Source organism: Salvia miltiorrhiza, chromosome 1 (genome assembly GCF_028751815.1).
Source record: "Salvia miltiorrhiza cultivar Shanhuang (shh) chromosome 1, IMPLAD_Smil_shh, whole genome shotgun sequence".
Classification (NCBI taxonomy): Eukaryota; Viridiplantae; Streptophyta; class Magnoliopsida; order Lamiales; family Lamiaceae; genus Salvia; species Salvia miltiorrhiza.
This window is the reverse complement of record NC_080387.1, coordinates 45803329-45875417: the sequence shown is the minus strand read 5'-3', so window position 1 is coordinate 45875417 and position 72089 is coordinate 45803329. Positions and strand designations below refer to the sequence as shown.

At 34.1% G+C, this 72089-nt stretch overlaps 8 protein-coding genes across 12 annotated transcripts in view; 5 read left to right on the top strand and 3 right to left on the bottom strand.

Moving 5' to 3' along the window:
- Nucleotides 1–13305: 13305 nt before the first annotated feature.
- LOC131008819 (uncharacterized) lies at nt 13306–14334 on the bottom strand. The gene has a single exon (XM_057935876.1). The coding sequence runs from the start codon at nt 14332–14334 to the stop codon at nt 13306–13308; it is 1029 nt and encodes a 342-aa protein (XP_057791859.1).
- A 2027-nt stretch (nt 14335–16361) lies between these two features.
- LOC130986457 (GATA transcription factor 21-like) lies at nt 16362–17861 on the top strand. 2 transcript variants are annotated; one of them, XM_057909874.1, is made up of 3 exons: nt 16362–16879; nt 16968–17237; nt 17364–17861. In XM_057909874.1, exons 1-3 carry the CDS (start codon nt 16730–16732, stop codon nt 17664–17666), a joined length of 723 nt encoding a protein of 240 aa, XP_057765857.1. In that variant the 5' UTR covers nt 16362–16729; the 3' UTR covers nt 17667–17861. The 2 variants fall into 2 exon arrangements, with proteins under 2 accessions (XP_057765857.1, XP_057765866.1); XM_057909883.1 differs by having other exon boundaries at nt 16493–16879; nt 17013–17237.
- A 7436-nt stretch (nt 17862–25297) lies between these two features.
- Nucleotides 25298–28090, top strand: LOC130986447 (uncharacterized). Of its 2 annotated transcripts, XM_057909859.1 has the most exons (3): nt 25313–25615; nt 26287–27068; nt 27611–28090. In XM_057909859.1, exons 2-3 carry the CDS (start codon nt 26912–26914, stop codon nt 27919–27921), a joined length of 468 nt encoding a protein of 155 aa, XP_057765842.1. In that variant the 5' UTR covers nt 25313–25615; nt 26287–26911; the 3' UTR covers nt 27922–28090. The 2 variants fall into 2 exon arrangements, with proteins under 2 accessions (XP_057765847.1, XP_057765842.1); XM_057909864.1 differs by lacking the exon at nt 26287–27068 and having other exon boundaries at nt 25298–25615.
- A 1193-nt stretch (nt 28091–29283) lies between these two features.
- LOC130986434 (potassium channel AKT1-like) lies at nt 29284–34396 on the bottom strand. Of its 2 annotated transcripts, none has more exons than XM_057909841.1 (11): nt 33892–34396; nt 32731–33096; nt 32592–32649; nt 32170–32496; nt 31830–32075; nt 31642–31740; nt 31499–31531; nt 31221–31406; nt 30807–30998; nt 30653–30728; nt 29284–30329 (listed from the first exon to the last, which is right to left on the bottom strand). In XM_057909841.1, exons 1-11 carry the CDS (start codon nt 34065–34067, stop codon nt 29518–29520), a joined length of 2571 nt encoding a protein of 856 aa, XP_057765824.1. In that variant the 5' UTR covers nt 34068–34396; the 3' UTR covers nt 29284–29517. The 2 variants fall into 2 exon arrangements, with proteins under 2 accessions (XP_057765824.1, XP_057765830.1); XM_057909847.1 differs by having other exon boundaries at nt 32731–33115; nt 33892–34029.
- Nucleotides 34397–46325: 11929 nt separating this feature from the next.
- LOC131008808 (uncharacterized) lies at nt 46326–48014 on the top strand. Its single transcript, XM_057935864.1, has 2 exons — nt 46326–46442; nt 47273–48014. The coding sequence occupies exon 2, from the start codon at nt 47280–47282 to the stop codon at nt 48012–48014; it is 735 nt and encodes a 244-aa protein (XP_057791847.1). The 5' UTR covers nt 46326–46442; nt 47273–47279.
- Nucleotides 48015–57484: 9470 nt separating this feature from the next.
- LOC130986424 (enhanced ethylene response protein 5-like) lies at nt 57485–62633 on the bottom strand. Its single transcript, XM_057909832.1, has 9 exons — nt 62330–62633; nt 61897–62033; nt 61723–61816; nt 61257–61621; nt 60972–61059; nt 60040–60116; nt 59884–59958; nt 59694–59799; nt 57485–58045 (listed from the first exon to the last, which is right to left on the bottom strand). Exons 1-9 carry the CDS (start codon nt 62498–62500, stop codon nt 57914–57916), a joined length of 1245 nt encoding a protein of 414 aa, XP_057765815.1. The 5' UTR covers nt 62501–62633; the 3' UTR covers nt 57485–57913.
- A 5077-nt stretch (nt 62634–67710) lies between these two features.
- LOC130986415 (uncharacterized) lies at nt 67711–69474 on the top strand. The gene has a single exon (XM_057909824.1). It carries the CDS (start codon nt 67845–67847, stop codon nt 69321–69323), a length of 1479 nt encoding a protein of 492 aa, XP_057765807.1. The 5' UTR covers nt 67711–67844; the 3' UTR covers nt 69324–69474.
- Nucleotides 69475–71578: 2104 nt separating this feature from the next.
- LOC130986413 (uncharacterized protein At4g29660-like) overlaps nt 71579–72089 on the top strand; it is a 1585-nt gene continuing 1074 nt past the window's right edge. Inside the window, exons 1-2 of one of the 2 annotated variants that reach the window (XM_057909815.1) lie at nt 71579–71797; nt 72022–72089. The exon at nt 72022–72089 is cut by the window's right edge and continues 123 nt beyond it. In XM_057909815.1, the coding sequence (XP_057765798.1) occupies nt 72030–72089 (60 nt within the window). In that variant the 5' untranslated portion in view covers nt 71579–71797; nt 72022–72029. The other variant, XM_057909816.1, reaches the window with a different exon arrangement.

The window sequence follows — 72089 nt, the reverse complement described above, 5'->3', positions numbered from 1 at the left end:
GATTAATTAGTGGAGTACAAAAATCAGCAAACGAACTGGCTATTGAAAGTGGGTCGTAGCCTCAAACATTTCTACAAATTAATAAACAAAGGTCAAAGTCAATGATAAAATAATGATCAAAAGGGTGACTTTTGGAACTGGATAGCAAATTCACGTGCTTTTACAAAAGACATTAAAACAATATTCAGTTGAGAAAAGAAAAAAAGTTAACAATTTTCACTATATATCAAAATTGAAAATGATTTAATAATAATGTTTACGATTTTTTCGAAGTGGGGTTGCCTTCCGCCCATATATCTGAAGCGTGCAGACTGCAGGCCATTATTAAATTGAGGTTTTTTATAAAAGAAAAAGTAAAAAGAATCCCTTGAGAGCACAAAACGCATACTAAGGGCACGAAACTCGAAAAGAGATCGTTAAACAAAGAAACCTGAAGACACTAGCGATCCCATAAATCAGGATAGTCGTCCATCTCATCTGACCAACGTCTATGAACTATATTATTCATTGCATTCATGCTATCACTATTGCTATAATCAACCACAAAGTTCCTCGGCTTGTAGCCCATGATTGCAGCTTTACTTCATTTTTATTTTTACGTTCAAATAAATTATACAATAAATCTATGCAGCCACATTGTGGCCACCCACACACTAATATAATAAGGATAATCTTGATTTATTTTATTTATTTTTTTAAATAAAAATATGATTTAGTTATTTTATTATATTCTCTATATTGTACTTATTTTTTTAAATTTTTTTTGCATTTTTTATTTTAATTTATTTTTTAATAAAAATAAAAAAGTTATCAAAAAATTGCAAAAAAATTACTATAATGTAGAGAATATGGTAAAATGACTAAATCTTATTTTAATTTTAAAAAATAAGTTAAATAAATTAAATTATTTTCTACTTAAGTAAATTGTGGGCAGCCACAATGTGGCTGTTTAGCATTACTCTAAATTATATACCTCTGTTATAAATTAATTAAGCTTAACAGTCTCGAAATAATTTCAGAAAACCTTTTTAATATATTTATATTTCCGTTATCATTACTTTTTTGAGTTGGATATATATTCTAAATCAAATATTACTTGAAGGTCACCGCTTTTTCAAATTAAAGAAGTGCCACGTTAAGAATTTTCAGAACTTTGAGTCAATTTATATTTTCGACCGTGTATAATGTATTACTATTTCACATCTATTCTATATATTATATATATATAAATAAAATAAGCTCTATCCTACGTGCCGTAATAGAATCACTTTATTCTAATTTTTCTCAATTCTCATTCATTCTTATTTATTTATACATTTCTAATCAATTTTTACATTTAAAAACTATTAAATAATCATATAAATTTATAAATAAATTCTATACTATTAAATAATCGTATAAAACTATCAGATAAAATCTATACTATTAAATAATTGTATAAAACTATTAGATAAATCCAATATATCTATTTAATTATTATCACTCCATTCTAATTTTCTTCAATTCTCATTCATTCTTATTTATTTATATATTTCTAATCAATTTTTACATTATAGCAAAATAAATCATATCCTACGTAGCATCGTATAATCACGTCATTCTAATTTTCCTCAATTCTCATTAATTCTTATTTATCTATAAATTTATATATATTATAGCAAAATTCTATTCTAATTTTCCTCAATTCTCATTCATTCTTATTTTTTTCTAAATTTTTAATCAACAAATTTCTATATATCTAATTTCGAACCTATCATCAACAATAATCGTATAATCATTTCATTCTAATTTTCCTCAATTCTCATTCATTCTTATTTATTTATACATTTCTAATTAATTTTTACATTTAAAAACTATTAAATAATCATATAAATTTATAGATAAATTCTATACTATTAAATAATCGTATAAAACTATTAGATAAAATATGTACTATTAAATAATTGTATAAAACTATTAGATAAATCCAACATATCTATTTAATTATAAATCCTACATATATTATAGCAAAATAAATCTTATTCGACGTGACATCGTATAATCAGTTCATTCTAATTTTCCTCAATTCTCATTCATTTGAAAATTTTAACTTAATAAAATGATGGCATCCAGAATAGGAATCCTTATACCCACTTAATTGAGATTGTTCCAAGTGTGACTAAAACTTAAATAAAGTATGCCAATAAATTAATCCACGAAAAGCAATCAATTCAAATGTCAATTCATTTTTTAGAAAAGATATTCTTCAACTAAATGTTATAAATAAATAAAAAACATGCCTATGCCCAATCTATATATATATATATATATATATATATATATATATATATATATATAATAGCAAAATAAATCATATCCTACGTGGCGTCATATAATCACTTTATTTTAATTTTCTTCAATTTTCATTCATTCTTATTTTTTTCTAAATTTTTAATCAATTTCCATATCTAAAAAGGATTTATATTTGTATTTTATTTTATTATGTAATATTAGTTTAAGTTTATCACATCATACTGACAAATTAATATATATATATATATACTCCCTCCGTTCATGAAAGAGTCCCATTTGGGGTTCGGCACGGATTTTTATAAACTTCATCAAATGAATATTTATATAAAAATGTATTTCTATTATCACAACCTACATTTAATTGGCGAAAGTGATTAAGATTAATATTATTTCAAATATTGTATTACTAATTTAATTTGATCATATCAAATTAATTAAAGAAATAATTTATATATAAACTATTTCATATATTATAGTAATAAAATAATTATATATAAATGATGACATAAAATAATTTCCGTCGAATTTCGACGGGTTAGACGCTAGTATAATATATATGAATTGGTGATTTATTTACTATTTTTTTTTAATTCGTGATTTATTTACTAGTTAGACTACAAATTTCGATTTTATAATCATGGTTGTAGTTATTCAAAAAGCTGGGGATGTAGTTCATGTGAATCGGTAGAGCACTAGATTAAAAAAAAAAAAAAATCGGTAGAGCACTAAGGTAGATTCATAATAAATAGTTAAAACTACCAAACACATTACCCCAACAGTATATATATGACCTTTCATATATTATAACCCATCACCCCTAAAATCATTCTTTAGTTAGCACAATTATCATTAATATTTCTTTAATTGAGCTTTCTAAAACGGACAAACACACACATTCACACGAATAAACAATATTCCATTTCATAAATACTAGAATATATATATATATATATATATATATATATATATATATATACCCCTCTATATATATATATATATATATGATGTTGAAGTGACTTTGTTCTTTTGAAATTGTTAGAACATAAAAAAAAAATGACATAAAGTGGAAATAGCATATCAGAACAAATGGAGTAAGGATCGATCATCGATATCCGAGATCGTTGAGAAATTTAATCTCGTAGGTGTTAGAGAAATCGTGAGATTCCTCTTAGGCAAAGAAAAAATCAGAAAAATGTTTAAGGGGTGAGGGTGCTCAAGTTAATTACATGTTAACATGAGGCACATTCAAGTGGATATGCATGCTCTAACTAAATGAAACTTATGATTTTTTTTAGGCAAACATGAAACTTACGATTGATATTATGACTACATCCACAAATTTTCAACAAATTAGATGAGGTGGTCCTGGATATAATAGGGTGTACCGTATAATCGGGTTGATCTGCACCCAGATCCTGACCTGCATCCTGACCCAAATCGTGTAAATGACACTATTTGGTTATACAAATGACACTACCTGTAATTGATACCATTCTATTATACAAATGACACTGCGTAGAAATGATACTATAAGATTGGAAATGACACTATAACATTTTAAAATGTTGCAGTATCATTTGTATAATCAATGTCAATTTTAGGCAGTGTCATTGGTATAACCGAGCAGTGTCATTTATACGATTTGAGTTAGGATGCGGGTTCGCATCAAGATGCAAGTCAGGGTCTGGGTGCGGATTGTACGGTACACCCGATTGTACCCAAATTTTTGTATTAATTTTATATATGAACTAAAATTTTTGTCTTTAAATGCATAAATTTTCAATTATTTTATTTTTTTTCACATGGTTGGCAATTGCCCTTAAAATATCTACACCACTTTAGTTAGAAGAAGAATTCATCAATCACGTCTACAAGCTTGAAGGATAACAAATTCGGTAGAGCTTACAAAGTCAAATAGATGGAAAGAAGAGTCTGTCATCGACCACATCAACTAGAGGAACTTAAGTTTAAATTGCAAAGATCGACTATCGGAAGATTCAACAATTGAATGTGCATTCAAGCCATGCATTGGAGTCTTCAATATATCTTGAAAGTAATTCAAACAAAAATTTTGAGAAATTAACTACTAAAGCTCATGATATGGAGTTAAGCATGATTACAAATGGAGTTGAAGAATTATCGATGCAAAAACTTCACGACTTTGATGAAAGCCAAGAAACATATAGTGAGGGCAAATCTTTTGAAGAATCTCCAATTGAAGAAGAAGATGTGAGACTGTGTATCCAGTCATGGGTCCATATTCAAATATATGATACAACCTATACAGAAAATACTCCTTCGTAAAAGCTTAAACTATCAACAAAGCTCTCTTAGATATGAGCAAAAATTATCTAACTTTTTTGAAGAATATTCAATTAAAGAAGAAGAAGAAGAAGAGACTATTTATCTACTCACAAGTTCATATTTCAAAATATGATGCAACTTATAAAATACTCATTGAATATTATATGGAAAATTTTGAAGTCGGAAAAATTTCAACTTGATTATATTAAACCAAAAAAATCAAACTCAAACAAAATTGGTTTGAAAATTAAATGGATTGATATGATCCGCGATTAATTTGAAGCATATATGTTGGTTTTGACGTTCCCCAAATTTCCGAACTTATCTCTTCCATACACAAGGGTACAAACATAACATGAGTGTGCCATATATCATTCACATAATTTTTTTGAAAGGATATCATTCACATAATTATGAACACATGATTATATATACCAATCACTTCACCCTTATTAATTAATTGAATACATATATAACCATTTTCATGATGCCATATATACATATAGATTTATACTCTCCTGTTCCATTGATCTCCTGTTTCATTGATAATAACTCACTTTTCTTTTTAGTCTGTTCCATTGATAATGACCTGTTCTATAAAAGGAAATCACCTTCTCTCACAAAAAGTTATGAGCTCCACCACTTTATATCATTTTTTACCTTTAAATCACTCTTCTTCTTAATAATCGTGTCCAAAAATAATGAGCTATTATTAACGAGGACCAGGTAAATCAACTTGTCATGCTTAGAGGACCAGGTAAATGCCTATTGTATCTCTCTCTAGCTCTCTATAGCTAGCTCACCCTTGTGCATGTTCCTTCTTTTTGCAGAAAACTAGGGTTCCTCAACCTCATTAATAAGCTCTACAATCTAGCTAGCTGCTGTAATTTTTAAAAAAAAGTTTGCGTTGATATAATATTGTTCGATTATTATTTTAATTTAGTTTATTTTAGTATATATTCAATCAAGGGTCATGCAGTTTATCGGTTTGGTTGCAAACTATAAAGGGTTAAGTATCAATTTGGCCCCTAACGTAGAGGCCCCTGTAGCTATTAACACCCTATGGGCAGGGGTGTGTCAACTAAGCCTCTGAAGTACCTAATTTCCGCCAATTAACCCCTTCGACTTAACAGACGGTTACCACCGTTAACTATTTTAATTTTTTATATTTTTTTTATTTTATTGGTGGTGGGACCCACACCATCTTTGAGGCCTCCCGGCGAAAGGCGGACGACTCCTCAGCGGCGACCCTCGTCGATTTCTGGAATAGCAACAGCGGTGCGGCGATTCTCTACCAAGAAGACCGTGGTGATATCGATCCAGAGCAGCAGCGGCTTCGTCGGGATAGATGAGGACGAATTCAGCGGTGCGGTGATCTGCGGCCAAGGAAGATGCGATAGAGTCGAACCAGGGCGGCGATCCGCAATTTCAGGCAAGAGGGCTAGGGCTCAGCTTTTGCTTTGAAGTATGAGTGGCATCGGAGGCGAGGCGCGGCCTCACCAGGAATCCAAAGACTAATTGAACGGCGATCTCGCCGGACTTCGTCATGGAAGGGCCATCAGTCTCGCTGGAAGATCGAGCCGAAGCGATGGATTTGAGGATGAAACGAGAGGGTAGAGTGACCGAAAATGAAGAAAAGAAATGAGTATGGGCTAGCTGCTATTGGGCCGCAACTCCGGCGTCGCAGTTGGGTTACAAGATGGGTTTTGCTGCTGCCGCTTTTACGCCGTGGAGGAACGGCAACTGGTGGTGGTGGAGAGGAACGACGGCGGCGGTGGAAGGTGGCGGCTGCTGCCTTTGCGCAAGAGATGGAGTAGGCCGAGAGAGAGAGTTGAGCGTGAGAGATGAGATAGACGAGAGAGAGCAGAGCGTGAGAGAGAGATAGACGTGAGAGAGAGAGAGAGAGAGAGATGTTAGCTTGTCGCCGCTGCGACGCCGGAGTTTCGGGGAAGGGGTGGATTAGGTTTCCGGCGAGCTTGGTGAAGAAGATGGTGTGGGTCCCACCACCAATAAAATAAAAAAAATTAAAAAATTAAAATAGTTAACGGTGTTAACCGTCCGTTAAGTCGGAGGGGTTAATTGGCGGAAAATAGGTACTTCAGGGGCTTAGTTGACACAACCCTGCCCATAGGGTGTTAATAGCTACAGGGGCCTCTACGTTAGGGGCCAAATTGATACTTAACCCAACTATAAATAACTTGGATTAAACTAAACTAATATTTAATTAAATAGAACTAAATGAAAATCACAAATACTCATGTGCAACAAGTTGCATCGTACAACTGGTTTTCAGATCATGACACTACTTCATTCAGGAAATGACACTTGAACATTTTCGAATGACACTACTTCAACATACAAATGACACTTAAAGATCTTCAAGTGTCATTTGTATGTTGAAATAGTGTCATTCAGAAATCAGTTGCACGGTGCAACCGGTTACACGGGAGAGTGCCTCAATAAAAATTAAATTTAATCCAACTTTAGAGATTTCTAAATCGAATGGAACCGGTTGTTTTAAAAGAAAATTCCAACTGAATTTGACTTTTTAACTGGGCCAGAATTTGTTTTGTTTTTGAGATATGTTAAACCCAAACAGATTGAATTAGTTAATCAGTTTGGCCTTCACATCATTAATATTACTCTCGACCCAATCAGATCTATTATTGATGGTTTATTAATGATCATTCTAACTATGCAACTACAATATTATATCATTTCAAAAAAAAAAAAAACTACAATATTATATAATTATTTTGATATTATTTTTAGTCATTATATTTTTAATTATATTAAATATAATTAAAATAATATCAATAAATTAAGAGAGAATGATAAAGTTTTTAATTAATAGTGAAAATTGATGTTATATATAGAAAAATTAATAGAATTATATTGTGTGTATCACTGTAGCAACATGAGTGTCTATTTATAGAGAATTAAAATATAAAAAATTAATATTTTTTTTTATTTTTATTTTGATGTAATATACAAAATATATTAAAATTTAACTTAATATAAAAATAAAATTTGATAAACTAATAATAAGTGGACACTTGTCACAAAAAAGCGAAGAGACCTCGTAGTCTCTTTAAAACTTTGAATTAATTTAAAAAAAAAAAAAAAACTAATTACTATGGTTATGGTCATGAAAGGTCACCATCTAAGTGGCACCCGTTGGTGAATAGGCATCAATTATAAGTAGTCTCTATGTATGACGTTTAAATTACATTTAATTTTATAAAATCAAACCAAACATCTCAATTAAAAACGCAATTGTAAATAACCAGCGTTGAGTCGTTGTATCTTGGATGCAATCGTCAAATAGGCATTTGTATAATTATATATAGGGTGATACCGCTTTTATAGAGACAATCTAATTAACTATTGCATGCCTAGATTGTTTATTTTCATTACTTAGTAATTAGTATCAACTTATTTAACACCAAGTACATTTACTTGCACAATCTTGTATTAAAAATACTTAATTTAGTACATGTGCAAAACCATTATCCACTTGTCCAATCTTCATTCAGATTTGATGAGAAGTAATATATACTCCCTCCGTCCATTAAAGAACTTCTTAGGAGGGAGTGGCACGGGTTTTAAGAAAAAAATATTGTTGAGTGTATTGAGAGTGGATAAAAGGTAGTTGAGTGTATTGGGAGTGGTGAAAAGGTGTTATAATTAATATTGGGAGCTGTGAAAAGTGAAAAGTAAGAGGATTATAAGTGGTGGGGTATAGTCCAAAAATAGGTATGAAGTTCTTTTGTGGACGTCCCAAAAAGGAAAGATAGGAAGTTCTTCGTGGACGGAGGGAGTATATATTTATGAGTAATTTATCCACTGCAAATATATATGATTGGCCAAGTATTATATATGGCGCGGGTGTGTGCAGATTGGTGAATAATATGTTGGACCATTTTAGAGTGAGAAGCTAGGTATACAAATTACAATAAAGATGATAGACAGCAACTTTAAATGTAAGCGAGCAAGTTAGATGAATTAGCATTAGCATTAGCATGGGTGGGGGAGGTGCCCTTGTCTTTTGCCTGCGGACACATTCAATGCTTTTTGGCTTCATTTTTTCACACTCCTTCTTCAATCATTATATATATGTAATTTCATATGCACACACCTAGCTGCTATCAATTCCGTTACAACTTTTTATTTATTTACTGTAATTCCTTCACAACTTAATTCATTGGTCTAAGTTTACAAGCAATATTGACTCACCCATATTATACTGCATGATTGATGGAAGTGACTATATATGGTACTACTATATGATATACTATTACTCTTTAATTTATATATATACATATATATGCACTCATAAATATAATAAAATTTGTGACATCTATTCATGTAATTAAATTTTACTACAATATTAAGAGTCATTATATAAAAAATTTGTTACACAGAGGTGTCGCAATCTCTATCTGTATATGTACAAGTTCAAATTCATATTTTCACTTTTTAATTTCTTTCATGCTCTTATTTTATTACTTATGATTACCTTTTTTAAGAACTTGTTATAAATTAATATATATGTTGTCATAATGTATGATTAATTACATGACTTTCACATCATAGAAAATAACTATACCTTTAATTATATGTCACAAAAACTAATTACACCCTAAACTATATCATTAAATTTTGACATGCACAATAGCTACGCTGATCACCTTATAAACTCACAATTATTCAAAAATCATGTTAATACTGAAATATTTTATTGTTGTGAGATAATCGATCGTTCTCTATGAAAAACCCTGTGGGAAAAAACAGTCAAAGAAAAGAGTACATGTGATATGTATAACTTTGTGTTGCATTTGTTGCCTCATTAAAAACCTTAACTAAGAAAACCCAATGGGAAAAACTTAGTAAGGAAAAAAGAGTACAACAAAAATACACCTTCAAGGCATAATGAATTCGCTCCCCCTCAAACTAATAATCTACTAAGCCTACGCATTCCAACATTATGAACATGTTTTTCAAAAGTTGACGTAGGAAGGGATTTTGTGAATAAATCTGCCAGATTATCACAAGAGCGAATTTTATTTATTTTAATTTCGCCGCTCTTCTGGAGCTCATGCGGGTAAAAGAATTTAGGTAATATATGTTTTGTTAAATTTCCTTTAATGTACCCGCTATCCATTTGTGCAACACAAGCAGCATTGTCCTCATATAGGACAGTGGGAGATTTATCATCTGCAATACCACAAGATCCGCGAATATGTTGTATCAATGATCTTAACCATGCACATTCTTTAGCGGTCTCATGTAAAGCGATAATCTCTGAGTGGTTTGAGGATGTAGTAACTAGAGTCTGTTTAACAGATCTCCAAGATATAGCTGTACCACCACAGAGGAAAACATAACCAGTCTGAGATTTAGCATTATGGGGATCAGATAAATAACCAGCATCCGCATAGCCTACCAATGTCATGTCTTGGTTTCTTGGATAGAACAAACCAAGATCTTTTGTACCTTGAAGATAACGAAGTATGTGTTTAACACCATTCCAATGTCTTCGTGTAGGAGAAGCACTGAATCTTGCTAGCAAGTTAACCGCAAATGCTATGTCAGGCCTTGTGCAATTTGCGAGATAAAGTAGTGCTCCAATTGCACTCAAATAAGGAACTTCTGGTCCTAAAATATCCTCATTATCTTCTTTAGGTCTAAATGGGTCCTTATCTACTTCTAGTGATCGGACAACCATAGGTGTGCTAAGTGGATGTGATTTATCCATATAGAATTTCTCTAAAATCTTACTCACATAAGTTGACTGGTGTACAAGAATTCCTTCAGGGAGATGCTCGATCTGCAGGCCGAGACAAAACTTGGTTTTACCCAAGTCTTTCATTTCAAACTCCATCTTTAAGCATGAACGAGCTTCTTCAACCTCTTTGCGTGTTCCAATTATATTTATATCATCAACATAAACAGAAATGATACAAAAACCATTTTGTGATCTTTTAATGAACACACAAGAGCATATATCATTATTCACATATTCCTTCTTCAAGAGAAATTCACTAAGTCGGTTATACCACATCTTTCCCGACTGTTTTAAACCGTACAACGATTTTTCTAATTTCACACAATACATGTCACGAGTTTCATTTTCCTTCATATGAGGAATTTTGAATCCTTCAAGGATTTTCATATAGATATCAGCGTCTAGTGACCCATATAAATATGCAGTCACGACGTCCATTAACTGCATTTCTAAATTCATTGATGATGCCAGAGATATCAAATAGCGGAATGTTATGCCATCTAAAACAGGAGAATATGTTTGATCAAAATCAATTCCAGGTCTCTGCGAAAACCCTTGAGCTACTAATCTCGCTTTATATCTTGCCACCTCATTGTTCTCATCTCTCTTTCGTACAAATACCCATCTATATCCCAATGGTTCAACATTGTCGGGTATAAGTATTATAGTACCAAGAACTTTTCTTTTCTTTAGCGAGTTATACTCTGCCTCAATTGCTTCCTTCCATTTCAACCAATCAGAGCGCTTCCGGCACTGTGCTACTGTTTTTGGTTCTGGATCCAGATTATCATTTGAAATAGTACATGCAATTGTTGAGACAAATACATCGTCTATTACAATAACATTTCTGTTATAAGTTTCTCCCGTATTTATAAAGTTCATAGCAACTTCAATGTTGACATCAACCAGATTTTTATCAATTCCCATTATATTATGATCTGGTTGTTCCGCAATCCCAGTATTAGTTAGTGCACTTTTAGAAGTACTAGGATTATCATCTACAGGATGATCCTCTTCAAGAGGTTGTTGGAGTGATATCATATTCTTATTTGATTTTGCTTTGCGGGGATTTTTATCTTTAGCACCAATAGGTCTCCCACGCTTCTGGCGTTCGGGATTATCAGCTGATTTATTTTGTCCATATGGAACTTCAATCCTTTGTGGTGCATTCATAGCAGGAATATGAGATTTTGTCACTCCTTTATGATCAGTAAATGCATCTGGCAAATTACTTGCTAAATATTGCAAGTTAATTATCCTTTGAACTTCCAGTTCAGATTCATTAGTACGTGGATCTAAATAGTGAAGATTCTTTTCATTCCATGAAATTTCTCGACATTGTGTTGAAGTTGGGCTTTTGTCTCCCCCTAATGTCGGGAAATGATCTTCATCAAAAATACAGTCAGCGTACCGGGCAGTAAATTGATCCCCAGTCATGGGTTCAAGAAATTTAATTATAGATGGAGATTCATAACCCACGTATATACCTAGCTTACGCTGAGGGCCCATTGTGGTACGTTTTGGTGGCGCTATTGGAGTATAAACTCCACAACCAAATATTCGCAGATGGGAAATGTTTGGTTCTTTACCACGTACTAATTGTATTGGGGAATATTCATGATATGCAGTTGGTCGGATTTGGAGCAAATTTGCAGCATGCAAAATCGCATGACCCCAACAAGTAATAGGTAAGTTTGATTTTTGTAGCAATGGTCTAGCTACTAGTTTTAAACGTTTGATCAATGATTCAGCTAGACCATTTTGTGTGTGGACATATGGAACAGGATGCTCCACTTTGATACCCAATGACATACAATATTCATCAAAAGATTTTGATGTGAATTCACCAGCGTTGTCCATTCGAATGGACTTTATTGGGTAATCAGGAAATTGAGCTCTTAATTCAATTATTTTGGCAATAAGCTTTGCAAATGCTTTATTGCGAGTAGATAATAAGCATACATAAGTCCATCGAGTAGAAGCATCAATCAGGACCATAAAATATTGAAATGGTCCGGACGCTGGGTGAATTGGTCCACATATATCTCCTTGAATTCGTTCAAGAAAAGAAGGAGATTCTAATTTCACTTTGGTACGAGAAGGTCGTACTATAAGCTTACCTTTTGCACATGCTTCACAAACAAAATCATTTGAAGGTGATAGATCTTTTGTTTGTATATTGTGCCCAATAGCATTAGTAATAATCCGACGTATCATATTATGCCCAGGATGACCCAATCGTTCATGCCATAATATAAAAGATTTTGGGTCTTTAAATTTTATGCTTAACGCAACATGATTGTTAGATTTAATATGAGTATAATACAACCCAGAGGAGAAAGAAGGGAACTTCTCAAGAATTTGTTTCCTACATCCAACATTCTGAGTGATGAGAAGAAATTCACTATTGTTATCGGTTTCAGTTTCAATGTGAAAACCGTTTAGTCGGATGTCTTTAAAACTAAGAAGGGTACGTTTTGATTGTGGATACAAAAGTGCATCATTGATAATTAATTCTGTACCCATAGGGAGTATAAGAGAAGCTCTTCCAGAGCCGACAATAAGGATATTGTCATTTGCAATTGTAGTGACGCTCCCCCTTTTTTCAGTAAGAGTTTGAAAATATTTTCTATCAGTAAGTATAGTATGTGTTGTGGCACTATCCACTAGACACAATGTACTTTCATTCTCCATGAGTTGCAAGTTTGAGTTTGACATTCTAAAAGCAAAGAAGTAAAAAAATATATATATATATATATAAATCAAGAAAATAGCAAATAAAGATAGCAAATAGGTCACAATAATAATAGAATTTTAAGTATTGCAAACACACAAAAACAAACTAAATTACTAACAGTTTGCAAATAAAACGCGAACCATAAATAAAATCCTAAAATGTCTGAATAATCCAACAAATCAAATTACTTTTGATCTCCATAATCTTCAAGATCAAGTTGCATTAAATCATCATCATCGGCATTAAACTCCAAATTTGCTTCAGGCAAACTGGCATGATGTATTTCACTTCGAATTTTCTTGCCTTTCTTGTTCTTTTGCAACATTTGATATGCTTCAACGAGGTGCTTGGCGGTGCGACATGTACGACTCCGATGACCATCGCACCCACACCTGTAACAAGTTTGTTGTGTTTCTGGAGTTTGATGAGATGTACTTGCTTCTTGTGGATGCGATGTCTTATGAGATCCTTTTCCATGACTTTGGAATCTAGCAATATGATTGTATCCACGACCTCGACCTCGACCTCCTCTATAGGACCAACCTCTTCCACCACGTTGTGACCAATTCGCTTTTCCTCGGCCTCTCCCTCGACCACCTCTATAAGTGGTAGCATGTGCTTCAGGCACTGCTTGTGAACCAACTGGTCTTGCATTGTGGTTTCTCATCAAAAGCTGATTATGTTTCTCTGCTACAAGTAAAGCAGAAATGAGTTCTGAATGCCTAGTATAATTCTTGGCTTTGTACTGCTGCTGGAGTACAAGGTTACTGGCATGAAAAGTAGATAGAGTCTTCTCTATCAAATCAATCTCTGTAACTTCTTGCTTACAGAGTTTCAGCTGTGACACAATACGGTGTAAGGTAGAATTGTACTCAATCACGGACTTGAAATCCTGAAAGCGTAAATTCAGCCAATCATATTGTGCCTGAGGGAGAATAATGGCCTTTTGTTGATCAAAGCGATCCTTCAGGGATTGCCATAGTACAACAGGGTCCTTTTCAGTAAGGTACTCATTTTTTAAGTCCTTATTCAAATGATGACGCAAGAAAATCAAAGCTTTCGCCTTCTGGGCGGAGCTACATGAAGAATCTGGAACTATAGCGTCACTCAAATCACATGAGGCGAGGTATATTTCAACATCCAAAGCCCAAGTCAAATAGTTACCACCATCAAGAGCAAGCTCGGTGAATTCTCTTTTGTTGATATCAGACATATTCAAACTATAACAAATAATGAAAAGAAAAAAAATTCAATTACCAATAGGAAAATAGACAATTATACACAATTATTAGTCAACCAATTCATTTTAAAAATAAAAAAATAAAAAATAACAAGCAATAAAAATATTATAATTGGGAGACGATCCTTAAGACGTAATAATTTCTATCCCGTAGGGAGAAGATCCTTAAGAAATTAATACGCCTATCCCAACATATTAAATATATATATTTTTTAATATAAACAGAATTTATATAATTGTACATATAAAGCAATGCAAAATTTTGTTAATGTTTGGCATTTATTGACCAAAATAAAGCATCGAGATTATTAGAAAAAATACATCTAACTATATGTACAGGAAAACCTAAACCACAAGAGATAAGAATATTCTCTCAGTTCTCAAAATTCAACCTTTTCGAATTAGGGTCCTAATTTCTGGCAATCCTAATTTCCTCTTTTGCTTTCTCTCACGCACGCCACCATTCTGTAAATTTTTACTTTTTCTCTCCGGATTTGTTTGTATTTCCTTTTCTTCCTAAATTTGTTTCGGTCATTTTATGCAACTAAATTCCTTATCGCGTTGAATTCAGAAGTGAAAGAAAAAAAAATTACCTTGCAAGAAAAATACGATTTTTTCTTATTGTCTATCTCCGTGTTCACCCAGTTGGCTAGAGACTCGTGCTGATAACGTATTGTAATATCCCCTTGAGCAAGCAATTCCAAAGTAAAAAGTAGAAGATGCAGAGAGAAGAGAAGAAGAAAGAATAGACAGAAACCAGATTCTGTATTCTCATTAACCGTCTCTTTCAAATCCATCATATATATATATATATATGAATAAGTAATGTACAATAATAATAAATAATATTATTTACAATAATCATTAAATTTTGACATGCACAATAGCTACGCTGATCACCTTATAAACTCACAATTATTCAAAAATCATGTTAATACTGAAATATTTTATTGTTGTGAGATAATCGATCGTTCTCTGTGAAAAATGCAAGCGGGGGTGGAATATTTTACAAATTACCATTGTTGGATCCATATACACTTTAGGAGTATATTACTAGCTACAAAACATACATATCTTTTGTTTTGTTTCTTTTGTAGTGTTTTTTTTAGTTTGGGAAAATGATTAAGCTCGCATAGCCGTAGGGTCTATAGTCATTGACGTACGGAAGCAAAGATATATATGAATTTCGCCATATATTAATTGTAGAATAAATGAATAATATATGTAGCTAGCTAGGCGTTCAACATCAATTAATTTGTATACCTAAATTAATGCTAGCTTTTCACTTTGATTAACTGCATCAGCATGCCTACCTCCTTGTGTAACTATCAAGAGCTAAACACTCCCAATGAAACCAAACAAAACTCACTCACAAGTGTCATGCTATCTACCCATGCATATAAAATATCCTCAATATTTCATATATGTATATATCCTTAGTAATGAAATTAACATAATATATTACAACTAGAATCTTTGGAGAATTTAGGTGGTGAATCTTCGTCCACTATCTTCTCAAATCTCAATGTACTCATCAGGAAAGCTTGAGATCTTAAGAATTTTTCTAAATTTGGAGAAAGAAAATTAATTGGATGATGTGTAGCAGCAGGGCTCCGACACGACCACCAATACGCACCACTAAATAAATAATAGTATCCTCTAAATATAAACGCGATCTTAAAATAAGCATATTTTTGTGTATGTCACGTACATAGCTAGCTTATTTGGTTTAATTAATTTAAAACTAAATTATATCCTTACTTCGGTAGGTGTTTGGTTTGCTTAAACAATTAAAAGTTTGATTTCTTATAGCTAAAACACATGCATAAAAGGCACTAGACGCCTGCAGGCAGCAGAGTATGACTTTTAATGGAAAACTTAAATGATATATCCCTCAACCCCAAACGAATTTGAAATGACTGCGACCTAAATTCCTAATGTAATATATATAGCCCTCCAAAATATATATATATATAGGCTTGGCATAGAGCAAGTTAATTATGGAAAAGGCAGATAACGACTAAACTAACGGTTGTATATTTGAGGTTATACTAAACTTTTTATTAAGAGTGGATCTGTTAGCCAAAGGAACATAAAATAAGCATTGGTGTGTTAGAAATAGAAGTGTTGGAGATAGGGTTCTGTCGTGTGGTAGCATTCTGCTCCTTCCTTTCTACTTTGTCTTCTTTTGCGTTTTGTTTGTTTGGTTGTCATGATGTCACGTGAATGTCTACTGCACCCCACCCCACCCCACCCCCCTTCCCTTCTTTTAAAACACCTCTAATCATCAGATCATTTCCACTCCTTAATGTGATCATCCAACAAATTTGATTGATAGTATTTTCCTATCAACCTTAACCTCTCTCCTATGGAGCAAATGAAGGATAAGGAGCAGCAGCCGCCCTTCAACTTTGGCCTTGTTTCTTCCTCCTCCTCCTCTTCTGCTTCATATCGTATTTTCTTCAATCCAACTCAAGATCACATGGGGTTTTATCACCCCCAGTTATACCACCCCCAGGTATATATACAAACTTATTAACTTTTTTATTATTCTTGCATGATCTGTAGCATAAAATGAATCTATGTTGGAATTTGATCCGAATTAGGATGAGTATTATGGGTATGATAGAGGATCATCATCTTATGAGAAGGTCGAAAATGGGGTGAAATTGAGGGTGTGGAAGAAAGCTGAAGATGAGGAAGGTGGAGTAAAATGGATGAGGAAGAAGCAGGATCGCGTAGGTGAAGTTAAAAAAGTGATGCCTTCGTCTTCAGTGGAAACTGATTTGAGCTCATCTTACACCCCAATTAGGGTTTGCTCAGATTGCCACACAACCAAGACCCCTCTTTGGAGAAGTGGTCCCAAAGGCCCCAAGGTACTACTGTTTTTTTTTCTTCTTCTTTTTGGCATCTATATATGTCAAGTATCATACTAATTAATTTCTCTTTTTACATGATTCTATGTTCATAAATAAATAAAATGTTAATTTGTTGGTTTGCAGTCTCTTTGCAATGCGTGTGGGATTAGGCAAAGGAAGGCAAGGCGCGCCATGGCTGCGGCTGCCAACGGCGGAGGGGCGCCCTCGCCATCGACGAAGCTGGTGGTGAAGGAGAAGATGGGCAAAAGTGGGTTGAAGAAGCGCAGCAAACTGAGCGGTGGATCATCTAGTGGGAAGAAGATGGATTTCGAGGATTTCTTGATAAATTTGAGCAACAAATTAGCAATTCATAGAGTTTTCCCTCAAGATGAGAAGGAAGCTGCCATCTTGCTCATGGCTCTATCTTCTGGCCTCGTTCATGCCTGATGTTTAATCATCAAGTTTGATTCTTGATTCAGACACACAGACAGGGAGAGATCTTCATTCCATGTGTGAGAGAGAGAGCTTTAGTTTTTCTTTTCTTTTTGTGATCCATCAGTTTGTAGAAGGTCCACCACTTAGATTTTCTGGTGTTGATCGTTTTATGATTTTAAATAAGGAAAAATGAGTATTAATATTGAATATTGTGTGGCAAACCGTTGGAATGATTTGGACGGCTTCATACTTACTTAAGTGGATATGGATCACTTGTTCATCATCTATCATCAACTTACAATGTGGATTCATTCATGAAACCTTAATGATCTCCCATAAAATAAAATTAATCAAAATTATATTCCAAACCATACATATATAGCTCGATCTCAATTTTATATATATCAATATCATATCAAATTATATTAATTATTGTCTCCCTTCAACGATTGGGTAGGATAGATTTAGTTTCGATAATGAATGGATATTAATGTCTTGATTGATTGGATAGATTTGGTGTGAGGATCCATATATATATGAATATTGAATTCGATAATTAATTGTTATTACATAATTTAAAGATAGATTTGTTATATGTTTATGTAGTATACGGAAACATGGCATGCATGATTTTATCTGATCTGTAATGTTGTAGACAATGGGACAACGGTGACCCTCATCAGCTTGGTTCATATTAATTAATGTAACAACCCTTCTTCCTATATAGAGATGAGCTATATATCCCTTTTATTAATGTACAAGTGTATCACATATATGTATCAATTAGCGCCTGATGTATTAGCAATGATTTATCTAATTCAGAATTTTTAACCTAATCCTTGTATATTTGGTTAATTTACGATTTGCAGAGATTAGTGCAGAGACAGAGAAAGAGAGGGTATAAATCTAATTAATTTGTATATATAATCTTAATGCATGTGCGATCAGAAAACATATAGTATATGTTGTGGCAACGGGGGGACTGAAAGTGAAAACTTCCGACGCCATTGGAAAGCACATATTTTTTCTGTCTCAATTCAGTATGCCATATTTTTTATTTGGACGTCCCTGTTCAATAAACCATTTCTTAAAATAGAAAATCATACATATAACAAACACCTCATGCACACAACTCATTATTTACCTCAAATGTTAAACATAACTTATTTTTCTTTCACTGTGACAATAATATCTTCATTTCTCTCTTTTACTTTTCTTTACAAATTTACCCTAAAAAAGTTATTTTCTCTCTCTTATTTTATAATTTTTTTTTTTAATATTCGTGCCCAAATCTTATGGCCAGGGCCGGCCCTGACATTTCGGGGGCCCTAGGCGAAAATAAAAAAAGGGGCCCTATAGTTAAATAACCCCTACGTTCCGTGAAGCTTGAGCAGTTTCTTTTCGGCATGAGTTTTAAAATGTCAATATTTTGTGCGTTAAGTGCGGTAGGTCAAAAAATGAAAAGGTGAATATAGAGAAAAAAAATTCCTACAAAGAAAGTGCTGAAGTTTCACGGGACAACTCAAAAAGAAATACTGCTCAAACTTCGTAGGACAGATGAACTATGATTTTATCAATTTTAACTTTGAAAAACTTATTTCAGCTGAAACTACAGTAATCGATATAGTCAACAATATCCTATATGCAATAGAATCATTAGAAAAACAATATGAAAGTTTAACAAACTCAAGAACTTCGAACTTCATTTGTAGTAAACATATTTGTAACACTTGTAATTCAAAAAATAAATCTTGAGCATCAATGTCAAATTTATCATTATGTTTCAGGGCATCTTAAAGTTAACACAATATTAATTTATGCAACGTTTCTCATCCAATAAAATTAGTATCTTATGATTAGTAATATAAATTTATGCAATAGAGAGTCATTTTATGTTCTGTTACCATTTAAGATTAGGGATTTGGAATATAACTTTTTTTTTTATCTTGCTGTTGATTGCTGACCTATAGGTAGTGAAAGTTTTTTTTTTTTTTTTTTTTTAATTAAGGTATAACATTAGTATTGGATCTATGTTTTGGGGCCCCCAAAAATTTGGGGCCCTAGGCCATTGCCCCACTTGATACACACAAGGGCCGGGCCTGCTTATGGCCTATTAAAGTAGAATAAAAAAGTTGGCGATTAATATTATGGAAAATGAATGAGTATATAATATGGGGGGCCTGGGCCTCAGTCCGCTTGATTATGATGATACGAAACATGTACATGTCGATCGCACCTTTTAGTCTGTTTAAAAAGTCTTCTTTTTCCCCTGCAGAATCTGCACATACACCTCACCTCTATTATTGCATTTACATGTATCTCAATTAAAACCACATATATACAAATTTCAAATACTGTGTGTCTGCTTTCTTTCTCCTTTTCTTTTTTCTCTTTTCTTCACCACACTTCTCTTCTCCATTTTGAGGCTAAGCCTATTGTAGAAAGTTTCTAAACTCTTATATTTGAACTTATAAATGTGGGATTTTAATTTAAAAGTAAGTCGTTAATTAAAGCATTTACTAGAAACGATTCCTAATATTATATATATTTCCTCCGTCCCACTTCAAATGTCTCAAATTTTTATTTTTATTTTTTTAAAGGAGCTTATAAGATCCTAACATTTTATTTGGGGTGCAATAAAATTATTTTTTAAAATATTTGTCAAATTCATTGAAAGAACTAATTAATTAACTATATGTTTTAAACAACTTATTAATATTACAAGCTCAACCAAACACTCTAAATATCTAGTTACACAGATGTAACCATTTTCGACTCAAACCTATTTTTTTTTTTCATCTGGCCATCTTCAGAAATCAGACATTTATAACCATATAATTATGGTAATTATCATCAGAGTCACACCTTAGTGTATCTATTATAACTAAATTTAAATTATAATTAATAAAATATAGTAATTAAAAATTGATGAATTCTAATGGAAGTGAATGCACGTTCATCCGGATTTACACCAGTAAGGGTTGGACTTGGAAGTTCATTTCAAGCCCAGTCGTGCTGGGCTATGAAGATCAGCCCATTTTTAAGAATTATTCACCGCCGTGCTGCGTCACTAACATGCCCATAATTATTTTTTCTACGGGTGATTATAGTCCCAATATTCACTCTTTATGGCCGCTTATTTAATACTCCATCCGTCCCCAAAATAAGTTCCTCTTTGGGGATGACACGGGTTTTAAAGAAAAGTGGTAAAGTGTATTAATAGTGGAGAAAAATTTAGTATTGAGAGTGGTGAAAAGGTGAAAAAGTATTATAACTAGTATTGAGAGTGATGAAAAAGTGAAAAGTAAGAATAAATAAAATATTATTAGTGGTGGGGTAGTTGTCCAATAATGAAAAGAAAGAAAGAAGAACTTATTTGGGGGACGTCCCAAAAAGGAAAAAGATGAACTTATTTCAGGGACGGAGGGAGTAAATATTAAAATTATATATATATTTTAATTAAAATTATAAAAAGTATTTAAATATAATCAAATAAGCAAATCGTACGCAGACAAGACCTCAATACCACACAAAGGTGAAAAAATAATCGTACGCAGGTGAGACCACTACCCAAACAAAGCTAGAAACACTAACCACAAAAGTGGAAAATCTACAATACATGCAGGCGGGAATTGAATCTAAGACCTCTCACAAATGATAATCTTTGGTTGCCTCAACTTCGATACTTGAGCTAGGCCTAACTGACATATTAAAAATTTATACTTATTATAAAAGAGTCTTGTTTTAAAAAAATTAATTTGTCTATTATATCCCTCATATATACTTAATGTAAGGTCAATTGTATATACTCTCTTCGTCCACCAATTAAAGGCCTATATGAAAAAACACGGTTTATTAGTTGAGTGAAGAAAGGGTCCCACTTTTTAAGAAAATGTGTATTTTTATTAGTTGGGTGGAGAAAGGGTCCCACATTTTTGTAAAGAATCTTTGACTTTTTTGATTAAATAATGAATAAAAACTTACCAAAAATAGGTAGGCCTTGTTTTTGTGGACGGACCAAAAAGGCAAGTAGGCCTTGAATTGGTGGACGGAGGGAGTATTTAATAGTATATTAGACATATAATAAATTTAAATATATATTATGATTTACATTTTATATGTTAATAATTATTTAAGTAGTACTCCCTCCGTCCCAAACGAAATGACCTATTTCTTTTCGGCACGTAGATTAAGAAATGTGTATAAAGTAGATAAAGTGGGTTGGTGAAAATTATTTAAATATTAAGTGTAGAGAGAGTGTGTATTGCCAGAAAAGGAAACAGGACATTTCGTTTGGGACAGCCCAAAAAGGAAAACATGACATTTCGTTTGGGACGGAGGAAGTACTACTATTTGGTGAAATTATAATTAAACTCATCGGATATACGGTAGGAATTCTCCTATGATCTACCTGTGTTCCCATGATTATCATATTTTTAGGAAGCTAAAAGAGAGTTCTATTGGAAAAAGAGAGAGAGAGTGTACCGTTTATTTCAAGGTCACGGGTATTTATAGGCATTACAACTGAGGACAAGATAGTAATTTTTCAAAGTCACTTTTTTCGTGCGCTAACCACCTAACTGACTAGGCCTATCATTGACATATGTCTTGTCGGGTCCTTGTCTCCCAAATACAGAGCCAGCTTTCCAAGCCCTCCTCTGGTTCTCTCATCTGAAAACCTGTGGATGCTCATCTTCTCTGGACGAACATCTCAGTTAGTCTGCTCTGGAAGGTTGCTTCGGACTTCTCTTCTCTGCCCAATTTCTGCAGTTCTCTCGAACTCTGCTATTTATGTCGGGAGTGATTTATTCTGCCTTAATACGATCTGCTCATCCACACTACTTTGGTCTGCCCAGTCACGCCACGTGTCCTGATCCTAAAGGCTCACATACTTCACTCCTCATCACTATTCATTAGAACTCTTCATCCACATCCGTTAAAACTTTTTATTTAATAAATTTTAATTACAATATAAAGGATTTGGTTATTAATTTTAGGGTTAATTGCCGTTAAATCCATATACTTTTTCAAAATTCGGCTTTTTCCCATGACAAAAAAAATCTGAACTAGAATCCATCAATTGGAACACTTATAGTAATTTTCCCCCGCGTCCGTTTTTCCCCCAAATATAATCCGAGCTGGCAGTTGGAGATCCAGCGTGTCATCATTGTTCGTTAAATGAAACGACGCCGTTTAGATTTAAATAAAACGACGTCGTTTTACTGTGCTTGTCTGTTGAAAATTTAAATCCAAAATTAAGGGTTTTGCTTTATTTCCAATCGATAGGGGAGACGAGTTGGGGTTCTTCAAGAAACCTCGAGATACTTGAGCCTGCATGTGAACGCCTTCCTTCTTACACAACCATCACCAAACACTGCGACAAACCGTCACTATAACATTGATGCACTTATCTCCTTCTACGACTTGATCAGAGGGCCAGTGGTTCAAAATTATCACTACCGTGTATTTTTTTTTCTCTCTTTCCATTTAGCATGAACTGGCCTCCAGACTCGCTCTGGCTGAACTCACTGCTTGAGCTTGACTTCTCCACTTGATTGAGGGTCTACATGAACATATTGGCGTCGCTCTTCAAATTGAGGGTCCACAATATTGGATTGGCGGTCTTGATGGAGATCAAGCTCTCAATGTCCAATCAGATGTGGTTCTTGTCGGGATCGTTGAAGTGGAAGTCGAGCTTGGAGTTGAATTCGACGACAACCAAGCTATTCTTAGTTTGTTATGAGGAGTTGACAAGGTCGAGGTAGCCATCAGGGCTGCCAAAGAAGTCTGGTTGTTAGGGTAGAAGAAGAAGGTGAGGCGTAGGTAGTTGTTGTGACTGCTAGAGGTCTAGTTGTTGGGAGGAAGAAAGAAGGTGAGACTCAAACGGCATCGAAATGAAGTTGTGGATAAAAAAGATCTAGTGGAGATGCGAAGAAATAGAACCCACTAAAACATTTTTATTTTATTTTTTTGCTTTTACAATTGAGGGTAGTATCCCATTAGACCATCTCCAATGCTACTTCAAAATAGGTTTAAGACGGTCATCCAATAGGAGATGTTTGACTTTACCTTTCCTTCACATTCGACTGGACAAGAACAAAGCGTCAATCGTTATTTTAAAGCAGCATTTCACTCCAACCATGCATTATTCTACGGTCTACTGGGTGTATTAATGCAATAAACAATGTTGCTCTATTAATATTTAATAGAGCAACATTCATTGTAGTATTTTGTTTTTATTTATTATTATTGTTGTTGTTATTATTTAGCGTAGTGTTTATTCTGCATTAGTTACAATGAATTTCATATATTAATAAAAAATAGATAATTAAAAAATTATCTTTTAATTTTTTTTTCTTTATGTATAATAGAGATGGCTGAAGGTGGAAATGGAATTATGTGCTCATTTCCGCCACCAAATGAGTACTTGTATATCGTTTTTGGTCTGTCCACCAAATGAATACTCATTTCTTTTATTGATAAGTATACCCCACACAATTCACTCACAATAAAAATGGGACCCTTATCCCACTCAAACATGCTTAATTAATTTCTTAGAACCCGTTAATCCCAAATGAGTATTTATTTGGTGTGCAGAGGGATACTATTTAGTGTAATAGTGTCACACTTTTGTATTATAAGGTTGGCAATTGGAGATACTCTTAGTCATTTAAGGTTAATTGTCTGATTTTTTTAATTTGGTCAAAAATATAGTTCATAGTTATATTTGGTTTTTGAGGCATACGTCAGGTCCTCAGGGTATTTGGACTTTTTCCCTTGATGAAATGTTTGGTTTGAATGATAAAACATGATTGATAAAATAATTCAATTTAATTCAATGCATTTGACTAACATGATGAGGCCTTCAAGACATTTTGTTTGCATGATTAGGCTTTTGATGAATAATTCAGCTCACATTTTAATCATCTAATTAGATTATTATTTATCAATTAAAATTTTAGTTGATTATTTAATCATACTTCAATCCTATCAATAATATCATTTTTATTTATCGCATCCATTAAATCAAGCGTCTCATAATTTAAAACCATTTTAATTTTGATTGAATTTGCAATAATAAGCAAAGACTTAGAATATGCTTGGTTTAATTGATAAAGTAATCCAACTTAATCAAAGGTTTGATTTGCATGGTTGAATTTGCGATAGATATCTCAACTTGCACGGTGAATTATTTTATTAATTATGCATTATCATTCAAACCAAACTCCTCATTAAAACAAGAGGTTTTGACAAATAAAATCACAAATTATTGCAATTTTAATGTGACTTTTGAAGTCTAACGAAGTAAATCACTATCTTTTTAGTTTTTGCAATTCTATCCCTCAATTTTTTTTCGATCACCAGAGTGTTGAATTGGAGCCTAGGTGGATTAATAAAGACAACGTCGTTTTTTTGAGACCTAAACGACAATGTTTAGTACAATCTACAACATAATTTTTAATATTAAGCAATTTTATTGTAAACAATATCGTAGATGAATATAAATCCACATAAACTCGAAGTTAATAATTCGGCAATCGAAAAAAATTTGAGGAACGTGATTATAAAAATTGAAAAGATATTAATTTAATTAGCCATACTTTAAAAAGTCACTATAAAACTACAACTTCAAAATAATTCATAATTTTATTTGTCAAAATCCCTTCAAACATACTCCTCTTACTTACTTTCTAGAACTAAATTAAAGTCCCAAATTTTCAACAAAACATCTCCTAATCATTTCCTTTTTCAAATCAAAAACTAATTTACTGCAAAATCCCAAGCCCTAAATGCAAGGAACATTCAAGTGGTAGTTCAGTTGTTTACATTCCGTTAACAAGGAAAAAGGGAAATGGAGGGGAGCCCACATGGAAATCAAGTTCAGGTTCCAAGTGAACCTGCTGTGAAACGTTTCAGGATTCTTTGGCGTGTTTTTCTGATTTTCAACTTCGGCCTTGGCGGTGAGTATCGTTTCTCTTCTATCAACAATCGTTATAATCTGAAAGTCCATTACGAAAATTCTGTTGTTTCTTAGTCATTTTAGTTTATTCAGCGTTCTTGTGCTCTGATTATGGATATGTGCACTTGTTTGAATTATGCTTGCTACACCTTCAAATTTATTCTCCATAAAAGTATTTATGTTTCCAGATCGGGACTATGCTTCCAGATTAGGGTAATGTATAAATCTGAGAGTTTCAGATGAAAATTACAGTCTGGCTTGGTAGATTGATCCGGTCGCTCATTTGATGTTTCTTCGTTTTCTTTAATGTTTCAGTGCAGCGCATTTTGAAGAAAATCACAACTGAAATCTTGAGTTGACTGCTAATTTAAGTATCTGTATTTCCATGAATTTTTGCTAAAGCTCAATGATGAGAACCATTTCCCTTTTTCTGGCAACGGGAAATGCATTGACATTAATTGTCCTTAATGCGGTTTGAAATTTCATCTCTCAAGTAGTGGATGCATATCTTTCCCTATCTTGGTGGGTTTGTAGAACAGTCTAATAACAACAGCTTTAGATAGTAGCCCTTTTTTGTGCAATTTTTGCTCCTAGCTGGTGATTCCCATTGGCAGTATGGAGCTATGTATCAAGAACGAGTTTGAATAATTTTATGATTTTCCATTGTGTCAGGAAGATGATTGTGAAATCGAGCTCACTTTTGTGACTTTCATTTGGTATTTGACTTAATGAAGAATTCAATTTGAATGGTGCCTTAAAAAGTGTGGCCTTTCCTTGCTACAGCCTCTGATTCATGAACTAGCGGAGTTGTGATGGTTGAAATATATTGTGGAGATGCAAGTTAGAACTGACTGCTATGCTGGGGGAGATTGCTAATTCTATGAGTGTGTTGGTAATTATTATACTTTGCTTTCATAGTTGGGTAAAGTGAGGGGTATGTCATGGTTTTTTGCCATGGCTTGTTATATTCAACCTCACTGAAATAAGAGTTGATAGGACCTGGACCAGCGATGGCTTCAGATATGGTTGTTAACGAGTTATTATGGAAACTATTGGTGGCAAACAATCATGCTGGTGCTAGAGCTCCTAGTATCGCCAGAAACTAGGTCGTGTCATAGTATGACCATGATTATGATAGCATTGCAATGGAAGAACTACAGTCAGTTAACTAAGTTTACAGTTGCTGAAAGTAGATACTACTATCTGATGCCTATATCATTCATGATTATGTCTAACGGCTTTTGCTTTGGCCGGAGAGGGTCATAGGATATCTGGATAGCATGTTGCTGAAGATTTTATGGCCTATGTATGGTCTGGAATCAAGATAATGATTAAGGTTTATGGCGTTTCTGTTGTCATGAAATTGGGGAGATCTGTTAAGCCTTTAGTAGCAGTGATTGGTTGCATTGTTTTGTTGGTAGCGGCATCAATTTCCACACCTGGGAAAAAAAATGGTGAGGTCTGCATTGAATTTTTGTTTTGAGTTTCTGGAATTTCAGAGGTGCAAGAATGCCTGGCAGATCACATTGTTTAAAGAAGCGATTCATGCTGTTACGTTCTTAGAAGACTCTGTGCTGTGAAGGGAATGACCACAAAAACAAAATGACTAATAGTGAAGTTGGGAATAATAAGATGATTTAGCATAGCAGAGACTGGCAGAAAGTGCAGATGTAATTGTTGTGGTTTGTAACATAAACACTCAGGTTCACGGAAGATATACTGATTGAATGCGATTAAACAAAAATGACACTTAATGCATTGCTCCATTACTCGACTAGCTGGCGTGTTTTGCTTGTCCACGGCAACTGGCTCCTCTTGCCAGTCAGATTGTTTTCATGAAATTTATCCATGCGGTGTCCTATTCTATTAGAAAGAGAGACTGGGAATGACCAACTTGTTCTTGTGTCTCCTGTGCTCTTGATTTTTAAGTTATATGGAGCCATTGATGAATGATGCCTCAGAGGGATCTGATATTTGTTTGTTTATGTATTTGCAGCTTACATGTTTGCACAGGGCGGTAAGAAAGAAAGAGCGAAACAAAAAGCCATAGAAGAGCCTCATCCCTCCCCTCCTACCGCAGTGACTGCCCCTGCCCAAGAAGAGCCCATAATCATCACTCCCCCTGTCGAAAGGCCCGTGCCAGTGCGAAAACCGGTTCCCGAGGATCAGCAACGTGAGATCTTCAAGTGGATATTGGAAGAGAAAAGAAAGGCAAAGCCTCAAAACAGACAAGAGAAGAAGCGTATTGATGAAGAGAAAGCGATTCTTAAAGAGTTCATTCGTGCAGAGTCGCTTCCAAAGATTTGATGTCTAGTGACCATATAGTGCTTGTTGTTTGTCATTAGATACGCTGTAATTTTTTAAGCATCAAAAACAACATCTTCATCATTAGACTTGTAAGAAAATCAGAGATTTTATGGACCTGAGGAATTGTTTATTCTTTTGTTCATTGGCTGTGAATCTATCACTCTAGAAACCACTGTGTCATCTGAAATTTTCTTTTATTACAATTTGCAGTCTAAATTCTTGCTTTTCAAGCAGACTTTTTGTTTACCCCCAAAATCATCATTTAGGTTATTTTCATCATTTTAGGAGTGATAGTTGGATCTAGTTGTTCAAGTTTACATAAAATGTTCATGATCTGAGTTTCTTCTTCTTCTCCTTCTTCTTTATTATTATTATTATTATTATTATTATTATTATTATTATTATTATTATTATTATTATTATTATTTCTTCTCTTTTTTTTTAGTAGTTGGAATATAGGAGTGAGGATTGACTTATATAGGTGAACAATCGCTATTACATCAGTGCAACTGAATTATATGTAAATTTATTGAAATGATGCGTACTTCATGTGAGAGTAGAATCAATATTATTCTTAAAAGATAAGCTACAGCTCATATATTATTCTTAAAAGATAAACTGAAGCTTATCAATTCGCAGTTGATGTGTATTTAGTTATAAACATAAGTTGAGGTCAAGAAAAGATATTTTTTCACACAAAGTTCAAGTTGCAGGCGGATCCAGAATTTTTAAATTGGGGATGCAAAAAATAATCTTATAAACACTGGCGGAGCTAGGATTTTTTTGAGGGAGTTGAACTTCTATGCCCCCGATTTTTTTTTTTTTGAGGCCTTCAATACATTTTAGACATTTTTTTTTACTAAAATACAAATATAATAGTAATAACTTTGCATTCGAAATGCAAAATGTATACTTTCAACTTTTTTGTTTAATTAAGAATTGAGGTAATTGATTGATTAAATGATGGGTTTGATCAAAAGAATGAAAAAAAAGAGATGATGAGCTCTCTTTTTTAGTTGGGGCAATGGAATTTAAGATTTTAAAAACTGAATTTCTCTTTTATTTTGGATTAAAACTTTTAATTGGTGGTGTAAAAACTAAATCTAAAATAATTTATATATGAATATTAATACTACTAATATTTTTTTTGGGGGCAGCTGCACCCCCATGTTCCTATCTGCATCCGCCATTATTCATGCAGTATGACAAAACAAAAAGGAACAGAGGTCAAAAGACAATTTTAACTCGAGTGGCAAACAGTAATTTTCCCAACTACTAATCATCCTTCAATCAACCCGAACCATCATACAAGCATCAAAATTAGATTTGTGAGTTGACATGTTCCCTAATTACAAGTTCTAATTCCTTTCGAAGTTCCATTAGGAGTAACCATATCAGTGAAAATAATATTGAATAGTTACATTATTATTTAAACCGGCGGCACGCAGTTATGTCGTCTCTAACAGCATGCATGCCAATCTAAACAAAAAGAATATTAATAAAAAAAAAAAAAAACTAATAAGTATATTTCATCACATGGAAACAATGTGATCACTTGGTAATCACTCATCCCCGTGGACGTCAAGTTCCCGTCGATCACTCGGTGGCGGCGAAAGCCAAGCGATCGCCGTCTCTGACCACCTCGATATCATCAATCTCAGCTCCCCCTTTGCCCAACACTCTCACAAAGGAAGCACCATATCTCTTGGCACCCATCTCCTTCAGCTCTTCCAAGCTACCGGGGCGCACCACCAGCTTCCCGCCAACATCTCCCTTCTCCGGGCAGGTTACCGTGATCCGGGCGGGCGCCTCTTCCACCGATGACAGCAAGGTGTCGTCCCCAGTCTGCGCTGCCGCCTTCATGATCCCAAACAGAGAGTTGTGGTAGCTGTTCGTTCTTCTCCTCCTTGTCGTCGTCCGAGATCTGCCCCACGATCCCTCGTCTTGACTCATAGGCGACATGACCGGATCGCTCTTATATCGTCCCAAGAAGCGGACCCCACTGACGCGTGCTTCGTCCACGTTGGCGGCGATTCCCTTGAATGAGGCGAAGAGCTCCTTGATGTCGTCGTGGCCTTGCTGCTCGGCTAGGTCCCTCGATGTGAAGCCATTTTCGTCTGCGACGTCGATGTTGGCACCTTGGTCGAGGAGAAATTTCACCATTTCGATGTTGCCTTCACAAACGGCCACATGAAGAGCTCTGCGCCCTTCGTGGTTCGGCCACGTCACGTCGCCGCCGTGACGGACTATTTCTTTGAGAAGATCCAAGTTGTTCTGCTCTGCCGCTGTGCAAGAAAACAGACCAATGTCGCCGGTGGATAATTTGGCGCCGTTGTCGGAGAGTAGCTTGATGACCGGTTTGTGACCGCCTAGCAAGGCCTCCCACAGTGGTACACTTCCTTCTGAATCTGCACAAAAAGGTGTTCATGGCGTTAGTGGGATTAGATGAAGAGAAAAAGTACAAAGTGGACTAGCCGTACACGTGGAAATGTTGCAACATGTTCTTTTCCAACAGCTATAATTTCGATCTATGTTGTAAACCACAAAAAATCTACAGGTCATGTTTCTTGTGTCGAGATTTAAAGGTCGTGTTAGTAAATTAGAAAACGAAGAAATGGAGTTATTATATGCAATTAACAAACTAAGATGGTTTATAACAAATTTCTAGTGTTAATTTTGACACTTGGCACCAAGCAAATCAATGTTTTTTAATGGGAAAATGATTAATTACCTCTGCAATTGGGATCAGCCCCAGAATCAAGCAAGAGACGGACACAATTCTCATTTCCTTGAGATGCTGCAATGTGCTGCAAGCGATAAAGAAACGCACAAAGTGTTTTAGAGCCGAGCTTGAATCAGTCGATAAAATAGAAAAATGTGCTCACCAGAGCTGTTCTTCCATTATTGTCTGTTTCATTTGGATCAATACCTCTCTTCAACAAATGATGCAACAGCAAGTCATCTCCTCTGAGTGCTGCAAAACATAGGGTGAGCAGATCCATTCTTCCGCGTGCAATCATGTTCTCGATCTCCACCAGAATCCCCTCCATTATCGGGTTCTTCACTTCCTTCAAATGCTGCCAACAACACATCCCATTGCTTTAAATGTAATGGAGCAACATGAAAACTAACACAATTTTGCTTTCTTCAGCGAGTAGAAATATTAGCCAGTCGCCATCTCAACAATTGAAGAAACCATTTGCTTCTTTCTTTGTTCATTTGATAGTATATACACACTTTTGTATGAGACCCTAGAGAAGATAAAGATCATATCCAAAGATATATATCTATATACATACCTGCAGAAGGTTGTTCATGATTATTGTCCCATCTCCAACATTGGCTTGAACGATGTTCAAAAATGTGGTGCGGTTCAGCCTTAATAGCTGAGTTAACCTCTTTGTTCTCACTGTGAACAGTTGAGGCCTATAACAAAGTACACCAATCTCTCCACAAAGCTCACCAGTTCGCGCCTCGCCAATAACCTGCATTTTTTTTTTTGCAGCAACTATCATCAGTCTTGTTATGGGTAGAGATATTTATCAACAAATATTTTGAACCCTTGAAATAAACTTGCCTGTTGAACTCCATTTTTCATAACCAGTAGCTCCTGTAAAGCAATTTATAGATGATGAGATTTGAATATTCAACACAAGGTTAAGATAGTACATAATGAAAGAGAAATCGTGAGGAGAGAAGGTTTAGGGATCCAATTTTTACCACTGCCCCAGTGGCAAGAATATAAAAGTCGGTGGGTGTTTCATTCTGCAATATCACATCTTCTTTGGGAGGGAAATACTCTGCCCTCATCTCGGAGACCTGTAAAAAACAGAGTGGTTTATGAGGATGACAAAAGTGGTGAAGGGAAAAACAAAGAAAGCAAAGTTGAAGTGTTAGGGTGAATTTACTAGCTGGAAGAGTAAGTCGTTGGAGACTCCACGAAACAAGTAGACCTTATCCACCAGAGAGTAGAAAAGGTAGTGTGAAATACTCGACCTAATGGCCTTTGGAAGTGAATCGAGCGTCTCTTGCTGTTGCAGCCCCTCGGAGTTGGTTCTAAACTTCAAGGACAGATGTGAGAGCATCTGCTCTTGAAGGCGAGAAGGCAGTTGGTTCCTCTGTGAAAAACTCGTGGCAGCTTGAATCGTATCTCTCTATTGTTGGATCAAAAAAATGAACATAGAAATCAATAAACTCAATCCTCAAATTCGCCATATTTCCAATTGAGTCTTGGTAGAAGCTACTTACATAGTGCCTGGTCTTACTAGTGCCATGGACCACCAAATTGGTCATATTTCCGATCAAATATGCCGTCAGTCCAAGGTTGAAGAGCATGTAGAAGACGGTAAACACCATCTCCTTTGCATTCACAGCATGCAAATCACCATAGCCAACGGTGGAGAGGGTCGTGATGGACCAGTACATCGAAGTAACATAACGAAACCATAGGCTCAGTTGGCGGAAATCAACTCCAGGAGGCATAGATTTACCGATCCAAGTGTTTGTTGGATCATCATTATGAGCAGCAAGCAGATAATTGAAGCAACCAGCACAATGAACAGAAAAAACAGTAACCTATACGCAACAAACAACGGAATAGTTCAATAACTATATCAATGTTTCTTTATCCATAAACTGATCAATGAGTCTATAAATTATAGTGTACTTACACATATAAGCTTTGCACACCTCACCCAAAAGTAGTTGAAGTTTCTATTCTTCTCCATTCTGTTTTTGAGGTAGAAAAAGAATATTAGCCAGCAACATAACATGGGGTTCTTAACATGAGATGAGAAAGTATATTTTTACCTAGCAAATAAGGCACTAACTCGTCTGAGACGCCAGAGACGAAGCATGTTAAACAAGCCATATTCCCTCAAAGGCCTTGGGGAGATGTACCAAATAAGTTCAGAAGGGATTGTGGAAATCACATCAAAAGCCAACCAAGAAGTTGCATATTTCCTTGCAATCTTCCCACGATTGTCAACGAGAAGATACGTGCTTCTGTCCAAGTACGCTACGAAGAATGTGAGGATGATATCAATCGCGAAGAATCCATTGACAACATTGTCCAAGATAGACATAGGCCTCCTTGGTCTATCAAGAAAGCCGAGCTCAAACGGAGACGCCCAAGCCGTGTAGATAACCAGAATAACCAGAAACGCCTCCCAAACTCTGTCATATCAATCCAAGCCTGATGTGTTTTCAGTAAAAAGCAAACTATCCTTTTGAAGCAGAGGATTGTAAAAAAAAAAAAAAAAAGATATTTTCATTTAAACATCCAAATTTATTTCATGTGTAACAATAAATTTCAGCCTCCATTATACAAGGTTGCAAGTCACTTGTTTCTGCAAGAAAATCCTCTCTATATAGATGGCATATTCCAAGAAAAATGAAACGGAAACGAAAAATAATAAGAAAAGTTTAATGAATATATTGCAATACAGAGAAACTATGTCCCTCCATTAACCATTGATAGAGCATGCAAGATCGTGTATTTGGAATAAAAGGTGTGAATTAGAAGAATCCGAATCTTGAAGAAAAGGGGATGTTGATGTCTTAATTGTATGCGAAAGATTCGGAAAGGAGGTAGGTGAAGCACGTAGTGTAAAAGCACCACAAAAAAAAGTTAAAGTTGAAAATTCATTGAAAACGAATCAACGCAGATTTTGCTGGGGTTTAATTTTGACCAAACAGACGTCGCAAAACAGTCAACTAAGCAAAGCACTCACTGTTTGAAAAAAAAAAGAAAAAACATAGTAAAAAAAAAAAGTACTCAATTCTAGAGAGTATTTCGGCTATATCCCTGCAAGTGCAACCAACAATCTGAATTGGGGAAAACTCATGATTTTTCAAATAACAATAAATTATTGATAAAACAGACAAGATTTATTTATACTATTATTCTACAAGAAGTAGTAAAACTAAGCAGAAGAAGAACATGCAAAACATGTAGAGAGAGAGAGGAACCTGTAGCGGCGATCATAAGGAGAGAGAACGAAAGAGCGGAGCTTGATTCTGCGATTGCTTCCGGCGCCGAGAGCGGGAAGAATGGTGGTGGAGAGGCTGTAATGGCTGCCGTCGCGGGAGAGCTGGTCAATGTCGGGCTGCCATGAAGCTCTTCTGTTGGTGAAGGAATCCTCCATTGTTATGGTTATGCAGAGAGAGAGAGGTAATGGAGATGTATATATAGGTGTGACGGCAGGCAGTTATGCGGTACGGGAGAATCAAGGGTGTGTCAAATATTTTATGCCTAAATATTAATATTGTTGGTTTATTCTGTCCCCACAGCCACGATACATCCTTCGCTCTCAACAAACCTTGTCTTCTGCCGTTGGGCTTTGGGACTCAAATCCACTCTTTCTTTCCTTCCTTTGACCCACTGTCTTCTCCTATCTTCTTATTCATTTTTTTCCATATTAATACTCCTTTTCTCTATCTAAATTATTATCGTATTTTTTCTATTTATGGTTTCTACCAAAACTATATTGTTTTCCTTTTTAGAATATCTCTCTAGATTTTACTCCTATAAATAATTTTTATTTACAAAAATAATACTTTTGACCCACATCTAATTTAAGATTAACCATTCATTTTAGACCTAATCAAACTCTTTGTCCATCACGTAAATCAATATTACATTAAAATTTGTGTCATTCCAAATTACCATAATTTTAGTGGACAGAGCCAGAGGGAGTAATGTTTATTGTAAAATTGACAGTTATAGTTATATAGTATGTGAACCGTTGTTACAAGTTTAAGCGCTTATAAAAAATTGGATGATCAATCCTGATACAGTTATTAATTAAAAATAATTAAATAAATTTAAGAATCAAGTTACAAAAAACGTAGCATTGGGTGTCTATTTATTTGTCGCCCTAATTTGTGTCACGTCAATTAATTCAAATCGCGTTAAAGGTCAGTTTATTCATTTTCGATTTAATTTTTTAAAATGAGAGTATGACATAAAACGACGTCGTTTTGTATTATATCATTTAGAAAAAAGTAAAATATAATTACACGGTAATACCCGATGAGTCACGTCATAATTATGGGAACGGAAAAATGGATGATGTGGGACATGTTTTATACAAACCAAATAATTTAAGGTTTTTAAAAATATTTCTTATAATTTGAAATATGCTTGATAAAGCACATATAATTTGGAATTTAATATGCTACTTACCCTAAAAATTATAAATTAAATGTTAAAAATAATTATATAATTATAAAGGGACGTTTGCACAATACTAGTTTGAACTAATCTACTTATTTACTAAAATATATTGAAACTTCAAAACAGAACTAATATGTAAATAAGAAATATTATCTCAACGTTTCAGCTTATTCTGTCTCAAATATCCTCGGATCCTCGAATATTTACGTGTCGGGTTCCCTAATTACGCTTCTTTTTCACTTTTGTTTAAATATATATATTTAATATTCTTTCTATACTTGAAAAAATAATTATTTTTACTTTTTGACACGTTTACAAAAAAATAATCTCTTTCCATTTATAAATATTACCCAACAACATATCTAATTTATTTACTTATTATATCATATGATAAGCCTATTTTTTTTTTTACAATACAATTAATTATATATAATTATTAATACTACCTCGTAGATGGACTCTTCTCCACTTTTAAAAAAAATTTGTATAACACTATATATATCTAAAAAGTGGAAAAAAAATTAGCAAATATAATCTTATTAATTGTAGTCCACAATAATTAAATTAATAAGAGATCGATAATTTGTAAATATATAAGGGTATACTAAGGGGAAATGGTCTAAATGCATCTTTGACAATTAAAAGGAAGTTCAAATTTGTAAAGAAATAATCTTTTTTGTGGAAGGGATGAATAGTTATCAATATTTCGATAATATTTATGTGTGTCCCCCAATCCCCATCTAAATAACATTATTATAGAGTATAGACGTAATCGACGCAAGTCACGCAACCTTTATGATGAAAATTGAGACTTCTTTTCAATTTTATTTTTTTTTCCGAGAATTATAAGAGATATCTAAATATATAATCAAATCAGCAATTTACACGTAGACAAAACATTACCCACACAAAGATGGAAATATTACCCGCACGCAGACGGACGATTGAACTCAAGACCTCTCACAAATAAGAGTTTTTGAGTGCCTCAACTACTTGAGCTAGGCCTTATCGGCGAGACTTCTCGTCAATTTAGTGATGATCTAATAATTGAGTGATTATTTTTAAAATAAAACATATTAAATTCGAACCTTACCAATTATCACATATTAAAGAATCTAAAAAGACACATTTCTTCAAAGATCAATCAATCGATGATCAATTAACTTGAAGAGATTCAAGTTCGAAGTTCAAATATAAGAAGCTTACAGAAACATATTTCTTCAAATATCATTTGATGATCAACAAACTTGAAGAAAAGAATTGAAGAATCAAAATAGAAATTGTACGTACCGGCGCACATATATATGTATATATATGGGCCGCTCTAATGAGACCCCCTAATTTTAGTGAGATCTAGGGCACGATCTGGTGCGTTTATTTTATTAATCCTATGGACTATGGCTGATATTGTATTTGGAGGGTGATTTTTTTTCGTATGGTTCGAATCCTGGAGGGAGCAGAATATTTTAAATTTTGTTATTCATCAGTATATACTACTTTGTTCATCAGTATATATGTCTTATTTGTTAGGAATTATAGACGCCAATAATTCCGCCCAGGATTGTTGTTGGGAAATTAGACACAACTAATTCCGCCCGGGATCAAGTGTGACTCAATATTGTGGATATCGACCGATATGAAACGAGAAGAAAAATGACACCGATATTTTTAACGTGGTTCGGCCAAACTGCCTACGTCCACGGACCCACACCAATATATTAGAGAATCTCAAAAGGAGGAGTACAACAAAAATACTACACTGTATTTTGTATCTGCCTACGCAGAGGCTATCTCTCAACTCACTTTTATCACTCGTGTATAACTTCCATACTGAAGTTTTATCTCACAAGATTTTTTCTCTCTCTTTCTAGCAAATAACACTTTGCTTCTGGGGGTGTTGGGGATATTTTAATGCTGCTGCGAGGGGCTCAATTTATAGGCAATGGAGCTGTGGTAGGTGGCAGCATAAGTGGAAATTTGAGCTGCCCCTTTTTGACAATTGCTGCCTTCCCTTTTTGACAATTGCTGATTGTTGCTTTTGACTAACAATCTCCCACTTGAAGACTGATTTCAATCTGTCTTCACACCTCAATCAACGCAGCAGCCTTTCTGTCTTAACTGTAAAGACATAACTGGTAGTGTTTCTCCTGCGATCTACCGCACCGCCAAAATTTGCATCTACAAAACCTTGTAGTGCTACATCACCTCGTCGAAAGCACAAACATCTATCAGTAGATCCACGTAGATATCTCAATATCCACCTTACTGCTTCCCAATGCTGCTTTCCTGGATTTGCCATAATTCTGCTCACAACTCCCACTGCATGAGCGATATCTGGTCTAGTACAGACCATGGCATACATCAGACTTCCAACGGCTGAGGCGTAAGGAATTTTAGCCATGAAGTCTCTTTCCTCCTTTGTCTTTTGAGAGTGCTCTTTGCATAGGCGGAAATGGTTAGCTAACACTGAGTTAACCGACTTAGCACTGCTCATGTTGAATCTTTGCAAGATTCGATCAACGTATTTGGCCTGAGACAACTGCAAAACACCTTTTTGCTTGTCTCTGTAAATTCTCATCCCGAGAATTCGCTTTGCTTCTCCTAAATCCTCCCCTCAAACCAAGGACCACATCATGTCCTCCCTCGAACGATAATCCGTACATCTTGCACCGCCGTTACCACTCAACGGGACTCGCTGCCTGACCACACTATCAGGAAGACTTTCGATACAAGGAACCACCGGATTCAATCATGAGTTCACTGGGGGTACACCTCCGTATATCTTGCACCGCCGTTACCACTCAACGGAACTCGCTACCTGACCACACTATCAGGAAGACTTTCGATACAAGGAACCTGAGGTCGAGATGACCTCCTAGGAATAGGAGTTAGAGCTGGAACTGGAGACTGTAGTGGATCAGCCTCAGAGTTGGGCTCCTCCGTCTGCAAACTTTCATCTGTTTGCTTTGATGTACTGCACTCTGCAGTATCATCTGGATCAACATATGTTGGATCCTCCGTTGTTGTGTCAGTGGACTGCACTGCATTCTTGTCCTTTTACAGCACATTTTCATTGAATATTACGTCCCTGCTTCGGATGACCTTCCTGTTTTTGTCATCTCAAAAAACGGTACCCGAACTCATCTCCACCATTATCCAATGAAAATACATTTTAGTGATTTGGAGTCGAGCTTACTCCTGGCAATATCACTAATGTGTACATACGCGACACAGCCAAATACTTTTAAGTGAGAAAGTTTAATTTCTTTGCCACTCAAAACTTCCTCCGGTATTCTGTACTCCAATGGTACAGATGGCCCATGGTTAACGAGATATGCCGTTGTGTTGACAGCTTCTGCCCAAAATTGTGTTGGCAGTCCTGCATGTATCCTCATGCTCCTAGCTCTTTCTGTCAACGTCCGGTTCATGCGTTCTGCGACTCTATTTTGTTGTGGGGTCCCTGGCATTTCCAACTTGATGCCATTCTGGTAACAAAATTTCTTGAACGCCATATCTTCGTATTCTCCGCCATTATCGGATCTCTTTATCCGTAAGCCAGTTTCATTCTCCACCATGGCCTTTCACTTCTTGAACGCCTCAAACACATCTGACTTTTGTCTCAAGAAGTAAACCCACACCTTTCTCGAGTGGTCATCGATGAAAGTCACAAAGGTAAGACTTTCCGCCAATGGATGAAACTCTTGCTGGACCCCAAACATCTGTGTAGACTAACTCAAGCTTTATTTGCTTCAGAGTTCTACCACTTGTGTTGAAACTCACCCTCTTCTGGTAGTTTCCCTTTCGAATGCATATACTTGAGCCCTTTCTGGCTCATGTGCCCAAGTCTTTGGTGCCACAAATTTGCATTCTTCTTGCTATTAGCAACTGCAATTGTCACACACGCATTCATCGTTGTGTATAGGCTGCCAGTATCCTTGCCACGTGCAAGAATCATTGCGCCCTTAGTGATTTTCCAATAATCACCTGAGAAGTGTGTATCACATCCTTCTCTTGACAATTGCTTGACGGAGATCAAGTTCTTCCTCAATTCTGGAATATGTCTCACGTCCTTCTCCTTCAGCCACAACATTGGCTTCGGTCTTTTTCTCGTTTCCCTTTGAAGGTACTTTACACTGCGTTCTGTAGTGCCCGACCTGACCACAGTTCCAACATTCAACAGACTTTGATTTGTTGGAATTCTTGTGGATTCTGGAGCTCTGCCTGCCATTCCTTGACTTGCTCCGTCCACGTCCTTGACTTCTGGATTTTTCTTCAAGGGCTTATACAGGTCCTTCTGGTACAAGTAATCCTCCATTTACATTTTCCAAAAAATCCAAAATTCACACCGTTGAATTTATCAATTTTGGAAATTTTATCGTCTGTCGACATTGCTCCCACTCGATCTGGACTCCTTGGATCGTTTCTGATTTTTCAGCTAACCACCGTGTTTAGAACATCTTTTGTCGACAAACCGGAACCGCCGACAAATTTCACTATTCACGAAATTCACTATTCACGTAAATAGTAACAGCGAAAAAACATCAGAAAATATCTGCCACCACCGTGGCTCTGATACCAGTTGTTAGGAATTATAGACGCCAATAATTCCGCCCAGGATTGTTGTTGGGAAATTAGACACAACTAATTCCGCCCGGGATCAAGTGTGACTCAATATTGTGGATATCGACCGATATGAAACGAGAAGAAAAATGACACCGATATTTTTAACGTGGTTCGGCCAAACTGCCTACGTCCACGGACCCACACCAATATATTAGAGAATCTCAAAAGGAGGAGTACAACAAAAATACTACACTGTATTTTGTATCTGCCTACGCAGAGGCTATCTCTCAACTCACTTTTATCACTCGTGTATAACTTCCATACTGAAGTTTTATCTCACAAGATTTTTTCTCTCTCTTTCTAGCAAATAACACTTTGCTTCTGGGGGTGTTGGGGATATTTTAATGCTGCTGCGAGGGGCTCAATTTATAGGCAATGGAGCTGTGGTAGGTGGCAGCATAAGTGGAAATTTGAGCTGCCCCTTTTTGACAATTGCTGCCTTCCCTTTTTGACAATTGCTGATTGTTGCTTTTGACTAACATTATTCATTACCAATTTTTTAAATTTTATTTTTCATCAGTATATACATCTTGTTCGTTAGATATACGTCTTGTTCATTAGTATTATATGTCTTATTCATTGTCCTCATGTTACACAAAAAATAGGGTGTCTCACGGGAGGGCACTCCCACAATTTTGTTGTTTATTATATGAAACACAATAAATTTGTGTTTACAAAGTGTTGGTAAAACTCGAAACTTAAGACGTTGATCATGTGAGTAATTAATGTCAGAAAATCATTCTTTTACAACTCGGTATATAGCTCCAAACTCCACCTCTTCACAAATATATCTTTGATGAAAATTTGGTTAATTGTGATATACTCCCTCCGTCCCACTTCAATTGGCACATTTGCCTTTTTGTTTGTCCCGTTTTAATTGACACTTTCCTAAAATAGTATGTGGTCCTTACTTTCTCTACTCACATAAAATAAGTGGACCCTACCTATTTTACACTCTTAACCATTTATTCTTAATCTCTTTGCCCAATTCAAAAGTACCAATTGAAGTGGGGCAGATGGAGTATATATATGATATGCATGTTGTAATGCCATTTGCAAATGGTATAATAAGAGCATCCGCAACGCCCCTACTCGATCTCCCTTACTCGAGTAGGGAGTTGCAAGCCCTCTCTACTCGAGGGCTACTCGAGCTGTCGAGTGATACTCGATGAGCGGTGTGTGAGGCGCGTGTTTTACACGCGCCCTATTAAAAAAAATTGAAATTTGAAACTAACGGCTACTTCCAATTTTTTGTTTTTTGTTTTTTTTTTGCCTTCAACGGTTATTTTGTCCGAATTTTCCTTTTTTTGTTTTTTAAAATTTCATATCTATAAATACCACTAAACTCCTTCTTCATTCACACAACAACAATTCTTCTCATTCACTCTTCCAATATTTCTCTTTCAATATTTCCTTATTTTTCTTCAAAAAATGACGGAACCGTTGGACGATTCTTCGTCTGATTCATCCGACGATGTAGCTCAAGCGATCATGGACGAGATAGAGTTGCACAAACAATTGATGTCTCAAATCTACTCCCAACCGGCGCCGGAACGTGTTAAACGTCCCCGGTCTTACATCCACCGTGATCGTGATGATGTCCATCTACGTCTTATGCAAGACTACTTCAACGGCAATCCGAAGTACGAACCTACATTTTTTCGACGTCGTTTTCGAATGCAGAAGGAGTTGTTCTTGTGAATCGTGGAAGTTGTCCAAGGTGTGGATAGTTACTTTCAGATGAGCAGTAATGCAATAGGTCGGGACTCTCTCACGCCTTTGCAGAAATGCACGACGACTATCCGCCAATTAGCCACCGGCATCAGTGCGGATACGTTTGACGAGTATCTCAAGGTGGCCGAATCGACGGGACGTGTATGCCTCAAGAGATTCTGCAAGGCTGTCATCCGGGCTTACAGAGACAAGTATCTTCGCCGTCCAACGCCGGAGGACATCCAACACTTCTTCAGATTAGGGGTGGATTGGTACGGTATGCCGAAAATTTTTCGTCATACCGTATACCATACCGTAAATTGCGGTATGAGAATTTTCATACCGTTGCCGTACCGAACTTTTCGGTATACCGAAGATCGGCATACCGAAAATTTCGGTATGACAATTTCCATACCGTTGTCGTACCGATAATGCGGTATACCATACCGAAAGTCGGTATACCATACCATACGGTATATCAAAATTATTGGTATATTAATATTAATATATATAATATATAATATATAATACGTATATAGTTTTTTATTATATATAACATAATATATACGTAACCCTATAACTTTTAAATTATTTTAGTACACTATAATTAAGTTAAATTATCAACTTAGTTAACAATGAAATTATATATATCATGTATCTAATACTTAATAAATAGTTATATTATTATTTATCTTTTTATGAGATATATTGTTAACTAATGCATTATATTGTTTTTATTTATATTCAAGGATTTAATGAGTATTGAATAATAATTTAATGAAAATATAGTAAGTATTTCATTGTTTGATATTAATTGCTTTTATTTATATTAGAAAAATAACATAATTGTATTTTTTTCCCTTAAGTAAATGAATCAAATATTTTTGGTTTAGTTTGGTATTAAATTCAAATTTTTGATATTCGAATACGAAATTTTGTGATTAACTCGAATACAAATATGAATACTTTGTTTGATTTGATTAGTTATCAAATATGATTCGAAAATCATAATGCTCGATTCAGTATCTACTTAAATTAAAAATAATATTAATCAAATTATCAAAAACATTGATTTCAAATTCAATTCATACGAAAGTATTTCATATTTTGAATTAAATAATAAGAAGTCAAATGAAATAGTAGGAAGTGATCGATTTATATTGTTTAAAATATACTTGTAAAAAATTGAAACGGATATTTGATTCGATTCGAATATTCGCGAATCAGTGTACGAATCGAATATGAATAGCAAATAAAATTTGAAAGATATTCGAGTAACCATTGGAATATGCAATTATTTTTACGAATGTGAATCGAATCCAATAATATTTGCTTCAATTCGATTTGTTTACTTTACATCCGTAGAATTAACTTATACTAAAATTATAGTCTACAGTAACTATATAGCTCACACTTATATAGTTATATATTATAATTGACTATACATTGATATTCTAGTTTCATCAATAACCTAGTAAATCTTGTAATTATTGTTTGAGTTTTATATTTACTCAATTTATTTACTTTTCAAATTTTACTTATGACGTATTATTATCTATTAGTTATTTTTTTATATAACATGAATGTAACTTATTCTAGAGATATAGTTATTCTAGAATTAGAATTATGGTATGTAGACATATAAATATAGATATATATGTAGCTCATAATTGTATAGTTATGTAATATAATTGTATACTTTTCAAAGTCCTTTAGTTAAAAAACATAGATGCAATTTACTTTATATTTATTCAATTTATTTACATGTTTTTAATTATTAATAAATATATACTTTATAAGTAATTATGAAAAAAAACTTTTTAATAATTTACCATTAATTAAATATATATATATATATATATATAATTTATTCTGGCGGTATACGAGTTTTTTCGGTATATACCGGAACAACGGTATATACCGTAGCACGGTATATACCGAAACAACGGTATATACCGGTTTTTCGGCATATACCGCGGTATCGGTATATATCCGTATACCGCGGTATGAGAAAAATTGATACCGTTGCCATACCGAAAGTTTTCGGTACGGCACAATACCGTACCGAAATTTTCGGTATACCGAAATTTCGGTATTTTCGATATTTTTTCGGTACGGTAAGTGCGGTATACCGATTTTTCGGTATTTTGCTCCACCCCTACTTCAGATGCACGAGGCGCGACACGGATTTCCTGGGATGCTCGGCATGTTTCGGACCTCTAGGACCGAAATAGTTATTTTAGGAATTATTTTTATTTAATTAAGTTTTATGTAATTTTTAGGATTTTAAAATTAATACAATTTAAATTTGAATTAAATTGTGTTATTTAAATTTGAGCAATTAAATTTAAATGAAAAACATAAAAATCAAAACTAAAAAAATCAAGTAAGCTATCATATGGCTTCCTTACTCATCATAGTCCTCTCTTATTAAGTAAGCTATCATTCAAGTAGATTATTAAGTAAGACCACTGCGAATGCTCAAAAGCAAGAGCTTCCACCGCCACCGTAGGCCTCCATTTGTCACGGTCTCAGTGTTGCCTGCAAATATCATGACTATCCCATATTCTCTTCTTTCATTTTTCTTTTTTGCATTCATAATAAATTAGAGTCACATTTCCATATTAGTATTTTTTTTGTCAAAAAGCTTTATTTATTATTATTATTATTATTATTATTAAAAGTCACTTGTCTTATATATATATTTCTTTAACTGAGACTCCAAAATACATTATGGCATTTGAAATAATCGAGGCTTCCAAACTGCAAACTGCAAATTACAAATGTCAATTTTCTTGTTAGATCGTTGTCTTTATAAGTTGGAATCCGTGCATCAGAGAGAAAAACAATGTTATGTACTATATTATTTTCATATACAACAAAATGATTTAGTAACTAAAATTTGTCGGGGAGGAAACTATCTCAGTATAAAAAATCAAGTGAATGACTATGGTACACAGAAAATCAAAGCATAATCTGATTTCCAATTGATTGTTCAAAATAATTATCTATACATAAATAGATTCAGTTTAATATTATTGTAATATAATTAACTATAAAATGGTTCACAATATTCAAACTTTATACTTTGAAATTCTTGAAAGGTAAATTATATTTTTCTTTGAAGTGGTCTTGGATACACCCGGGTTGACCCGTACACAGATCATGATCCAAACTTGCATCCTGTTTCAAATCGTGTAAATGACACTATTCGGTTATACAAATGACATTGCATGTAATTGACACTATTTAGTTATACAAATGACACTGCATATAAATGACATTATAACATTGTGTATAATTGACACTATTCAAAAATATAAATGACACTTCTTGTAATTGACACTATAAAATTGTAAATGACACTATAATATTTTAAATAAAATTATAAGATTGAAAATGACACTATAATATTTTAAAATGTTGCAATGTTATTTACATAATTAAATAATGTCAATTATAAGCAGCGTTATTTGTATAACTGAATAGTATCATTTATACGATTTGGGGCAGAATGCAGATTTGAATTAGCATGCGAGTCAGGATTTGAGTATAGAATAATTCGGATGTACGGTACATGCGGGTGTACAGAAAATTTAAATTTGAAGATTAGATCTTATATTATTTGGCATAAATAACTCAGTCTACTATAATTAGGGATCCATCTTCCGAGAAGAGGACCATATGCCTTAATTAGGAGATATGATAAGCATGCAATCTCATACTATTAATTTAAAGGGTGAATTGCCCATAAAATACTGAACTTTCTTCCAATTCTGATATTGCACACAAACTTTGAAATGTAGCGTGAAAATTATTAAACTTTAGATTTTATCTGATTTTACTGCTAATCCAAATTTCGGCCAAATACCAAGCAAATATGACGTGCAAATATTTGACGTGACATATCTATTATTAATTTCTTATTAATAATAAAAAAGAACACAAAGCAAATAACCCAAATTGTCAATAACTTAATATATCAGATCAAATAATAGTATTTTTTTTAATTCTCAAGTTTAAATCAATTTTTTCTAGTTCACTATTACACAACTGATTACTCCAATATATAAAATAGAAGTAATTCAAATAGTATAAATATATATAGTTTATAAAAAAAATTAATCTTTAGATAATGAAAATTTAATAAACTTTATTACTTAGCTAAATAATTTTTTTATATATTAAGTTATTGATAATTAAAATTTTCTTTGGTTGACGCACCTAAATTCGAAGAATCCCTTAGTATTATCGAATTTATTCAATTAATTAATTCAACTAAAAAAATACTATTATTTGATTTGATATATTAAATTATTGACAATTTGAGTTATTTGTTTTGTGTTCTTTTTCTATTGATAAGAAATTAAATAAAAAATATTATTTTGTCAATTAATTGTCACGAATAATAAATACATCACGTCAAAATTGGCACACCATATTATATATTAGCTTGCTATTTGGCCGGAATTTGGATTAGTACCAAAATCAGATAAAATAAAAAATTTAGTAATTATCACGCCACAGTTCAAAGTTTGTGTGCAAAATCAGAATTGGATAAAAGTTTAGTATTTTATGGGCAATTAACCCTAATTTAAATGTTATTTGAAGTATGGTTTGATTGAGATAAGATATGATTGGTAAAATAATTTAATTGAATATTTGATTTTTTTTATAAACAAAAATTTGATTTTTCACTCATGATAAATAACCGTATTGTAAATAATATTATTTATTATATATTGTACATTACTTATTCATATATATATATATATATATATATATATATATATATATGTATGATGGAACTTGCAGATACGGTTATGAGAATACAGAATCTGTTTTTCTCTCTTCTTTTTCTCCTTCACTTATCTCTCTAAATCTTTGATTCTTTACTTTGGAATTGCTTGCTCAAGGAGATATTACAATACGTTATCAGCACGAGTCTCTAGCCAATTGAGTGAATACGGAGATAGACCATAAGAAAAAATCGTGTTTTTCTTGTAAGGTAATTTTATTTTATTTTGTTTTTCTTCGCTTCTGGATTAATTGACATGGAGTCTATGAATTCCTTCTGTTACAGTTAAACTTAAAACCCAGATTACAAAATTTAATCTCTAACGCAATTGTGAAAAAAAAAAGTGTATTTCTGATGATATGCAATTCAATAGGGTGTATAGTTTACCGCTTAGAGATTGACATAATTGCGATTAATTGTTTACTAATTTTTAATAGAAACGATTTGATTAGTGATTATGCGTGGTGGCCTGGAACCGTTTCCGCCTTGGTGATGAAGTCTTGCTTTGCACCATAATTAATTATGATTATTTATTTAAAAGTTTTGACTATTGCAAGATAATATCATAAAATCCAAAAGGTGTAGGGATATGTTAGGTTTGATGAGTATGTAAATCAATGTATACTATAAGATTTGTTTGTCCAGTAGGAATATTCTATGCTCCCAAATTGATTTTTTTTAGATGTAATTGATTATAGATAATTGAATTTGATTATGTTTCTTGTCGCCTGAATATTTACATCTCAGAAGCCAGATTATTTACTTCGTATTAAGTAAAGAAAATTTATATAAAAACTGATAGTAAGTGCTACCATTATATTTTAATAAAAATTATATTTTTAATATGTTGGGATAGATGTATTAATTTCTTAAGGATCTTCTCCCTACGGGATAGAAATTATTACGTCTTAAGGATCGTCTCCCAATTATAATATTTATTGTTTGTTATTTATTAAATGAATTGATTGAAAAATAATTGCGTATAATTGTCTATTTTCCTATTGGTAATTGAAATTATTTCTTTTCATTATTTGTTATAGTTTGAATATGTCTGATATCAACAAAAGAGAATTCACCGAGCTTGCTCTTGATGGTGGTAACTATTTGACTTGGGCTTTGGATGTTGAAATATACCTCGCCTCATGTGATTTAAGTGACGCTATAGTTCCAGATTCTTCATGTAGCTCCGCCCAGAAGGCGAAAGCTTTGATTTTCTTGCGTCATCATCTGAATAAGGACTTAAAAAATGAGTACCTTACTGAAAAAGACCCTGTTGTCCTATGGCAATCCCTGAAGGATCGCTTTGATCAACAAAAGGCCATTATTCTCCCTCAGGCACAATATGATTGGCTGAATTTACGCTTTCAGGATTTCAAGTCCGTGATTGAGTACAATTCTACCTTACACCGTATTGTGTCACAGCTGAAACTATGTAAGCAAGAAGTTACAGAGATTGATTTGATAGAGAAGACTCTATCTACTTTTCATGCCAGTAACCTTGTACTCCAGCAGCAGTACAGGGCCAAGAATTATACTAGGCATTCTGAACTCATTTCTGCTTTACTTGTAGCAGAGAAACATAATCAGCTTTTGATGAGAAACCACAATGCAAGACCAGTTGGTTCACAAGCAGTGCCTGGAGCACATGCTACCACTTATAGAGGTGGTCGAGGGAGAGGCCGAGGAAAAGCGAATTGGTCACAACGTGGTGGAAGAGGTTGGTCCTATAGAGGAGGTCGAGGTCGAGGATACAATCATGTTGCTAAATTCCAAAGTCATTGAAAAGGATTTCATAAGACATCGCATCCACAAGAAGCAAGTACATCTCAGTAAACTCCAGAAACACAACAAATTTGTTACAGGTGTGGGTGCGAGGGTCATTGGAGTCGTACATGTCGTACCGCCAAGCACCTCGTTGAAGCATATCAAATGTTGCAAAAGAATAAGAAAGGCAAGAAAATTCGAAGTGAAATACATCATGCCAGTTTGCCTGAAGCAAATTTGGAGTTTAATGTTGATGATGATGATTTAATGCAACTTGATCTTGAAGATTATGGAGATCAAAAGTAGTTTGATTTATTGGACTATTCAGACATTTTAGGATTTTATTTATGGTTCATGTTTTATTTGCAAACTTTCAGTAATTTAGTTTGTTTTTGTGTGTTTGCAATACTTCAAATCTCTATTATTATTGTGACCTATTTGCTATCTTTATTTGCTATTTTCTTGATTTATATTCTACTTCTTTGCTTTTAGAATGTCAAACTCAAACTTGCAACTCATGGAGAATGAAAGTACATTGTGTCTAGTGGATAGTGCCACAACACATACTATACTTACTGATAGAAAATATTTTCAAACTCTTACTGAAAAAAGGGGGAGCGTCACTACAATTGCAAATGACAATATCCTTATTGTCGGCTCTGGAAGAGCTTCTTTAATACTCCCTATGGGTACAGAATTAATTATCAATGATGCACTTTTGTATCCACAATCAAAACGCACCCTTCTTAGTTTTAAAGACATCCGACTAAACGGTTTTCACATTGAAACTGAAACCGATAACAATAGTGAATTTCTTCTCATCACTCAAAATGTTGGATGTAGGAAACAAATTCTTGAGAAGTTCCCTTCTTTCTCCTCTGGGTTGTATTATACTCATATTAAATCTAACAATCATGTTGCGTTAAGCATAAAATTTAAAGACTTTATATTATGGCATGAACGATTGGGTCATCCTGGGCATAATATGATACGTCGGATTATTACTAATGCTATTGAGCACAATATACAAACAAAAGATCTATCAACTTCAAATGAATTTGTTTGTGAAGCATGTGCAAAAGGTAAGCTTATAGTACGACCTTCTCGTACCAAAGTTAAATTAGAATCTCCTTCTTTTCTTGAACGAATTCAAGGAGCTATATGTGGACCAATCCACCCAGCGTCCGGACCATTCCAATATTTTATGGTCCTGATTGATGCTTCTACTCGATGTACTTATGTATGCTTATTATCTACTCGCAATAAAGCATTTGCAAAGCTTATTGCCAAAATAATTGAATTAAGAGCTCAATTTCTTGATTACCCAATAAAGTCCATTCGAATGGACAACGCTGGTGAATTCACATCAAAATCTTTTGATGAATATTGTATGTCATTGGGTATCAAAGTGGAGCATCCTGTTCCATATGTCCACACACAAAATGGTCTAGCTGAATCCTTAATCAAACGTTTAAAACTAGTAGCTAGACCATTGCTACAAAAATCAAACTTACCTATTACTTGTTGGGGTCATGCGATTTTGCATGCTGCAAATTTGCTCCAAATCCGACCAACTGCATATCATGAATATTCCCCAATACAATTAGTACGTGGTAAAGAACCAAACATTTCCCATCTGCGAATATTTGGTTGTGGAGTTTATACTCGAATAGCGCCACCAAAACGTACCACAATGGGCCCTCAGCGTAAGCTAGGTATATACGTGGGTTATGAATCTCCATCTATAATTAAATTTCTTGAACCCATGACTGGGGATCAATTTACTGCTCGGTACGCTGACTGTATTTTTGATGAAGATCATTTCCCGACATTAAGGGGAGACAAAAGCCCAACTTCAACACAATGTCGAGAAATTTCATGGAATGAAAAGAATCTTCACTATTTAGATCCACATACTAATGAATCTGAACTGGAAGTTCAAAGGATAATTAACTTGCAATATTTAGCAAGTAATTTGCCAGATGCATTTACTGATCATAAAGGAGTGACAAAATCTCATATTCCTGCTATGAATGCACCACAAAAGATTGAAGTTCCATATGGACAAAATAAATCAGCTGATAATCCCGAACGCCAGAAGCGTGGGAGACCTATTGGTGCTAAAGATAAAAATCCCCGCAAAGCAAAATCAAATAAGAATATGATATCACTCCAACAACCTCTTGAAGAGGATCATCCTGTAGATGATAATCCTAGTACTTCTAAAAGTGCACTAACTAATACTGGGATTGCGGAACAACCAGATCATAATATAATGGGAATTGATAAAAATCTGGTTGATGTCAACATTGAAGTTGCTATGAACTTTATAAATACGGGAGAAACTTATAACAGAAATGTTATTGTAATAGACGATGTATTTGTCTCTACAATTGCATGTACTATTTCAAATGATAATCTGGATCCAGAACCAAAAACAATAGCACAGTGTCGGAAGCGCTCTGATTGGTTGAAATGGAAGGAAGCAATTGAGGCAGAGTATAACTCGCTAAAGAAAAGAAAAGTTCTTGGTACTATAATACTTATACCCGACAATATTGAACCATTGGGATATAGATGGGTATTTGTACGAAAGAGAGATGAGAACAATGAGGTGGCAAGATATAAAGCGAGATTAGTAGCTCAAGGGTTTTCGCAGAGACTTGGAATTGATTTTGATCAAACATATTCTCCTGTTTTAGATGGCATAACATTCCGCTATTTGATATCTCTGGCATCATCAATGAATTTAGAAATGCAGTTAATGGACGTCGTGACTGCATATTTATATGGGTCACTAGACGCTGATATCTATATGAAAATCCCTGAAGGATTCAAAATTCCTCATATGAAGGAAAATGAAACTCGTGACATGTATTGTGTGAAATTAGAAAAATCGTTGTATGGTTTAAAACAGTCGGGAAAGATGTGGTATAACCGACTTAGTGAATTCCTCTTGAAGAAGGAATATGTGAACAACGATATATGTCCTTGTGTGTTCATTAAAAGATCACAAAATGGTTTTTGTATCATTTCTGTTTATGTTGATGATATAAATATAATTGGAACACACAAAGAGGTTGAAGAAGCTCGTTCATGCTTAAAGATGGAGTTTGAAATGAAAGACTTGGGTAAAACCAAGTTTTATCTCGGCTTGCAGATCGAGCATCTCCCTGAAGGAATTCTTGTACACCAGTCAACTTATGTGAGTAAGATTTTAGAAAAATTCTATATGGATAAATCACATCCACTTAGCACACCTATGGTTGTCCGATCACTAGAAGTAGATAAGGACCCATTTAGACCTAAAGAAGACGATGAGGATATTTTAGGACCAGAAGTTCCTTATTTGAGTGCAATTGGAGCACTACTTTATCTCGCAAATTGCACAAGGCCTGACATATATAGCATTTGCGGTTAACTTGCTAGCAAGATCCAGTGCTTCTCCAACACGAAGACATTGGAATGATGTTAAACACATACTTCATTATCTTCAAGGTACAAAAGATCTTGGCTTGTTCTATCCAAGAAACCAAGACATGACATTGGTAGGCTATGCGGATGCTGGTTATTTATCTGATCCCCATAATGCTAAATCTCAGACTGGTTATGTTTTCCTCTGTGGTGGTACAGCTATTTCTTGGAGATCTGTTAAACAGACTCTAGTTACTACATCCTCAAACCACTCAGAGATTATCGCTTTACATGAGACCGCTAAAGAATGTGCATGGTTAAGATCATTGATACAACACATTCGCGGATCTTGTGGTATTGCGGATGATAAATCTCTCACTGTCCTATATGAGGACAATGCTGCTTGTGTTGCACAAATGGATAACGGGTACATCAAAGGAAATTTAACAAAACATATATTACCTAAATTCTTTTACCCGCATGAGCTCCAGAAGAGCGGCGAAATTAAAATAAATAAAATTCGCTCTTGTGATAATTTGGCAGATTTATTCACAAAATCCCTTCCTACGTCAACTTTTGAAAAACATGTTCATAATATATATTGGAATGCGTAGGCTTAGTAGATTATTAGTTTGAGGGGGAGCGAATTCATTATGCCTTGAAGGTGTATTTTTGTTGTACTCTTTTTCCCTTACTAAGTTTTTCCCATTGGGTTTTCTTAGTTAAGGTTTTTAATGAGGCAACAAATGCAACACAAAGTCATACATATCACATGTACTCTTTTCTTTGACTGTTTTTTCCCACAGGGTTTTTCAGCGAAAGAGGCATGAACATAACCAAGTAATGTACAAGGGGGAGTATTGTAAATAATATTATTTATTATATATTGTACATTACTTATTCATATATATATATATATATATATATATATGTATGATGGAACTTGCAGATACGGTTATGAGAATACAGAATCTGTTTTTCTCTCCTTCACTTATCTCTCTAAATCTTTGATTCTTTACTTTGGAATTGCTTGCTCAAGGAGATATTACAATAGTTTTTACTTTAATAATCCAGTTTTGGGCAAGAGCTGAGTGTTGATCATTGATCATGATACACACATTAATTTGTGGATGGCTCTTTGAATCCATCACACTACTTTTCGTGTGTCAAAGATTTGATTTTTATTTTGTTTCAAGGAAAAACAGCCACGCGTTATATTCATTATCATTGAAGCTATTCCCTAAATTAATCAGCTAAATTATGAAAATGTCCTCGGACAAAACAATAAAATTATACTATGTCTTTTTCGCACGAGTCAAAAGGCGCTTTCCTACCAAAGAATCTCCGATCCTATTCTCTGACCATCATTTCATTTAATTTAATTTCATTTCATTTCATTTCCCTGTGATTAAATCATGTGTTAGTTTTTGTTCATACTCACTACTAAATTAATACATTAAACTTTGCAGTTAACAACATATGGGCCGCAGGTCAATGATGACTTCCATGCTGCATCCCTCCTTTTTTTTCTTTCGAGACTTTAATTGATTAATTTAATTAAGGGTTAAGTATCAAATAAACCCCTGTTATAGTGGCCCTTACCACGTTTAGCTCACTATAATTGAAGTTGGGCCAACTAAACCATCATACTACCTAAAATCGAACAATCAGGCCCTCTGCCCTAATGGCGACTTAACGACCGTTAACTATTTTTTTTATAACATAGTTAATTTTTCGTCGGAAACTGACCGGAAACACACCGTGGATTTTAACACAGTTAATTTTTCGCCGGAAACTCGCCAGCAACCTTCAATAATGCATGGGGATGAAGTAGAACTTCCACTTCTGCAGCCAACCGCCGACCGCTTTCAGCGGCGCCGCCCTCTGCAAAGCCATATCTCCCAAATCGCCTCATTTCTCAGCTTTAGGTTGTGTCGCTGCCCCACGCAGCGCCGTCCCCTTCTGTGGTGGCGTCGAAGCCATCGCCACACTTGCTCAGATCTCTCGAACAAAACCCAAATCAGACCAACCCCTACTTCTCCTCCCTCAAATAACCGGCGAAAGGCATGGCCTCCGACCACCGTTCGCCCAACAGCCTAGGTCACACCTGAAAAACCCTAACCGTTGTCGCCGCTCCCTCTGTCCTCTGACGGCCAAGCCTCTAACAGATGCAAGATGATTCCTCTGTTGAATCAAAAAGGTTAGACGGCGTCTCGCCACTGAGTCATAAGCACGACGACAACCGAGACCCAAAGCTCAGCGGCGGCAGCGACGATTCCAAAAATGGGGCTAGGGCTTGGTTTAAAATGCATGTTCCCTGAAATGGTCCCACCACCCACTTTAATCTTTTATCAAACACACTTTATTTACAAAAAAAACCACCTTAAATTCAATCTCAACCACACATCTCATAAAGTGGTGGGACCCTTTCTCCACTACATCAAAATCATCACCAATTTTATTAAATCTCGTGCTCAACCAAAGTGGTCTACTTTTGACGGACAGAGGGTGTATTAATTAACTAATATTTTATTAATAATACATTAGTTGCGAACATCCGCCCCAAATTCTTTATCCACCCATGCAAATATTCAATTTCATATGAGAAAAACAAAGCTATACTATTAAAAAATTTAAAACTCCTAAAAAGTTATACAGTTAAAGGCATTTAAAACTCCTAAAATGAAGTCACAATATTCAATCTAAAGACCAAAATCTTTTTGTTTTCTTTGTTTTATGTTCCCCCCTCCTTTTTGTGGTGCTAAAGAAAAGAGAATTTTCTAAAGGGAGAATTCAGGCAAAGGAGGGAAGTCAAAATGTGTAGGTTAGGTGGTATTCGTACACCATGAACTTCGCGCGGACCGCCAATGATTTCTTATACTTTCCATAATTGATAAAATGGATAATTACCCCTAAATACATTACACTAGCATTTGCCCACCGTGCGATGCACGGCCATTATATTATATTAAAAAATAAAATGTACAAATACATAAATGTAAAATTATGAATGGTAAAAAATAATGCAATTTTAAAAATTTATATTAAAACGTCTAAATACACATAGTGGTTTTAAGAAAGCATAATTTTATAACATTTATTATTATTTTCATTATTTAATTAAATAGGGGCTAAAGAAAAATGAATTATGTATCAAATTATACTCCTACAAAAACAAAATCATAGAAGTAGGTAGTCTTGTTCAAAAGATAAAATAGATAGGAATTTACGTAGCCCGCACTCGTCATATCTAACCATTCCTTGCAATTGTAGTAAATTAATCAATTTATCTCCCCTATTTAAATGGATGGCTGAATTAAACTGTAATAATATTAAAAAAAGTAGTCAAGTTAAAATATGAAATAATTAACTTATTTAAATCTTTTAATCATAATTCAAAGTTGAAAAACTAATATTTAAGTATTCATTTTAATTAAGTGAGAAAATATCATCTATATTTTGTAACTTGATGATCGCTACTTTATTTTAATATCATGTTGAGAGCACTTCTTAAAATAAGAAATAAGAACTAAGGAAAATGTATGAATTTTATGTAGAACACGTATGAATTCGCTGTATAAAGGTATGAATTGCGAAAAATAAATTTTTGTTACCTTTGAGATTCAAACTCAAGACCATTAATTCATCCAACAGAATGATGAATCAACCGTAGATCTTGATGATCTAAAGGCTGAAAATTATTCTTATTTTATATCTTAAAAATGTATTTTATGTTTGGCTATTTTTTTTTCTTTTCACAATTGTGAAAAAAAAAATCAATAATGAATTTATAATTTAGATGTTAATATTTGTGGGCTTATATAACTTATTTTCAACTTTATGAATTATTATATATATTCCTTACCTAAAAAGAAATAAATTTAAATTTTCAACATTGTTAATTTGAGAGGATTGAGTCGCATTTCTTTGTCTTTGAAAATATAGCATAACGTTGAGCAAAATAATTGTTCAGAAGAGAAAAAATAGCAAAACATAAAACAATACTATATTTTCGCTTTTTTTAAATGGAACACAAAGCTTATGATGAATATAAATTTAAAATTATATATTCACAATTTTTAAGATTTGTTGTGAGATGATAAAAAAGTAGTGGGACACAAACGGCAGTTTTTTTTTTATGTTCACATTATTGCTAAAATTCTTGCTCTTAAATTAACTTTTAATTACAAAATTGCCATTGAAATTGATTACAAATCAATTTGAAATCAATTTCTAATTGAAAACTGCTGTTTTAATATAGTATAGATTTTCTCATTTTCTGAAATTATAGATTGCCTTTAAAATTTACTTCATAATACACACACACACACACACACACACACACACACACATATATATATATATATATATATATATATATATATGGGAGGACTACAGTGAAAACACTTCTTAAAATATAAATATAAATATTTTTTAATGTACGAATTTTATCCAACAGGGTTACGAATTCATCCGACATGATTACGAATTGTGAAAAATAAATTTTTGCTACCTTTGGGATTCGAACCCAGGACCACGAATTCATCCAACAAGGTTACGAATCAACCGTAGATCTTGATGATCTAAGGGCTGAAAATTATTTATATTTTATATTTTAAGAAGTGTTTTTATTTTAGCCCTGTGCTATAAATATTTTAGAGCTGAAAATTATTTATATTTTATATTCATAAATTGCACATGGTATTATACTTTTTTAGCTCAAGATGCGATCGTGTAGTCACGGTGTGGAGCCATCGTGAGCACGTATATATACCCCTAATTGCACACACGATGGCTCAAGACACGATTGTATCGTATGCACAATTACGTATCTCAATTGTGCACACGGTGACTACACGACTGTGGTTTGCCATCGTGTGCAAGCCGTAACTTATACTTTTTTGTTTCTTTTAACTTATTAATAGTAGGGGTAATATAGTAATTTAACACATTTTCGTATAAAAAACTTATACTTTTATAAATGGGTATACAAAATTTTTACATTTTATTATGTGGTATTAAAAAGATTTCCCCCTCAAATAATTTTATTCTCATAAGTAAAATTTCTCTCGTTACACCCTTTTAATGTGATATGAATCAAGTAAAACTAAATTAAATGATAAAAATAATTAAGGATCGTAGGACATCTCAAAGTTTCAATCATCTAAGTAAACAAGAGATTGGTCTTACTATTTTATGTATTAAGGTTAATCCTTTAGGACCGTTTACTTTGCATAATTGATAAGATACATGGTTGAATATTTTTATTCTCAATAGTAGGATTTCTCTAATCCCACATTTTCAATGGAATAAGAATCAAGCAAAACTAGCTTACATGATATAAATAATTAATAATTTTGGGATATCCCAAAATTTCAATCTTTCAAAGTAAAGTTACTAATTTTATCTATCAAGGTTATTCTTTAAAGTAAACGTCCCTTTAAAGTAAGCACCCCTCAATACACGGCTAATCATATTTTTGTATCCTTAATTTTCAATATTGAAAAAAAAATATTCTTAACTTTCACATTCTAGTAAAAAAAAACTCAGTTTTTAGCATTTAAAAAAATATATATATCGTTTTACAAAATTTGGCTACAGAATAATAAGTTAATCCATTATATTTTTATGTGAATTATTTTTTCCACCTCATCCAATAAAACAACATTCATATTATTTCATCAGACTAAAAGCGACATAAAATTGTATTTCACCCCAATAACACAACAAAAATTGCACCTCTACAATAAAATAAAAAAGATTTCTGTGGACTTTGGGGGGAAGGAGTTTTCATGACATTAGGGAAGAAGTATTCGCGTTAAGAAGTTTTGGTCCCTTAATAATTTTTTTTTTTTTTTTGGTATTGAGGTGAAATTTTTTCTTAGGTGAAAATTTTATATTATCTTTTTTGGGTGAAACGAGTTTTATTGGGTGAGGTGAAAAAAAAAATATCACCTAAGAATCTGATGAATTGACTCATAATTCTGTTGTCAAATATTGTATGGTAAAATATTTTCTGAAAAACGCTAAAAGATCCGAGTTGTTGAATAAACACGCGGACACAAAAAACATGATTTATCGAAAACACACTACACATATATAAATAGTGTTAATATTTGAATGAGGGGCTTTAGGAATATGGCGTTAATACAAGCAGCGGCAGATCCTATAATTCATACATCAAGTCAAAGCAAATCTCTAAAACAGAGGCTACATGCCACCTGCAACCACCACACACCAACCGTTTTACCTGTATAGGAAAATATTACACGGAGCGTTCAACTTTGAGTTAACTAGAAGCTTCCCAAAGAAAAAACCTTGGCTATTTATTCGTTATACTTTTCATCCCCTGAAAGCAGTGAGCTAAAATTGATTTTTCTCTGGTTTTGGTCAGCGTCGACATTCATTCATATACGAAACCAAGGCAGCTCAGCTCAGTCTACATAGCTCTCTCATCTACTAAAGAAGAAGCTTCTGTAGAAATACTCACAGTGTAGTAATGTCTATGCGTTGACAGGTTTGCCATTTAATTTGGGAAAAGGGTCCTGTTTGCTTAAAACCACCACTTTACTTTTGTGAGCGAAGTAGCCTTTCATAAGGTTCTTGTATATCAGAATCGCCATTATGCACTCCACCTGCACAACCAAGAATAAACATATGAAATAACGAGGAATAACATAAGAGGTTTTCGTTGTTTAGTACTTAGATTGTTCTTTCCTCCAGTTAAGCTTAGAATGAAGAGCTCATATCGTTAATTATCTACTGTGTGTATTCTATTTCACCAACACATACCCACGCATATAAAATAAGATTGCTGCTGTTTACAAAAGACGCGTGCAGTTACAGAACTATTGAGGGCGTAGCAAAAGATTTAGTAAAAGCCCATAAGTGAACCTATTGAAAATGCCATTTTCTCCATACAGAATGAAACAGATTCCTGTTCTGCAGAGAGCATTTTTTGGGATAGAATTATCTTTAGGCAAGCCAAAAACGACATGCAGTCATGATCAGAGTCTTGTCGAACCACCCCACTTAAAATTTATTATTTTCACAAACGAGTAGATAACATAAAATGAGGAAATGCCCAATTTTTGAAAACCACCAACTCTTATCCAGAAAAAGTCCATGCTACATATATGAAATAGGCTGTAAAAAGGGAATCAAGAAAATTTGTTCTGTGCCATCTTCTGTTCTAGGAAAAGAGGTAACATATATATTCGGGGGTCTTATTAAGAATGATATATATATCCACAAAATTACCCAGGAACGGGAAAATTATTCTTCAATAGATTAAGGTGTTTAAAAATGTGGAAAATATGGTATTTCTAACAAGGAAAAAGAACAGAGATGGTGATCACTGTGGACAAATTTAACAGTAAAAAACGAATTGTAATATTTGCTACATTTATTACCCCGCAACAATTATAAACTCAGAGTGAAAACACAATTTGGAATAGAAATAAAAAATAGGAACTTATGTATCACTACATCATGATATTTATCTGTTTTTGGAGAAAAAAGTGGCATTTTTTACATGGTTGAAGTACAGAGAGATGATCACAATGGACAAACATAACAGTATTCAATCGCTTGTTTCATTATTTCTCATCATATAGATGTATTAACTTTTGTCATCAAAGGTCTTGTAGAAATCAATAGCAGGGGATTTATGCAATCAATGATTTTGCAGAAAATATGGCATAGTTTTGTATAAATGGCAAAGTTGATCAGAAGTATAGAATATGATGAATGAGATACAGAACAAATTAAAATGTTTAATAACTTAACTATGCTAAATTTGAACTCCATAAATTAATAGTTTTTACAATACAAATGATAGTGTGAGGATATATTTATACTCAATAAACAAATATATCCTATTATATATAGTTTTATAGTCCTAAATTTCTTTATTCATAACGGTTTCAATTAATTTGTTTGAACAGCAATTAACATGTTCTGATAACAAATGTAAGGATCTGTTAAATCCTCTCAATCAATAAACATTTATATTTTCAAAATAAAGAAAAATAGAAACATCATAAAAGCATTTCTTTTTGGACCAACATAGTTCTTTCATATTTTTTACTTCAACTTGTAATCAAGCAGAAACCATCTAGAGTGGTTTTACCTATGTTGGTAAAAAAACCATAATGGATTGAATTATTAATGTTCGACAGCTATTTGGTTAGACTATTTCCTTAAGCAGCACGGAAAGAATCTGTTCAGTCAATGCATGCCACATGCATATGTCTGAAAGGAGAATAATGAGGAAAGAACTACCTCATCAACATCCATGTCAATTTCAAGCCATCTCAGTGCTTTAACAATAACATCTAACTTGATCTGGTGAGCTTTATTTGGATCTTTCTCCTTTTGCATAATATAGCTGCAACAGGTACAAAAAAGACAATAAATGTGGACTCTGGGCTCAATTAACATAAACAGAGTCACATGAAACATCACAACTTACATCTTCTTAACTAGTCGTTGGTAAACTTGGAGTTCTAACTTCTCCAGAACAAGGTAGACACCTGACCTTAAGAACCTGATAATGTTTGACTTGGATAAGAAAATTTGGGAATTCACTATCAAATAAGTAATATTAAAAAAGCAAAAACATTTGTACCTGTCCTCGTGTTCTTCAAGGGCGTGTCTTAGGAGTCGAAGATCGCCTCTTTTAAGAGCAAGCACGACATCATTATACTGCAACAAACAGATATATTACAAGCTTTCACAACAGAGTTCAAAGATGAGAAGCAGGTCCATTGCATGCTACAAAGAAGCACACACGTGCAGACAGACAAGCAAACACACCCAGGAAAACACAACCAAGTATATCAAAACATTTTCACATTTAAGATTTTAATGGAGGTTACTATATCCATTAATGTGCTCCAATGTTTCCCCATATGGAGGAAAACACAACGAGTTCTGATTTAGTTAGGTAAAAGTTTCCCGCTAAACAAATTACTTCCATTTTTTTTATATATATTATCGGATATATCTGTTGCTTCAGAACAAGGGGCAAAAACTGATTCTACCATGCTTCCTTAAATCTTATGGACTCATGGAATAGTTTAAGTAAAGAACTAAAGATGATAAATTTTAAAGAAATCTTTACAATCTAGAGTGGGCAGCAGTCCCAAATAATTATGCAAGGTTCTGTGGGGAAGGCCAAAATGTTTTTAAATCCATTTTAATTGTGAGCCTTTCAAAATTCGCTCAGTTCCAAAGTCCAGCTGTCTCTAACGTAATTTCATATATACCTCCATCTAGATAAGTTCCCTTGCTACCTTAACTCGCAAATGCTCATGCCTATACGTGCATCATACATACATAAGAAGGCTAACTTGGAATACTTAATCCTGATAATTGCTGATTGTGGTTAAAATTGCACCAAAGAGGTTTTCCCTAAAGAGACTATACATTGTGCTACAACTATGAGAAACAACAGGTCATGCCATCTTAAGAAATTTGAAATGATGCGGCTAATAGCGAGTATGTCCTCCTGAATTTATGATAGAATTAAATAGTTAAGGCAACATGTATAGATCATACCTCATTTAAGTTAAACTTCTCAAGAAGCGACGCCCTAGGTAAGATGCCTATTGAAAGCTTCACAGGTACAAGATATTTTAATATCATCCTATTACAAGAACAAAAGGTTATTTCGACAGTGTACCAAGGAAAATACTAAAGATTATAATGTCACGCATATATGAAGAGCATCTCACTATCTGGCGTAAACATATCACATTGGCTGTGGCTTTCATTTTACAAACTTGTCTAGATTCAGGTTTATCATCGGCAATAGAATGAGTAAAAGAGGACGTATACCCAGACCTTATGTTTGCCTCTTTCTTTCTGCTGCAATGTGCCAATGCGTATGATAATTTGTGGTCAGCAGCAGGAAAGTTTTCATTGTACACCTCCAAACGACCAGTGTAATACATGTAAGTGACCTTATCCCTCACTGGAAATTCCTCAAAGTCAAATATCCTAGCAGTTTCAATACTCCTTATCACACTGCGACACAGGTGGACGGTCCCCAGCTTGAAATATATTTTAAAAAGTTGGCATGTCACATACAAAGCTCCAACACGTTTTGGTCCTTTTCCAGCGAGAACTCCGAACACTTTCATGAGGAAAGAACCAGCACCTTTCAGTTTTTCTGGGGTTTTCCCTATTGAAGCCAACTCTATATCAGCCTTCAAATGCAACAGCATAAATCAGTTAACTTTGGACTCTTGATACATATACATACACATATATAACTATACAGAAGGAGTGAAATTCATGAATTTCTCACCCTCTCAGCAAGAATCCTAATTTCATATGCTATCACGTACAATGCTTCCAAAGCCCAGGCCGTTTCCCAATTTCGAAACTCCTGAATGATAGCACTACAGTTCTCCATCATTAGGAATAACAGCAGGACATAAAAAACTTAATCATACAAAAACTTCATCAGACAACAACATACTTGGATGCTTTTTCAAAGGCCACATACGATTCAACCAAATTCTTCACCCGGTAACTCTGCAAGGCCCGAAATACATGAAGTAGAATGTCCCCATACTGAGAAAATTTCTCAGATTGCCGAATAACTCTGTTAGCATCCTGAAGATATATTCAATAAAATCAAAGACCGATATAATTGGATGTATCTAATCATCAATCAATACTTAATGAGCACATAAATGGAAAGAAAAACATATGTACAATTTCATCAAAGACTGATGGAACTGGAAGCTGAGCTTAGAATGATGGAGGAGTTCATACTTTAGATATTCTGTAATTATCGATGAAACTGAATAATACAGAAACGCATACTTTCCATAAAGCCCCAACTTGTGTAAGTTGAGATAAGATCCTTCAAGTTTGGGAATACGAAATTTAACAAGTAAGAAGGGGACCTGGAAAGTATTGAGGGCGTCGGCGAGGGAGAGGAGGGTTGGGGAGTCGGAGGAGACGGAGAGCAGGCGGCTGAGTGATTTGCCGTCTTGAGAGAAGATCGCATCGCAGAAGCGTGTTAGGTATTCGGTTATCCGCCGGTGAGCTTCACCCATGCTTATATATGCCGCCATTGTCGAAGCCACTGAAGGAGCATAGGAAGGACCTGCAACCTTCTATTTCTTGAGAAGGAACAGGCAGCAATTGCTACGACGACGTCGTTCGGTGACACCTGATTTTAGGGTTTTTGGGGTTAATTTGGGGGAGATTTTCAAATTGAGCTAATTTTACGATATTTTGAGAAATATCATCGACTTATGAGTATTTTAAAAATGGGGTTTGGCAAATAAAATTACAAATTATTCTGAAATTGTAATTTTAATGTAACACCAGTGTCTAATCCGTCGAAATTCGACCAGAATTATTTTATATCATCATTTATAATTATTTTATGTTATTTTTATTACTATAGCATATGAAATAGTTTATATATAAATTATTTCTTTAATTAATTTGATATGATCAAATTAAATTAGTAGTACAATATTTGAAATAATATTAATCTTAATAACTTTCGCCAATTAAATGTAGGTTGTGATAATAGAAATACATTTTTATATAAATATTCATTTGATGAAGTTTATAAAAAGTTGATGTGAGATTGAATATTTTAGAAGAAAAAAAGAATATGTAAATTTGAAGTATGATATGATGTACGATTGATGTGTTGCATCTGCTATTAATCGTATATCGATAATATTTACTATCTCCGTCCCTCAAACATTTTTCTCTTTTTTTTTTTTCTATTTTGGTTCGTCCCCAAAACATCTTCCTAACTTATTTTTGGAAACAATTTCACTAATTATTATTATTACAATTTCACTTTTTGTGGGACTCTTCTCCACTTTCACTAACTATCACTCTTACAATTTCAATTTTTGTGAGACTCATTATCCACTTACCAAATACATAACTAACTTCTATTAAAACTCGTGTCATCCTCTCTTAGAAAGATGTTTGGGGGACGGAGGGAGTATTAAGTTTGTTCAAATTCTTTAAATTTGACGGATAAGAAATAATTTAATTAAACATATGTCATTTGAGTATCATCACATATGAACCTAATACGACCAGATAATCATATGAAGCTCTAAAGACCGCACATGACATTTGAACGCCAAAATTTTGAAAACCATATTCTTTGGAGTTTGAAATACCACATCTGAATTTTGAGTATCATCTTGTATGGAGCTTGAAAATTATAACTTACTTGTGAGTATCATTTTGTCTAGAGTTTGTGAAACTATAATTAAGTTATGAGAATAATCTCGTTTGGAGCTTGACATGCCATCTCTGACTTTTGAGCACCCTCTCGTGTGGAACTTGAAAAATCACAATTTAGTTTTGAGCATCATCTTGTCTGAAACTTAAAATGCCATAACTGAGTTTTGAGCATTATCTTATATGAAGTTTGAAAGACCATAACTGACTTGTGAACATCATCTCGTCTAGAGTTTAAAAGATCATAATTGAGTCTTGGTAATCTCGCCTCTTACTTATGAGCATCATCTCGTCTCAAACTTTATACAACATCGTCAAATTTGAAATCATATTCAATCATATATATATATAGTTAATTATTTAAGTGAATACATCTATATATAAACGTATTATATATATACATATTAATTTGTGAGTATGATGTGATAAACTTGTACTAATAATATATAATAAAATAAAATATAAATATAAATCTTTTTTTAGATATGAATGTATAAATAAATAAGAATGAATGAGAATTGAGGAAAATTAGAATGAAGTGATTATACGATGCCACGTACTAATGTAGTTATATAATGGTTCTGATAATCAAATGGATATGTAGGATTATAATTAAATGGATATGTTGGATTTATCTAATAGTTTTATACGATTATTTAATAGTACAGACTTTATCTAATAGTTTTATACGATTATTTAATAGTATAGAATTTACCTATAATTTTATATGATTATTTAATAATTCTTAAATGTAAAAATTGATTAGAAAATGTATAAATAAATAAGAATGAATGAGAATTGAAGAAAATTAGAATGGAGTGATTATACGATGTCACGTAGGATATGATTTATTTTACTATAATGTAAAAATTGATTAGAAATGTATAAATAAATAAGAATGAATGAGAATTGAGAAAAATTAGAATGTAGTGATTATACGATGCCATGTAGGATAAAATTTATTTTGCTATAATTTATAGATTTGAAGTGTGGGAAATAAAATCATCATATTTATAATTTTTGAAATTTTATCTCCTTAATTTTTTTTCATGGAAGTGTTGTTAAAGACATGCTATTTTACGTGTTTGTTTGTTGTAACCTTCTCCTTCACAATTTTGGCCTTGCGGTTGGATTTTACGATCATAATCCCTCTACAACCTCGGTTTCTTTGAAGAAACGGTGGAGTTCGCTTTGGTGTATCAATATACCCCCAAAAGTGAAGATTTTCATGTGGAAAAAGATATCTAATTTGCTTGGTGTGGAGGATAAACCTTAGTTGTCACCATGTTCCGAATAACGACATTTTCTCTTGGTGTAGTAAAGATTGGGATACAATTGTCCATTGTTTGCTTTTATTTTGATTTTATTAGAAAGCACTAGAAGAATACGACTTAGTGGAGGTTCTTAAAAAATAAAGATCGATTGTCTCTTGAAGCGATTTGCCGCCACTTTCTGGAGGAGTTCGGCGTGGAAGACTTCGAGCTATTTAGTGTTTGCATATGGTAGATTTGGCGCATTATGTGCGATGTTAAACATGGAAAAAAAGTGTTTGAGGCTGTGGAGATGATTGATGAGAGTGAACTCTTCTTAAAAAAAAAATCAAGAAGTGCGTCTGAAATTGGCAGCCCAGCATCAGCTGCTACTGAAAGAATGTGACAAGTGATGCATCATTCTGAGGCGTGGGGTATTAAGGTTGGACGTCGATGTGTCGATACACCAAGGTGGAATTTTGGCTGGAGTGGGTTTTATTGTTAGAGACCATTTGAGCTCGATTATAGCAGCTAGGGGCCTGGGGCGCAGCATGTTGGAGAACTTCATGCTATGCTGTTGGAGATTGATTTTTTCATTCAACATGATATCGGTCCAATCGTGGTGTTTTTGGATTCTATATTGGCTATCCATGTGGTTCATGGTGATTGGTGTGAGTATAAGGGCATGGATTCACTGTGTGGTGACTTGTTTGCGACCTTCTCTCACGTCAAGAAACAATTTGTGTTTGATTTATGTCATGTTCGTATGGAGGCTAATATAGCAGCTCATAGTTTAGCAAAATTTGTTATTTCAATTAATGACGTAATGGTTTGTAAGCCCGACTTTTTGACTTTTAGATATTGTTTATCAAGATTTAATATAATTTTTTTATTTTATCTCCACAAAAAAGAGAAAAATCTTATTCCATCTCTGATGTTAACTCAAATAAATTGGGAATCATTCATTTCCTTTCTTTTCAATATTTTATCTTTAATTAAAGTAATGTCACATATAAAAGGATTTTCATTTGTTTCCAAGTTAATTGTTTACATCCCTATTGTCACAAAAACTTGGGTGCAATCGATTGTATCGTATAATTGGATTGTACTCTGATCCGTATCCTGATATGAACCAGCATCCTGACCTAAACTGTGTAAATGACATTATTCAATTAAACAAATGGTACTGTCTATAAATGACACTATTCGATTATACAAATGACACTATGACATGTTAAAATATTATAGTGTCATTTGTATAACCAAATACTGTCAATTATAGACAGTGTCATTTGTGTATCAAATAATGTTATTTACACGATTAATATCATTTGTATAACTGAATAGTGTCAATTATACACAGTGTCATTTATACGCAGAGTCATTTATATAATCGAATAGTGTCAATTACATGCAGTGTCATTTGTATAACCGAATAGTGTTATTTACACGGCTCGAATCAGGATGTAGGTTTGGATCAAAGTGCGGATCATGATGCGGGAGGGTGCAACTCGATTGTACGGTACAATTTATTGTACCCAGGACCAACTCCCCTGTTATTTGGTGAAATTAAACTATGACTAAACATAATTATATTCGATTTGGTCATTTAACCATTTATAGTATGAAAATATAGAACCCCCTTCGTCTAAACTCATTGGACTTTGGAGTCTTCCATCGAGTTGCAATAAATTTAAAATTTATTATTCGCATTGCCAATATATATTTATAGATGTGTGGTAAATTGTGAAAAAGATTAAAAATTCTGTCATTGGTAGGGATGTCAAAAAAGCCCGAAACCGACGGGTCAACCCGAATAGACCGATAAAAAAGGTGGGTTAGGGCTGAAAATTTCTAGCCCGAAAAAAATTTAGCCCGAATGGCCCGAACCGAAAATAGCCCGAGCCCGATAGGGTTGACCCGAAAACCGAGTGGGTTGGCCCGATTAACCGAACATTTTCTTAATAATTGATTTCTAAACTTTAATATTTTGCTTTTTAATTTGATAATAACATTTTGATGCTTGTATAATATGTTTTGATTTTTTCTAACAATTAATAATAAATATTTATGATATAAAAATCAAAGAAAGATAGTAATTTATGTTATATCTATAAACATTTTTTTATCGGAAACAAAGTTAAAATTAGATATTATGTAAATTTACATTAAAATAATACTAATTTTTGTATCTAAAATAAGGTGAAATATTTTGATTTAAAAAGCACGACATATTTTTATTACAATAATATGATTATCCATATAAAAAAATTATACATATAAAAAAATCGTAAATTTGTGGGCCCGAACGGACTAGCCCGAAACCGAGTGGGTTAGGGTTAGGGTCGAAAAATTTTAGCCCGAAAAATAAAAAAACCGACTAGCCCGAAACGAAAATAACCCGAAACCGAATGGGTTGGCCCGAAACCGAGTGGATTGGCCCGATTGACATCCCTAGTCATTGGGTGTGTTGTGCTTTCAATTTATTTGGATATGTGTTTGTAAATAATATTTCATCTATGCGTATTTTATTATTTTCGTCGGTCTTCAACAATTTCTAATTTTGAATACTATTCTTTAATTATTGATCTCAATATCTAAACTTATTTTAAATATTAGTTGTGGGTCTTTTTCTCTACTTACAATAAAATGAATATGTTTTTCCAATAACAACATACCAATTAACACTTTTAAAATCGTGTTAGAAGAAATAGTTATTTTTTTGAGACGAATGTAGTAATTTATTAGATTAAATTTAAAAATAAGTATTGCTGTTATTAAATTAGATTATATTTGCACGAGCTTCATGATACAAGTCGTAGTTGATGTCACCACCTACCATTCTCTTCTTCCTCTACTCTCTTCTTGACTTCTTCAACTATCAACCTTCACTCCATTTCAACATCACCATACAAACAATCGCGCAGCTTTCTCCAATTCTACACCAATGGCTTCCGATCCAGAATCCACTCTAACCACCTCACTTCCAATCTCACCTAACGAACTCGAAGACGATCTCCGCGCTTCCTCCTCCTCCTCCGCCCTCCTATCCACCGCCGCCCACCCCCACTCCCCCAGGAAAACCGCCGCCGCCACCCTCGTTTTCATCTCCCTCGTCATGTCCACCGCCGTCGCACTCTCCGCCGCCGCCGCATTCTCCTTCCTCTTCTTCTCCTCCGCATCTCCCCCCGCCCAAAACCCCAGCCTGGGTTCAACCGCCGCACTCTCGCGGCCCCTCTCCAAGCTCAAGCACCCCGTCGTCCTAATCATCTCTTCCGACGGATTCCGCTTCGGCTACCAATACAAAACCGATCTCCCCAACATCAGTCGCCTCATTCACAACGGGACCGAAGCCGAGCGCGGATTGATTCCGGTCTTCCCAACCCTAACTTTCCCCAATCACTACTCCATTGTCACTGGATTGTACCCTGCTTATCACGGAATCATCAATAACTACTTCACAGATCCCGTCAACGGCCACAAGTTCAACATGGGCAGCCATGAGCCGGAATGGTGGCTGGGCGAGCCGCTGTGGGAGACGGTGGCGAATCACGGATTGAAAGCCTCCACCTATTTCTGGCCTGGCTCTGAGGTACACAAGGGATCTTGGGATTGCCCTAAATTTTACTGTATGCCTTATAATGAATCTGTGCCTTTTGAAGAGAGAGTTGATACTGTTTTGAACTACTTCGATTTGCCTAGCGATGATATCCCTTCGTTTATGACATTGTATTTCGAGGATCCTGATCATCAGGGCCACATATACGGCCCCGATGATGTGCGGATTACTGATGCTGTTGTTGAGATTGATACACTGATTGGGAGGTTGATTCATGGTTTGGAGAAAAGAGGGATTTATGAGGATGTTAATATCATATTGGTAGGTGATCATGGTATGGTTGGCACTTGTGACAAGAAGGTGATAGCTTTAGATGATCTTGCTGAATGGGTTAAAATTCCGAAAGAATGGGTTCAATCGTACACTCCGTTGCTCTCAATCAGGCCGCCACCTGGTTACTCATCGAGTGATGTTGTTGCTAAGATGAACGAGGGGTTGGAGTCGGGTAGAGTGGAGAACGGGGAGTTCTTGAGAGTTTATCTCAAGGAGGACTTGCCTAACAGGCTGCATTACTCTGCAAGTTATCGGATCCCACCTATAGTGGGATTGGTAGGGGAAGGGTTCACGGTGAAGCAGACGAGGTCACAAGGGCAAGAATGCGGTGGAGCTCATGGATATGACAATGCATTCTTCTCCATGAGGACTATCTTCATTGCTCATGGACCTCAATTTGCCAAGGGGAGGAAGGTTCCATCTTTTGAGAATGTGCAGATATATAACATGGTTACTACAATCTTGAATATTGATGGAGCCTCCAATAATGGATCAGTGTCATTTGCAAAAAGTGTTGTTTTGCCTACTCATTGAAACTCGCTCTCAACTTTGCAGTGAAGGTAACTGACACTGGTATTTGGGAGTTGATGTAGTTTATCAAGTTTGTGTTGTAATTGTATGATTTAGGTGGATATTGGTTTTGGTTTCTATCATGACGTGCTACTTGTGCACTGTATCTTGAATATTTCACAGATCTTCGTGGCCGTTTTCATTAGAGGTTAGCTGCAAAGCTAATTTATTCCATCCATACTAATTACGATGGAAATTAGTGTTGTCTTAATCAGGGACGGATCTAAGAATTTAATTAGGACCGGGCGAGATTTCATCGGATGTTTGTAATGAATTTTTAGTAAAGAAAACAGACCGGGCGACCGCCGAGATTTCATCAAAATATATACATATATATAGGTAATGAACCAATAGGTCGGGGGTTCGAGTCACCCTAAGAGCTAGAGTGTGAGTGAGTTTTTTCCTTTCTTTGGTTGTAACAAATTTAAAAAAAAAAAAATATAGGTAATAAAAAAAAATTGACCGGGCGACCGCCGAGGCTGCCCGGTCTCTAGATTCGTCTCTGGTCTTAATTCAGAACTATAATTGGTTCAACTGTTGGAAACAATTCATTATTCACATGCTCCAAGTGGACCGATATTTCTTACCTCGTGCATTAACTTTTCCAAGATTGATAAATTGCTACATTACAAGTAATTTAATAGTACAAAGTTTTGCTCGACATAAAAAATACAAAGTTTTCCTCTACTTATAGTACTATGATTTTTCAAAATTAAAATATTTCGCAATGGGTTTTCCGATGAGTATTAATTGATTTAGGAGAGAATTATTCTACAGTTAAGAATAGATTCTTATTATTCTAAAAAAAAAAAGAATAGATTCTTATTGGAACTATAGTAGTTCTTTATATTCATTCAAACTTCTGTTTTTTTTTTTTGTGTGTGTGTGTAATTTTCCCTTTGAAGTTTGAACTATTCAATCTTTTGTGCTTGCTATATGAAAATTAACAAAAGTTGAAATAGCGATTGGAAAAAACAATAAATAAGAAATTCGTATAGCAAATTGAGAAAGCAAAAATTCGTGGCTCAAGTGAGAATAGAACCAGCCTCATCATTATTGTTATTGTTAATTTAATTGGTTGTTAAATGTATATCACTTTTTAATCCAAAGTTTGAATGTTTTGAGTTGTGGTAATACTCATTCGCTGAAAAATGAGTTGGAACGACTCCAGCACGGAACGTAGGAGGTCATGTAGTAGTAATTTTTTTTTTTCACTTTTGAAGAGGGAGAGCGGTGGGATTTGAACCCTGGACCTCACTGTCGGTAGACAGGAGTTGGCATCGTTTGGTGTACTCTTGAGGACATGTTGAGTAATTTTTTAAACACTATAAATATTGACGTTCATCACACCATCCACATCAGTAAATCAAATATAATTGCGATGCTGAGATTTCGTACTTGCAAGACAAGTGCTATGTTTGCAACTTTTGTTGTTATTCCAAGAGTTCATTACAAGTCGCAAAAGTTTAAAGGTTTTAATATTCAATGTGGTTCCACAATTAATGTTATATATAGATAAGTGTTTCAAGATTTACAATATAAATTTAAGTTTTTATTATGTTCTATTTTTCTATATTATGATATTGTTATAAATTTCTTTTGTGTGTTTTATGTTAAATTAATTGCTTTATTGTTTAGATGATAATACTAATAGATGTTAATTATGCGTATGACGCTGGTGTGCCAATTTTGAGGCATGATTTCAACTAAATTAGCGGTCTCATGACAATGAGCTACCTAATATTAGAAACCTTCTTTTTCTAAAAGGGAATATTAGAAATTTTCTTTATTATGAGTCTCTGATTTCGAGCAATGGTTCATCGTTTCAAGTGTAATATTGGTAAAAATTAACTATTGAGTCATAATTTTAATGGGATTATAACTATATTTAGATATGATCTTCAAGTTCAAGCTATATAAAAAGTAAATCAAAATTGATACTACTATAAACTAAAATTTATTTAAAGTTCAAGCTATAAGAAGTATGATTAACTCTTAGGAACCGTTTGAAAAATGAGAGAATATATATACTTCTATTTTTTTCCACCATTGTCATATGTAGACTATGATATAATTTTTTTTTTCCAACTCATTTTCTTTTTAATATTGGATAATATTATATTTGGGTAGTTGTATAAAAATATTTTCCAACATTTTAATCTTTATTAAAATCTAATAAACATCTAATAGAAAAAAAAATCATCTTTTTTATTTGTGTTTTACAATCAAAGTAAAGGCCTTAAAAAGAGATACAGAGAGAAAAAGATAAACGGTTAAATAGGCCGTATCGAACCATAGTCGAAGGAAAAGAAAAAAAAAGTGAAGGAGATAAAAATCAAACAGAAAGCAGCCGTTCGCACACAGTAGCAGAAGATCCGCTTCTGTCATCACCAAATATTTTGAGTGGAGATTTAAATTCCCACTTCTCTCCACAACAGGCAAGTTCTACTCACTAAATTTTATGTTTATTTTTTTGTCACTTTAACACAGTAAACAATCACATCTTCTAAATTGATCGGCGGATGAAATGAATGTTGTGTGCGGATAATCTGATTCTTGAGCGTCTTCGAATTGATTTTCCTAGAAACCGCTTTGTCGTTGTGGTTGGTGGGTTCTGATCATGCAGCCCACGTGTTTGTGTTAATGCTTGTTTGGTTTTCAGTTGTGAAAATGGCGAGCTACCTGTGGAGGAAATACGCTGATTATGTGTACACGAAGTGGGAGAGAACG

What these genes read in the sequence shown, in the direction of transcription:
- LOC131008819 (XM_057935876.1), bottom strand. Translation starts at nt 14,334, where the DNA reads ATGTCTGATATCAACAAAAGAGAATTCACCGAGCTTGCTCTTGATGGT.
- LOC130986457 (XM_057909874.1), top strand. Translation starts at nt 16,730, where the DNA reads ATGGAGCAAATGAAGGATAAGGAGCAGCAGCCGCCCTTCAACTTTGGC. An exon ending in CCCAGTTATACCACCCCCAG is followed by an intron (nt 16,880 to 16,967) that starts GTATATATACAA and finishes GATCCGAATTAG; the next exon opens with GATGAGTATTATGGGTATGA. An exon ending in GTGGTCCCAAAGGCCCCAAG is followed by an intron (nt 17,238 to 17,363) that starts GTACTACTGTTT and finishes GTTGGTTTGCAG; the next exon opens with TCTCTTTGCAATGCGTGTGG.
- LOC130986447 (XM_057909859.1), top strand. Translation starts at nt 26,912, where the DNA reads ATGGCCTATGTATGGTCTGGAATCAAGATAATGATTAAGGTTTATGGC. An exon ending in CACACCTGGGAAAAAAAATG is followed by an intron (nt 27,069 to 27,610) that starts GTGAGGTCTGCA and finishes ATGTATTTGCAG; the next exon opens with CTTACATGTTTGCACAGGGC.
- LOC130986434 (XM_057909841.1), bottom strand. Translation starts at nt 34,067, where the DNA reads ATGGAGGATTCCTTCACCAACAGAAGAGCTTCATGGCAGCCCGACATT. An exon ending in CCTTATGATCGCCGCTACAG is followed by an intron (nt 33,097 to 33,891) that starts GTTCCTCTCTCT and finishes TTGATATGACAG; the next exon opens with AGTTTGGGAGGCGTTTCTGG. An exon ending in TCATGAACAACCTTCTGCAG is followed by an intron (nt 30,999 to 31,220) that starts GTATGTATATAG and finishes TGTTGTTGGCAG; the next exon opens with CATTTGAAGGAAGTGAAGAA.
- LOC131008808 (XM_057935864.1), top strand. Translation starts at nt 47,280, where the DNA reads ATGTCTGATATCAACAAAAGAGAATTCACCGAGCTTGCTCTTGATGGT.
- LOC130986424 (XM_057909832.1), bottom strand. Translation starts at nt 62,500, where the DNA reads ATGGCGGCATATATAAGCATGGGTGAAGCTCACCGGCGGATAACCGAA. An exon ending in GCCTTTGAAAAAGCATCCAA is followed by an intron (nt 61,817 to 61,896) that starts GTATGTTGTTGT and finishes GGAGAACTGTAG; the next exon opens with TGCTATCATTCAGGAGTTTC. An exon ending in TTAGGATTCTTGCTGAGAGG is followed by an intron (nt 61,622 to 61,722) that starts GTGAGAAATTCA and finishes TTGCATTTGAAG; the next exon opens with GCTGATATAGAGTTGGCTTC.
- LOC130986415 (XM_057909824.1), top strand. Translation starts at nt 67,845, where the DNA reads ATGGCTTCCGATCCAGAATCCACTCTAACCACCTCACTTCCAATCTCA.